This window comes from Saccoglossus kowalevskii, chromosome 4 (genome assembly GCF_978046115.1).
Source record: "Saccoglossus kowalevskii chromosome 4, keSacKowa6.1, whole genome shotgun sequence".
NCBI classification, from domain to species: Eukaryota; Metazoa; Hemichordata; class Enteropneusta; family Harrimaniidae; genus Saccoglossus; species Saccoglossus kowalevskii.
This window is the reverse complement of record NC_140644.1, coordinates 23,269,631-23,330,578: the sequence shown is the minus strand read 5'-3', so window position 1 is coordinate 23,330,578 and position 60,948 is coordinate 23,269,631. Positions and strand designations below refer to the sequence as shown.

The window sequence follows — 60,948 nt, the reverse complement described above, 5'->3', positions numbered from 1 at the left end:
AAAACGGCGTCAAGAAGTTTTCTTCGAGACGAAGTCTTGTTAGATTAATTCGACTGCATAAGGTAGAGTATTCAGATGATGCACACGAAGTATTGTAACATAGGAAGTTGACAGACTTTCTTTGGATCCGCTCGATATGGTGACCAGATTGACTGTTGGTCACCTTGTCCACGTTGTGTTGCCTACACCGTGATATATGATGGGATTTACGTCTAATTGGCTACAAACTCAATGAAATAACTGTTAAACTGTTAATTTATCAAAACAATGGGTATACGTCTCTTAGATGAGAGGAGTGTTTGTAGGTTATTCCCTGGACTTCAATGGTTTAGTAGTGATGCGTGGACCATTTTAAAGCAAGCCATGATTTAGTATAGCCCCCTTTCAAACTAAAAAACCTTGATGCTCTCTAATAAACCTTGCAACATGGTGAATTTTGGGTCTTAGATTTTGGGGGAAATGATACTTAAACATGCCGCCAAGGCAATAAAACTGAAAACGGAAGCTATCAATATTAAAAAATTAAATAGCCCACTTCCAACCGATTCGAATTATCAAATGAATGTATGTACATGTGACACAATTTGTGATGCATGTATGAAATGTGAACATGGTCAAGCCATGTCAAGAGTACAGATGCACAGAAATAAATTTGTCCCCATTTGTTACAAGCAAAATGAATTCATAAGTCAATATTTACGAAATTAAGGAATCTTCTAGTTTCGCAGTTAATATCAGAATATACAATATTAATCTCACGCTTCCTTAACAATCTTCATTAGCAAATTTCATCAGGAACACACTCTAACAATTTTGGTGAGAAATAGTTGTCAATGTTTGCTAGGGAAATTTATTAATACTACATAAGGAAATTAGACTGATTTATGTATATCACACTGGTGAATATCTGACTCCATGAAGATATAAATGAAATAAATACTAGCGTACGTATTAATACTTGTATAATAACAATTTATACTTTTAAGTAGTACATGTTCTATATTAATCCTCAGGACCCTTTTAGAATAATAACATCTCATGGTATCATATAGAATATTGCCCACGCAGTATTTAACAATATATCTAAGGCAAACGTTTGTCGAGAAAAATACTTTTGACACCAGATTACTGGAAATGGCACTCGAATTTATTTCGACAGATTACAGAATATCCGAATAACTTGGCAAGCGAATGTATACCGGCAGATTGCTAGATATCCGTGAATTTGTAACGATAGATCCGAATAAGGGAATACATTATTTTTAATAATGAATACTCAACTCATCACTTTAGCTACGTGTTATTCTACTAGTAAACATATTATGAGAAGTAGCGATAAAAGTATGAAACGGAATCGATTAAATCTGATTAAATATTATTATTATAACAACACCTGTTCAAAGTTCTTACGCTGGAAATTAATTAAGTTTATTTAGTTGCATAGGTAAAATAGTTCTGCATATCTGATTAAATATTATTATTATAAAAACACCTGTTCAAAGTTCTTATGCTGTAAATTAAATAAGTTTATTTAGTTGCACAGGTAAAATAGTTCTGCATATCTTATTAAATATTATTATCATAAAAACACCTGTTCAAAGTTCTTATGCTGTAATTTAAATAAGTTTATTTAGTTGCATTGGTAAAATAGTTCTGCATATCTGATTAAATATTATTATCATAAAAACACCTGTTCACAGTTCTTACGCTGTCTGTCAATAAAAAAAATACACTATTTAAAACAGGGTTATTTAGTTGTACGTGTCAAATAATCATGTATTTCACGTGTTTACATTGTCGTTTATGGGGCGTGTAAGTCTTCCCAGCAGATCAAATTGGCCATACTTGCAACCACTGTAGTGGAATCTTCCTGTAACCGGAAGTGTTACGATCTGTATAGTTTGACAATATCCACCTGTTTCTGAATAGATTTAGACCATGGATGTTAAGACGTCATCAATGATATGTAACACGCGATTAACTGTGTTCCATTGCTGTTCTCGACGAGTCTCTTTCACGGTGGGTTGAATTACAATGCACCTACGCAAGGTCCACGTTCTGCATGTGTGCCTTACTGTAATATGATATTATAAGAGTAGTATGTATTGTAATTGTTATAAATGAACGTGTTGGTAAGCAAATTTACACTTACACGAGTTAACCCTATGATAGGAGGCGACTGAACACCATACCCAAACTTTCATGCTGTAAAAAGGTTATTTTTTCACTGGGTTTTATTTTTGCTTACTTTGCTGACTGGAAAATGCGTTAAATTAAAACCCAGTGAATATGTAAAATTTAGCATAGAACACAATATCTAATGATTGAAACCCCACTGAATATGCCTGAAATGGTAAATCAGTGAAATTTAAACCCAGTGAAAATTAGTCATTTAACCGTACTCTATAGGACAGAGTAATAACATTCATTTACCGATGGTCGTATTCGCCCCACAAGTTTATCCATCCCGTGTCGATACAAATCCTCATATATGAAAATAACAAATTGAACGACACAAAATCCATCTGAAATGACTAAAATACCATCACAATCGCCACAGACCGACACAAGAAGAGCTATGGACCCACAGCTAACTCACGTGAAGCTTCTTCTTTTTAAATGGTGTTTTTTTCCATTCTAGTTCACCATTGCAACGAGTAACACATGGGAATGTTCACATTAAATAGTTGGCTTACATACATATTCCTTCTTTACAGCTCAGACTAGTAATACATTACTCGTCTGAAATTACAGTATACAATACTATTTCGGTCCTGGGTCATATTTCGTTGTATATATCAGGCGTGTCAGTAACCACCGTTGACCGAACCCGTGATAGAAATCGACAAGATCAAGCAAACACACTTACGTCAAAATTGCCGTCGAAATTGAACACCGACATAGAAATCGACACCATCCTTCACAAGATCGTAAGGCTGACCAAAATCAATAGGGAGAATGTGTATTGGGATGAACGTGAATTGGACGAATGTGAAATGGAATGAAAAAGAATTGAAAAGAATCGACTAGTGGGCTAATGTTTTGGGACGAATGTGAATAGGGACGAATTTACTGTAAATCGAAGCCGAGGGACAGGGACTTGAAGGGTTTTGTTGCCAGTGATCCTCTATCCTACGGGGATACCCAGAGGGCAGGCGACTCGAAGAGATTGGTTGTCTGGCAACCGCCATACAGGGCAGAAAACTAGAACGGGTAAGTTACGAGGGAACCGCCATACTACGGTGTTAATCCCGGGAGAGCAAAAGACTCGAAGGGGTACGTTGCCCCTAAATTTCCGATTTCGTTTTTGGTTGTTTTTTACATAATTCGTTTTTGCCCTGCATTTCTATATCGGTCGCATAAAAAGCGACAGTCTATTGAAATAACAAGGTCAGCTTCCATAGAAACAGAGATTCATTACTAACACAACATGACATTCAGATCTAAATATATTGGTTTTCAATTATATATGTTCAGAAACAGTAAAAGCTAAAACAATAACGGCTGTATGTCGAGCGTAAATTAAATAATATCCGGCATAGTATCACCTTTCTCAGAATAACAAAACAAAGCTAACTCAAGTTCATTTCCTTCCAAGGCAGTCAGCTAAGAAAACAAAGCACAGTTAAGTGAATCATTGAGCCATGGAATGTATAAATCATCACACAACGGAATCCTACACACATGGTCACTGGGAAAATCATTATAATTCAGAACAGCTCTTTCGTTAACCTATGCAGAGAAAACACAAGAAAAGCAATATATTGCAAAGTATTATGGGAATTTTCAGTCGCGTGCTATAAAATCATCTCAAAGTTTGGTAACAACTCAGCATTATATCATGTGACATAAACCACGAAACGTGCATGATATACTACATTGTAGTAGTTTTGCTGATTGATCGACATGCGTCAAGGTAGACGAAAGAACTCACGCATATTTAGCTTTGTTTTTTCTCGTCACCCACTGTTTTATGCGCTCTTCCCAAAAAGCCACGTATCTGAGGACATACCACCACTTTACACGTAATATGGAACTATGTTTAAGCTCAGTGCGCATGCGTATATGTGATTGAGACATATGTGTGTAGATATGATCACGTTGGGAGATAAATTGTGTAAACGTGAATGGATTACGTTGATGAGATACCATCACACAGATAATTAACCTCAGCAAGCACACCGTACATACACCCAATAAGTCAGCGTATAAATTATTCTTCATATTTCGTTATAAACCAATCTCTTATATGGTGATTAAATATTGTAAATGTCCTATCGGGACTCAAACTGGCGATCACTATACATCGCACCACGATAAGATGAAGGGAGTTTGACAATAATTGTGTATGATTTATTTTCAAGTACTACTACTTTCACCTCAACTCCTATTTCAAGATCTATTTGAGATCCTGGCAACCGGAAAATTAATAAAATGCAGCAAAATCGTGACGGTTTAGGTACAAGTTGTAGTAAAGTTGCAGGATCTCAATAGAAAAATCTAGTACGAGTACATGTGTACCTCGAGATATAAATTAACCAGCATACCTTGAGAAGAAATGGTTCCCCTAAGCTAGTCATTTATATTAAGAATGTGTGTGATTCCGAGTTCATCATCGGTCAAACCAGTAGCACTCCACCCATATCATTTACCCGTTAAATTTGACAGTTTCGTGATGATATTGACCGTGTATTTACCACATCGCCCACTACACGTCGATGACAATCTCTGTCAGCTCCGGACCAGACTGCCAAATTGGACATTTCCTGTCTATTGTTTCAACATCACAGAGGAATGTTGGGCATGAACGATTTTTACCGGAGTTCTACATACACCGCCTATTCGCGCAACAGGGAAACCCGATACGGTCAATGTAGTAGTCTAATTGTCGACATGAAACCATTTATGTAGTTAAAAAATAGGACCTTTGTTTTTCGAGAAATTATTTGCGGGAATTTATTTATCAGTATTATGAAGTTTAATATTTAGTCGAAATGTATGATCTAAGGAGTTAATTAAATATTTTTCCACATATTATTTCTCAATTTAATTTATTTGCGATTCCATCATTTCTCCGTTGTTACGTACGGCACGAATGATTTGAAACATATTTTCATCAACAGTGTTATGTAACAGATTGTTTGATTTCTACAGTGGATATTTGCTTACGGCCGCGAATACTTTGCTTTATACGTGAGATGGAACGGGTTTCCGTCTTTCGTATTTGATCCGACGTGCCCGTCTACATATCTCCTCGATACCGCTTTCTTTAGTTTCAATTTATCAAACCTAGTGTGTTTTTCCTTTCACCTTTTCCACGAATACACAGGGCAAGGCATTATTTATATAATGGTATGCTTTTATTCTTCCTGGTCTGGAAATAACTTGTTTTCATTTGGTACATTGTTACTTTGATACTCGTGGTATGTGGTTACCGTTTCCTTTCTGTTTTCCGGTGCGTACAACGCCTCAATCCATTATATAATGACGCAATTCGTATTGTGCGAGTTATAATCAATTGTGTTCCAAAAATACACTGCAGGATTCTACAGGGACCATTGAAACAGAAAACCAAACGAGTTAAAACACGTCTGGTGGTGAAGAATTTGGTTTCTTAAAATATGGACGATGTTAATTTTATTAATGACATTTTATTAATGAAAATTTGTGAAAATGGTCGACGGAAACAGGGTAGCATATTTAACATTAACGTATTTCGGAACAGTACAGCTTGAAATAACTCAAGTCACAACGTTCAAATAAAATGCGAGTGGCGATATTCATGGTCAAAGGATGACCATTGCATCCCAGCACTGATGTCAATGGCGGACACCCAAGAATTCCGGAATGGTCAAACATGTGTCAAACTAGAAATAAATCGACAAGAATAATATCACATTTTTTTTTATTTATATTACCGATCTTTGATTTTCCTAACGCTAGTCAATTACACTGAATCATTTCACATCCCGGGTGTTGAAGAGTTCGACGTGGACCATTAAGCACAAGCGGGATCATGTAAGTGGTACAACATCGTATGAGGAACCAACTCACTCGACATACATATAGGGAACACATTTAATTTTTGAACGTAACATGTACGGATTGAGTTCACGTGACGATCAAGGTTCGACGAACTCACATTTAACAAGCATGACAGAATTAACTTCTTAAGAATCTGTATCTTTTTTTATCACGTTGTATACGGAAACAAGATATTATTTTATAGATACGTCTCTTTTCACCTATCTATAGAAACCTGGCAAAACTTAAGATTTGCCGCTGATGATCAACAGCTTAAATCGCAGTCAATTAGCACGGAGCAAAACGACGATAATCATTCAAAACTACATTCAACACCCAATTAAAGCCTCATGTTAAAACATAAACTCCGAACAGTTTATAGTTAAACTAAATGGGCAAAGGTGACATGCGATGAATTGCCTAATTCAAGCTGTCAAATCAATTCTAGCGGGGGCAGGTCTGGGCAAATAAATTGACTATCACAGTAGTTGCCGTGTATTCAGCGTGAAGTAGGTAGGCAAAGGTAACATTGGGGCTAGGTTCCCTGGGGTTGACTCATGAAACGAGCACGCTTTCACCTAGAAGGCATATATCCGCATTGTATCAACTCGCGTACACGTGTATATATTTTAAAGAATATAGTTTTTCTATTTTTAATTTAATTTCTTAAAAATTTGAGTGTATTGATTGGTTTATTTAGTAATTTTATTGGATTAGAACACTGTTTTGCTCCGGTACATCTTATACAACTTCGTTAAAACTGTTTACAAGCTGAAATTTTAGTTTCTCATGTAAATACCATCACATTATCTGATCTTGGCGAAGATTAGGCAAATAAACTCGCAAAATGTTATTCTGGAAAATACAAACCGTACGAATAATGTGACATGAAATCTTTCTATGCACAGGGAAAAATCAAAATCAAAATTGTTGGTAAACGAGCTTATTTTCAAATAATTTTCAGTCTGTCGGAAGGCACTTGTGTTATTTCACGAGCGCTCGACCAGGGGAACAGAAGGTGGCAATCGCAGCAAAATCAAGAGCTGTTTCAGTTCGTGGTTAAACGTGTTGAAATGTGTTATAGTGAAACAATTCCTTCGTGACATGTGGCTAGCGTCACTGAGTCAAGAGTCTGTCAGCCATATCTCTATGACGTATATCAAAGCTACAGTGACGTATTTGGATAAGTCGGCCAATTAAATAAAAGAAAAGTAAGTCAAGTAGGCACGGTGAAGCGTGTACGCATCAACTGGTGGTTGAAACCCACGTGACGATTTGCACGCAATGAGACACTTTCATCGGAAGTTCACTTCCTTTTTAGTATTTACTTAATCTAATTCCACTTTCAGTGACTTGCATTTTTCCTCCCGAATAGATTAGTTAAAGCCCTGTCTTCGTGCAAAAGGGTCGTGACCGTATTCTTTAGTACTTTAAGACAATATTAACGTTCTGATTCTCCACCCCCGTTGTGACCCCACCAAGTTCACTGCACAAAGTTTATTTTATTCAGTTATAATATTTGTATAATGAATCACCTTGACCCGAATCACTTTCAACATTCACATATCGGCTGAAATAACAATGAATTATCGGGCAGCACGGAAACTTTTGGTATCGTGGTGGGGTGGCAGTACTCCCCTAACTGAAGCATGGAAGGTAGATGGACGGGTATACGCCGCTGTTTTGATCTCATTTCCATGTCCGAACCGATTGTCTGACCCCCATTATTAAGATTTACGAATATTTGTGGGTCATTATTGGCGAAAAAATTTGTTTGTCCCAGTGTCTATCTTCAAATTTAAATATTTTGCGTTGAATATAATATAATGGAAAAATAGTTTAGATGGCACCCATTGCGCTGCCCATTCGCCTGATAGCTGCCATATGCGGAGGCGAATGAATCTATTCAGATATGAGACTCTTAGACACAGCGCCCTCTCGTGTCACTTCCGGCTTGGTAGTACATGTCAAAAACTGCTCAAATCCCAAAGAGTTGTATGTAAATCATTCCCGATAATGAATTTCAAATTCCGTACGAGACACCAGTACATTCGGACATGCCAACCGTTCCCAAACGGTACTCACCTCATTCGTTATATACTGAGGGGGGGGGGGGCAAGGGTTATTTTCGTTCAACGTAATTGCAATGTTTTTTTGTTCGTACAACGTAAATAGAAAAAATAAATTCCGTAATTCTGTAATCACAGGCTAGACGTACAACGTAAGCAATCAAATATTTTTTCGTACACTGTAAAAATGTGTAATTTTTCTCGTACGTACAAAAATTCAAATCCAAATAAAAAAATCGTAAAGAATAATCCAGGGAAATTACATTTTAGAAACTGTAAAACGACTAGATGACACAATTCACTACAAAATTGAATGTCAAGACGTAAAAGGCCCTCTAACCGAATGAAGAGCATTACGAGGGTAATGTGCGCATGCGTCTCTTCACACGGCACAGCAATGGTGGAGAATTTGAGTCGGAGAGCTCTTCGGACCATTCAATGTTCCATTTGTTAACACTGTAAACTGTAAAAACGTCTTTTTTTTCTTCGTAAATTGTGAAAAGCCCTTTTTGTTTCCCGTAAAACCGTACCTGCTACCCCCCCTTGCCTCCCCTCTATACTCGTTATATTCAATCGTCTCTTCAAAAACGATTGAACCATGGAACTACATGATTGAATACAGCTTTTTTCGGTGTGAGCGGAGAAACCCATCGGTTCCATTCCCGAGATTGGGCCGAGATTGTTAGTAGCTGTCTTCAGTTTCGTTATGCACATCTATACCATTTATCTAGTAGTGTGCAAGCATAGATTGGGACTGTCTATAAAGAAACAGAGTATTCGTCATTCCCAACTTTTATTTATCGTGCACGTACTAATGTTGCGTAATCACATAATATTTACATGTTGTTTTTAACCGGGGCGCAACTCCCCCAAACTCTGGCACACATAAAACCACATCACTTTCAAGATTTCTAGACACTGATATTTCGGGAGTGATAAAAACTCCAGTACACAAAATTCAGTGATTGGGCGACAAGTTACACAAATTTCCATCGGGGATAATTTAAAATTTTACATGGTCATACTTACCTTACCAAAATCAATTGTTTAGTATTGGATAGACCTAGTGGGCTTACCGTCAGAGTGTGTGTAGGAAAATTGAGCGCCCCCAAGAGCCAATAAAATCTGTCACCTGTGGGTCCAGCGCCCTCTATCACCAGGATCTCAGGTCAAACGAAACGCACCGCAAAGATTATCGAAGACTTCGTTTTGAAAATTTCACTCCAACGGAAAACACCTTTAGTAGTTTTTTTTTTTTTTTGCTTCTTTGCCGAATGGTATTTTCAACTTTAGTTATTTGCTTTGCTTGGGGGGGGGGGGGGCGCTTTTCAACTCTACATTTTTGCTTTGCTGAGGGGTCTTTTCAACTCGTGTTTTTATCTCTGCTGTGCTTATTACGATCTCGCGTGGGCTGAAATCTTTTTTAGTAACTGTGCGTGGACCGACCACAGACTCGTCGACTATTGACCAGCAGGCCCAGTCGGTTTAGTCCAGACCTACGTCTAAATTAGATAAATAACAGCTAATGAAGAAGTTTGGCGTCCATCAAAATCCTGTGGCTAAAACATCCTCAACTGACACCCCTGACTGGAAAGCCAGTGAGTTAGTGACCCATTCCCCTGACTTAAAGGGCGGTAGTCCTCCCGCTGCGCATGTACGACATTTGTCTTGATAAAGATTGATTTTCCCACAGTCCAATGCGCTCTTCTATCGGAATTGACCCTTGGCGCGACTTTTCACTATTTACCGCCTATGACTCCTTTGATACCTTCCAATCACCTAAAAATACCGAATTAAAGCTTGGTAACGTCTCAGTTTGTACTTGTTGATCTCCACAACAGTCAAAGTCAAAGTTGTTTATACGAGACCCATATATCTCATGCATGTGTGGCTTGACGACTACCACCCTTTACTGAATACATGGGACAGGGGACATCATTTCTAAATGCAACTTATATAGTCGGTAAGTGAGATTAACCCATTGGTTAATCATTGTCTGTGTTATCCATAATGGAACATGTTAAAAAAAATAACTACCCAGGGCTGTCACTGGACAATTTCTCTCAGCCCTTGCTAGCTACCGACAATTTGTAATAACAAGGGGATAATGATGGTTGCATTGAATCCGGTTGTTTGAGGCCTTCATTGAAATGCCATGGTTACCCACATAGAAAACCCTGGTATCCATTGTTCTGACAGACATTACAGTTGACGGCTGATTCAGTTGAGGCCCTCAAAATGGCAACTGCCTCAGCAACGGTGGAACAAATAAATTTGGTCCTAACCAATCAACACAAGATCTGAGGTTAGCACCGCTCTTGTTCAGTGAAATAAATAAATGCAACTTTTAATTACTGAATCATGCTTGGCCAACAAGAAAGTAGTGTACTGGCTAACCAAGTTCTGAGTAATATTGGCCATAGAAATGTAAAGTTGTGCAAAAATGGGACCTGGTGCTCGGCAATAATTTGTAATGCCCTATCATAAGTGGTATTAGAATCAAAGTCATCTAACTCTGAGTAGTTGACCAATATTCAGGGTATAGGACAGCACCCTGAAGGAGATGCGAGTGTCTAGCTTCTTGACTTGTTCATCTGATAATGTATGTAACAATCTTTGGCCCATCAACAGTACTGTATCATATTAAGGGTTACTCTTGCCCTGGATCAGCATAAATGAGATAGCAAAGGCAGCTCATCGGTGATATGATGTGGAATCCATTTGACACTACTCATCACTCTGGTCGTAATCTCAAGGCCTTGACAATCAATTGTCAGTGACCAGTTTAGTGACCCATAACTGGAGATGAATCCCCCCATGAAGTGGGATACTTGAGTTGGCCATTTTTTCTGGCACCTTTGGGGTGAATATGAATAGCAAATATTAAAACTAAATCAGTATCATTCAATTAGTACTTTGTGTCTTGTGCTGGGAAACCTGGGAAAGTGAACTAAACCATAGACACTCTATGACTAAAGCAAATTTTTTGAATTATTCACGTTACATAGGTCACTTCAATCCTCTAAATTTTTGATAGAATCCTACCGAAGTTACTACAATGAAATATCAATTGGGCAGGTAGTTTTCAAGATAAAGTGAAAAGTAGCATTTTAACCACAAATGTCAAGAATAAAAAATTGATAATATTGCCTTAAAATGAACAAATCTGATAGAGACCCACCCAAGTATAAAACCAACCGATTTTTAAATACTATCAGGACCACCCACCATTTTTTTAAATGTCAAGGCCACATTCAAGATGGCTTGCCCTGTATCACAAATATTGGTTCGTCACTTTATTTTTATTTTTATACCCCAGCTGTCTGAAGCCAATCAATGAGTGCAGTACGCAATGTTGTTGGGCTGATTGACATCAATCATTACCTGGTTGAGGCTATGTGATCATCAAATTAAGATTTGACCATGTTCCAATGTTATTCAGTCCAATAGAAATGTCTTGTTTCAGTTGGCAGTGAAATTTTTAATTTACCTAACAAGGAAACTGTTTTGTGGTACAAAAATAATTAAAGATATCATAAAATGAACAAATCTGATACAGGTATATGCAAGTTACATGTATCTACATGTCAAATATTAAAGCCATTAGGCTGGTAGTTTTCAAGAAGTCAAAAACATAATTGTTGACAGTATGACAATCCCATATATGAACAGATTGGCTCTACCATCATAGACGACAGCGTTTAATCCATTTACCAAATACATGCACGACACTTCACAATACACGTTTCCACATTGTAATCATCCCATTGCCGACCAACTGATACGTACACTGTCAATTAGTTGCATTTTGAGAACCAATATTTTTGTCAGTATTTTTCTAGTGAAAGTTATATTAAACAGTGGCCATTCTAATTGAAAGTGAAGTCAACGTATCATTGTCATCTTCTCCAGTAGCACGGCATACTTACAGTGTATATGGCAGTACTGCTCTTTTACTGAGTAAATAAAGCTGCAAGTTTGTTCCTCACGTGGGGAATGTGCAAGTTTTGAAAACCATTCAGTAAAGTATCATCGAATCATACAATCACGAAAGAGCAAATTCCGTTCACGATCCAAGCTCTAGCATTCAGTTTCGCACACTGGGTTACCAACAAAATTTACAAATAACAAAATTTCCCTTCAAATTATTTATTTCTTTGAATACCTTTTAAGCATAACACTAAAACTCACATAAACCAAAGTAAATCTTTTTTGTATTTCAAAACACAATAACAGCTAAAATGGAACAATAATTCTTATTAGGAAATCTCCAGAATAATAATACAACAGAGAAACGTGTATGCTTCAAGTTTAAAAGTACAAGTAAATAAAGCAGGCAAATTTTTTCCTCGAATTTTTTCAAAATATACTAGAAGCGGTTTTCAATGAATCAGGTTAAGGTGAAACTCTGGAACAAGAGGATAAAGAAGATGAACTTTCTGGTGAATCAATTGTTGACTAGCACAATGTCGCTTTGAATTCACAAAAATCAGTAATGAACATATGTAGCAGTGAGAACATTCCATTCAATTCATGAAATGTGTCCTCATGAACACATTCTATCATCAAATTGTGAAGAACGTACATTGAATGCCAAGACAGTCTTAACATGCTTTCAGTGAACATCACAAAAATTGACAGCCAGCAAAATTTAAGTTTATTCTATAGCTAACTTTGTATATTCACTAGGTTTAAAATTAGCACATTATCATACAAAAATCTACGTCTGCTACAAACTGGTAGCAATAGTGTGGAAATAAAATGGGTCAATACATTACAAGGATTGGTTTAGTACCGTACATTGTGAAATGTGCAGTACCGTACATTGTGAAATGTGCACATGAAAAACTAATATGTGCATGGCTTTCTTGCCAGTGGATTGAAAACCACATCACCATTTAGTTCAAGTACAAAGATTGCATGCAAATTCATTGAGTTGCTTTAAACACAAAGTTGTGTTCCATGTAAACTATCGTGAATCCTTGTAGACATTACAAGAATTCATTTACATTCAAAGTTGAAATATCTTTTGAAAACTGCTCTATTTTGGACAACACAAATTTTATCTCGGGTGAAACGTTCAACAGAATAGACTAACTATAATAAAGAGGAATAATCTTTGATAAACTCAAAAGATCGCATTTATCACATCCTCCACAAAAAATTCAATGTTGAATTTAATTACTCAACCATCAATGAATCACAATACAGAAACTTATCTTGATTTTTTTTTTTTTTTTTTTGTAGACTAAAAATAATTTTTTTTCTCTGAGAAGGAGGGGAATGATTCACACAAGTTGAGTAGCATTCATCTCACAATGACTGCAAAACAAATTTACAGAAACACTGCTTAGACATGAACACACCAAGTATTACTGGGAAACCATTCCCCCTGTCTAATGCACTGTCCCAAACACCAATACAATTTGACATTCACCAGTTTACTGTCCAACACCATGAGTTTCTATTAGAGAATAAAGTTATAGCTATGTGAATTGGTCCCAGTACACTAAATATTAGTCATAACTGTGAAATACTTTATTTCAGCTGAAATTAATTTTCGATGGAAAGACAATTTGGCAGTTTTGTAAAATATAGGAAAAAATGTATTTTAAACTTTATTTACTTTCACTTTGAAAGTAGAAGAAAATACAGCGAAATAATGCCAACTAACATCACTTTTGAATGATACCCAACATTGTACATTGACAAAAAATAATCTTTGTACAATATACTTAGGCCGCAAGCAAATTGTTAATTTACCACAAGTCAGGGTTCTGGACAGCTTAATCTAGAGGTATTACATCACATTGTGCCAATGGAAAGGCATCAGATTAGTAAATTTCTACAGTCAAATCAAGCAACAGAAGAGCCTGATTAGGCGACTGGTCAATACAACTGTTAATGTTAGGTTAGGGTAAATGATTATTGAGCTATGGAATAGTCAGTGCTGTCAAGTTAGTACAATGACCATGTAAATTTTGTCTAAAGTGGTCAGGCACAAGTTATTGTGCCATCTGATTGAATTCATGGATTGAAGGGTACAGTAACTCTTTAAAGTCTGGTTTGAGCAAACAACCTTTTTCAACACATTGTACATATCACATGGGACCTTTATCATGTGAATGCAGTTTTATGACTATTGCTTTAAGAGTACTTACAGAACACAAGAACAGAATATCTTGATAAAAAAGTTAAATAGCTGCATTTCATGCGAGAACAATCCATCAAAATTTTACCTCAGTTTAACTAAATCCTAAATACCTCTGAAGACAGAATAGTTGTCATTGCACGAGTAATACACATCTTCTGTATTTTGTTATTAAACATAATTTCAGGAATATCATAGGATAGACTACACAAGTTGTGAGCCACTATTGACAGATATATAACAGACAATGCAACAAGCCCTTGGTGCACATACAAGTATTGACCCAGTCAGCTGTACAAGACCTTTGTGCACATGTCTTCAGTTGTACAACATTTCGCCGACTCAGTTCAATACACTGTTTTGCAATATTCAGCATGAAATGTGGCACATGAAAGCAACGAGTACAGAGTTGATCACTTGAGGATATTTAATATTGGAGGTGTCGTTTACACCATAATTACAATACTGGTAGATACAAGTGAAATCAAGTGAAGCATGCTTTTAGCTGAAATGACTTAGGAACCTAACATTTCAGTTAGTTCAAATTAGATTAGGATGGAAAAATAAAGATTCAAATGTAGAATGTATAGTGATGACTATAATGAAAAGCATACTACTATGCAGGTTAATCTTCAGAAAGAAAGTACAGTAATGATGACATATGTACTGAGCCATGTAGGCGAGAGGGAAATTTGAGAAATAATAGACAAGTTTTGAGTTCTGACATTACTCTAGAAACTTGCACACGTTGGCATCAAAACTTTCCAATTTCCTTTATATAAAGCGGGTTGGTTTTGCCATGTAAGCATTCAATAGCAGGGGATCAGGGAAAACGGAAAATAGATTCAGTGAGCTAGAAATCAGCCCCCATTCTCACACAGAACTTACTGATGGCACTGTCACACCAAAGTAGTCTATTGTAGCAGCTCTATGGCTCTCCCCTTATTTTGACCCTCTTATGATAGATCCAAACATCAACCAAAACTGTAGTTGTTAGGGTATTTCAGTTTAAAATGTTAGTATTAATGGAAGTCACTGTTTAATTAGACAAAGTGTCAGACTATGAAAGACCTACACAAGTGTAATTAAATGATGCTTGAAACATGCAAGTTATACATGTATTAACTATTTCACTCGAACAATCTGGAGACTAACAATTCAGACAATCCTAATGCATCTGCTGCACGGCTTCAAGCAGAAAGTACTAATTTGCATTTTCAAAGTATGGCGTTTTTTCTCCCCAATTTAACAACGTATTGGTGATAATTCATATTAAACAAGGGAATTTTAACCCTAACCCTATACACTAACAAATCAGAGCTAAAACGCCTGATAGTTGTACAAAGAATATTAGATTATTTCAGAAGAAGAAAAGAATTCCTAAATAAAAATGAGATCTTCTACTATAGAAACTGAGAACACATACATGCACGTGACATTACAGTGCACCATGGTGTTAAAAATACATAGCAGGAATGATCTCAAATTGAAATCTTATTTGGAGATGCCAAACTAATGACACAAACTTGTTTTCCACATGCATTTATACTGTCAAAATATTTCTGTATTGGAATATTACTACAGAGATTTTCCCCTTCAAATATTGCATCATTAATAGCTGGTCAGTTAATCCCCCTAACGCCTGTTTGTGTGCAACTTGCTCAGTGACCTCACTGACCTTGTATATTTAAATTTAATCATCTGAGCAATGTCCTTTCATGTCAAAATGAACCAAATTAGGTATGTAATATGACTTCAAGGAGGTAACAACAGTTGCTCAGTATCAAATTGTTCTTAGAAGAATACTGAACAAGATGTAACAATTAAGAACAATAATCAAGTTGACTTTTACACTACTATAAGAGCGACAAAAGTGAAAATATACCTTACAAAGCAGGTTCTAAACTTATTTTTTACCTCTTTGTATAACTTTATAGAGATTGTCTCTATAAAACAGCATGGTCTGAATATCTTTCTTCAGTAAAATATCAGAGATAGATATACGACCAACATGAAAACTAGAGAGATCGTCAAACTGCCCCTTCTGTTTGACGATAGTGGCCATATCAAGGGCCGCAAATAAGGCGTTATCCATGTTGTCTGACACTGGGAAAAGCTTTGCATCCCAAATACTATACTCCTCCATACGTGCTGGAAAGAGACACTTTGCCTCATCCGATGAGAAATTAGTGAACAACTCACTAAGGGGTTTACCTAAGAATACTAGATCACCTATACTTGCCTGGCCAACCTTGGTTTTAAGGTTATCATGGATATTAAGTACTATTGTGACATATCTGGCGTCTTTTTCAAGACGTACACAAGCAGTGTGAAGAAAGGTATTATCAGGAATGGATATTCGTTTCTTTCCACTCACACAACACATGCTTACGATACAATTTCTACCAATGTGAATATCTGCCTGAGCACTAAAATTACAATACTCTACAACAAATGGGTGGGAATCCTCAAGACTGTCTTTAATAGCTGAATGCATGGTGCATCCCTTTCCATCGGATATTCGAGGCATCTTTGCTGCTGGCTCATCTGCATTCTTACTCTTCCCCATACGCAAGTTGAACACATCGTTGGTACTGCCGAGTTCATCCGTGAAGGAGGGGTTGCAACAAAAGTGGTGTAAATACTCAGTGGTGGTGCCCAGGTGATAGAAATTTGATTCATTCATGGCTATCACATTCAACTGAGTTCCTTTCAAAAGATTGAATATCTCTTGACGCTTGGCGATGAGCTCATCAGTTACTTTTACCACATTGTCAACATTATTGGTGTAGTCCATGCTAGCGTTTGGTCCCAGTGCCTGTAAGAAATCTCCATAGGCGTCAATCTCGCATTGAAGAGGTTGAACTTGGCGATAGTACTCTGCCAGTTTCTTAATGGTGGGAGCGTCGATGTAAAAGGCACTGTCAGTGTATACGACCTCTGGCTGGCAGTCGCCTCCATTCGCTCCTGTAAGATTACTGGTGTTACAATCTGAGGCCATTTTGTCGGGGATGACAGCACCTTTCTTTCGCATCACTGCAATAGATGGTTTATGTAGAAATTCCAAGCACTCTGTCATATAAGCTTTCACATGCTTATAATTCTCCTGTTTTGGCAATACAAACACTCCATGCCCAGTACCAATTTCAATCGCTGACGGATGTGCTAAGGCCGTCAAACCAGGCTCTTTAAACGACCACTGCAGTTCGTCACCCCGCACATCATACAGCTCTATAGTGTCTGCGGAGCATACAAATATACCTGGTTTCATACGTGATGGCAGATCTATATACATGGCGAGTTTAAGGTCTATCATTTGATAGATGGGATTCCCTACTGGCATAGCTGTAAATATTTTCCCAAGAAGGCTGGCATGAGGAAGACGTTGACTCATTCCGCCAGCATTTATCAAGAGTATTTTGTAATTACACAGCAGATCTTTGTGTAGTTTCTCCAGTTCGGCCAAGGCTGCCAAAGTTGAACCTCCATTTCCTGAAAATTAAACAGCAAGTGAATGGGTGAGATCCTTAATACAAGTACTATTGAACAAAGTAATTCAATATCTATGAGTCAACTTGGAGTTTTCCCCATGCATCTTTGGTACAAGGCATGATGGAAAAATAAATATGCGCCCTTACTAAAAAATGCTATTTATATAATTGTCAACGTCATAGACTCGAATCATTGAAAATATTGTGATAGAAATGTTATGACTAGTTAAAGTGCAATTGAAGAGTATCAACCTAGGTCAGTGTACATGTTATAAGGTTCTTCTTTCACAATGAAATTAAGAACAGAACAGAACTCAAGCTACATTTATCAATCATTCTGAGATTGTAATTTGCACATACTGCAAAAATTGTTTAAGTTTAATTATTTATGGATTTTACAGCTACTACAAAATTTCACGATTTTCATTGACATAAAACAACACGTCACAAACACATCCCCACTGAACAGGGTTTTAGCCAGCCACCAGTCCACCCACCAAACAGACTGGCAACTTTGTTTTTGGACTAGCAACTTTTTCCCATTATTCTGTTATTTCCTATTTGTTCTTTGATAATTTTGCCAAAATATATTCAAAACCATCTACATGTACATTTTCATAAAGTTGAATTGTTTTGGAGTGGCAGTTGTAAATTCCTGGCTAACAGCCTGCTACTGAAGGTAACAATTGTGAGAGGGTGCAACTTAAATACTTCAAAGGACCTTACCAATCTTGGGGCCTACTGGATCAGAAAAGACGTGATAGGTTATACCATCAGGGATTTCTCTCTTGCTCAGTTTGTCATATATCTGTAGTTTATAAGCACTGGCTTGGGCTTCATCGGCTGCTGTGATCACGACCAAATCCCAGAATGGCAAATCACCAACTAGATTACCTAATAAATAATCAAATTCATATAACCATTTAGTATATGACTGCCATAATCCAGATCATCACATTAAAAAATAAGTCACTAGTAGATTGTTCTCTAGTAAGAATTCAACATTCATATCTATCACTAAGCAATGTACAGTATTATGGACAAAAAAAAGGAAAGTAAAAATATTCGGTAACCAAATTCCTATCAGGAATATAATTAATTTTCAAATTGATTGAGTTTTGATTAAGAGTTTGTTCAAATGAAACAATACTACATGTACATTGGGCAAAATGATGTGACAAAAAGTCTTGTCAAGCAATAGTAAACAAAAGTCAGCCATTTTGAATCCAGCTTAAAAAACTAACATGCATGTAGGTAATGTTCAACTTGTGCACTAATTTCAAACAACATTTGTCTGTACATGATTAAGATCCAGTTTCAGAGTAAAATTTTTGATTGATTATTAAGCTTTAAAACGGGTGCTATTTGGCCATCTTGAATTGGATAGTGAAAAAAATGAATGAAGCATGTGTGAAGTTTGAACATGATTGGTCAGACATGACTCTGGAACAACATTTATTGACATGAAATGGCCACCAGTTAACTATTTCAAATCCAATCTGCAAAACACGGCGATATCAGGGCTCATGTCCACAGACTACCAGTTTTTTTTCATGGGGTTATATTATTTGTTAGCTGCAGTAGGGTACTGACAAATCTTTACAATGTTGTTTTGATACATTACTATTATTGATGCATTCAATGTAACAGCTGTGTCAGTGAATGTGATGTGTGCCATGAAAATAATGATAACAAACCATGCATGCTTGCATAGTTATCAAATTCAACATATATAGTTTTGTTTATAGTAATATAGTTCAAAAATATTAATATGGATCCAGAAATTGATGCTTGACTATGATGATTTTTTCAACATTGATATATTTACATTCATTCATCTTATCTGAGTGTCAAATGAGTACTTGTTCATATTGAGAGATATGGCTCCAAAACAGCATTTATTCAAAAAAATGGCCACTGGTCAGCCATTTTGAATACATCTGTAAATCATGATATAGAATGAATATATAATCAAAGAAAGCTTAGAAAGAACTCCCATGTGCTGAGAGTATTGGAGACACATTAAATATAATTCGAAATTACTTAGCTGAAAACTAATTATGCAAATCAGAAAATTAATATGACCAGATTTGAGTGTAAAACTAATGAGGTCTGCGCAATGTAACAGAACCAAAAAATTATGAATTATTATGCTTATTAGGGAATTAATATGAACAGATTTTTACCCCAAACTAATTAGGTTTGTACATTGTCCTAGAGCATCTTTGTACTAAGTTTCATTGAAATGGAATAATTAACACCGCGAAAACTCCAAAATTTCGACCCCTCTAAAAATTTGACCGCCTATTTATTTGCCGGGTTTCGGTGTTTTATTTACCTCCAAATTTTCGACTCCACTAAAAATTGCCGACTCATTCTTATTCGAAAATTGCGACCAGTTTTAGTTTTCCCCCAAACGAAAAAAAAAACGATGTGAGCGTTCAAACGGGACCTTCCTCAAAGGCATGAATCCGGGTTTCTGATTGACTGAGAGATTTTTATTTTATTGGTAACGAAAATATATTCTAAATAAACGAAGTTTCAAATAAAAACGAACACAAAAATCTCGGCATGCTGCGTTTCTGAATTGTTGATTATTACTGTACTCAGTAGTGATTATAATAATGTACACAAAATAAATTTGTTGAATGGTTATGAAATACAAATAAAAGTCAACTTAGCTTCATCGTAAGCGAATGATTCCGGTCTCGTATAAACGTTTGATGCTGTAGGATATCCGCCATGTTCTCTTAGGTCAAATAGGTCAAATCGCTAATTAACCAATCAAAAAGCTGGATGATGCGAAAACGGCATGATTTTTTTTAAATAAAAAAATTAGTTGTTTTTAAAAAATAAACTGGTCATCTGAAGAATAATTTAACATTGTTCACAGTGATAACAGCTCATTCTCGAAAGGAAGCTTACCCGCTCACGCTAGTCACGATAAAAATCATACACGTGTACTCTTGAATAGACAGACGTCAATGACTACGGTAAAACTTAGACTCTATTTTAGCCGGCAGGATTGATTGAAATGTCCGAAAAATGACGCCAAAATACACCTTAAAAGTCCCATTTTATTTTCTTAAATCTCATTATATTTTTTAATCCAAGGGCGAATTTACGGCAGAATTTGGTCCCTCAAATCACCGGTACGGTGCTCAAATAAGGGACACGTGAGCTTTGATTCTAACCGGATACATTGCACTGGGTCGGGGAGATAGTTTGCTAAACTTCCATGTATCTTTTGTCCAATGGGTACCTGTACTTCGAACATTCACAAGTTTTCCTAGGTAGTGCGAGACAGCTTTGTCTTTTGACCTATTAGTTTTGTGCTGACCTCTTCTCCGCGTCTTGATGTTTTGTTTTGCTTGTCATAATACTCACTGATTGATGACTTTGTTTAGATTTTGAGTTACAACTCGGCCACGACCTTTGCTTTTACCGTGAAACATGAGGAAGTTTACGTCAATTGACGGACATTGCATTTTTTAAAAACTAATGAAGCACACTGTCTATCATCCCCATTTTTTTTTGCTGATTTCTATTCTGAAAAATTCGACCGTCCGAAAATGCACCTTAATTTTGACTCTAAAAACACGTCACATTTCTAACACAAATTATTTAAAACCAGTCGAAATTTTGGAGTTTTTACGGTACTTTAGATATCAGTGTGAAAGATTAAAATTGGTTAATTATGCAAATTAGGTAATTAATATGTACAGATTTTAACCCACAATTATTCAGGTCTGTCTATTGTCCTACAGCATCCATGTACATTCATTGATATGTGATGTATAGTACCTGAGATATCAGTGTGAAAGTTGGTTAATTATGCAAATTAGGTGATTAATATGCACAAATATTTACCGGAAACTAATTGGGTCTGCATAATTCTAGATTCATTGAAATATGATGATTAGTACTTTAGATATCAGTAGAAAAGCTGAAAATTAATTATGCAAATTAGGTAATTAATATGCACAATTATTTACCCTAAAACTAATCAGGTCTCTGCATAGTCCTAAAGGATCTATGTACCAAGTTTCATTGAAATGCGATGATTAGTACTTGAGATACCCGTGGAAAAGCTGAAAATTAACTAATTATGCAAATTAGGTGATTAATATGCACAAATATTTATCGAAAACAATCAATCTCTGCATAGTCCTTGAGTATGTAAGTACCAAGTTTCATTGAAATGTAATGCTAACTACTTATATCAAATGCTGAAAATTAATTAATTATGCAAATTAGGTAATTAATATGTACTGATATTACCATAAAAACTATCAGGTCTGTGCAGTGTCGTATGACATCTATGTACCAAGTTTCATTGAAATGTGATGATTAGTACTTGAGATATCAGTGGAAAAACCGAAAATTGACTAATCATTATGCAAATTAGGTAATTAGTATCCACGGATTATTACCAAAAACTAATCAAAACCTAGCATTAGTTCAGAGCATCTATGTACCAAGTTTCATCAAAATCCAATGAGTGGTTGTTTAGATATCAGTGGAACAGTCATGGAACCACTAAAAAATAGCTAATTATCATGCAAATTAGGTAATTAATATGCACGGATTTTTACCAAAAATTAATCAAATCTGCGCATATGTTCAGAGCATCTATGTACCAAGTTTCATCAAAATCCAATGAGTGGTTCTTTAGATATCAGTGGAACAGTCATAGAACAGCTAAAAATTAGCTAATTATCATGCAAATTAGGTAATTAACGAGCATGGATTTTTACCAAAACCTAATCAAATCTGCGCATTGGCCCAGAGCATCTATGCACCAAGTTTCATCAAAAACCAATGTATGGTTCTTGAGATAGCAGTGGAACAGTCGGACACACATACACACATACACACATACACACATACACACATACAGACACACTAACTGCAAAGACTCCCATTTTGTGCTTCGCACATGGGAGTCAAAAATTAAACATAATCAGTCAAATGATGTCAGAGATACGGCTCTAGAACCGCATTCATAAAAAGAAAAATGGCCACCAGTCAGACATTTTGAATCCAATTTGGGAAATAAAATTAGGCAGAGGGTTCTCCGAACCTGCCTATTCACATAGTTCATACCCACCATAGACTCCGGTCAGTCAAAATGACTATTTTGAACTGTAGGCATTAATCAGCAATTCTGCCAATGACTGAGAGATAGAATCCAGGTCAGGGGAAGCCCCATGACCCCAAAATTCTCTTTCCCTTACGTCACGAACCACGTGACCTAGGCCATATGGCAGCGCCATTAACAGCTGTACAATCACTCTGGTTCCTTTCTCTCCGCCTCAAGGACTTAGACCAACGCTACCGAAAGAGTGGGGTTGTTTGGGGGGGGGGGGGTCTATGGTGGGTATGAACTATGTGAATAGGCGGGTTCGGAGAACCCTCTGCCTAAATTCACTACGTTCAATTACCCACCATGGACTCCGGTCAGTCAAAATGACTATTTTGAACTGTTTTCCGAGCAAACAGAAAATGATGAAAGTCTTTTCCCAGTCTGGGATGAAACAAACTACAATAAACTCAACACCTTAGTTAAGACCCAATAAAAGGTGGTGTCTTACCTTGCCTGTGCTGTTCCCGGAGCAAAAAGCCAAAATGCTGCAACAGTGACAGGGTTCGGTGTGCCCGAGAAAGCTAGACCCCAACCCAATTCTGGGGGTAGTAAGCTGTCGAAGTAAAGACCGAAACAGTTCTGCATGAGGGCATAGGCCGCAAAGCGGGCCCTGGGAGTGCTGATGGTAGAGAAATCTGTCTGCATAAAATGCCGAGATTGACTTATTGCCTATGCGCAGGGACTCTTGTGGGCGTTCGGGCTGGGTCATCAAACCAAGACTGACCCGGCTAAAACGGGACCCAACCTAAAGAGACCTTCCTCAATGGATTTGGTGTCTGTTAGGTGCGTTTTCCAGAAGTCTGCCTTCCATGTATGCTCGGGGGGGGGGGGGGGGGGCACCTGACGCTAGCACTAGTGAGTTGGCAATCGCACAGACCTCATGCGCTCGTACTTGGTGTCTCTGCAAGCTCTGTGTTGAGGAAGTTAAAGTATTATAGACCTCTAATACAGTTGCAGTAAACTACCTGGTTATGGAAGTTGGGGAGGCTGGCCTATCCTGCCTGCCTGGGCTGTAACACAAAGACATGTGCCTGGCACCCAGTCCTGAATCCTTAGTACGGTTTGGTAGCAACTCCGTGCTCAAACCAGGCAGAGAAGCAATTCCTTCTGACCCTCCGAGCAGACAAAATTTGACAGCAGGGGATGACGATCGAGTGAGGATTGTGTCCTGGGATTTGGTTCTAGGTGAGAAACCTGATTCATGTCTTTAGCACAACTTGATTGTCCCTAACGGTGGTACATCATCCGAGAAGGACAATGCCCCAGCTCTGGCTGACGCCTACCTGAGGCAAGGGCCAGTAGGAAGACTATTTTCCACAACAACAATTTGAGTGGTGCTGATCGAAGAGGCTCAAAGGGTGGTCTGCTTAGAGCGGACAACACAGCCAACAAGTCCCAGTTGGGTGGTTTCCTTGTATGGGTTCTCGGCGTCTGGAAAGCAGTAAATAGTCTCCTAATAATAGGACAATCCATGTATGTAAATGTGTTGAGATGGGCGTAGTGCGAGTGGTTAGTGCTAGTAGCACTAATCCGAAAAAGTACTAGATCTAGTGGTAAAAATGGCACTAGATCTAGTGCAAAAATGGCACTAGATCTAGTGCTAAAATGTGCACAGTGCGAGTGGCATTGTTATCGCATTGTCAACGACGTCGAATAATAGGAGGGGCATCAACAACCACTTCATATGCAAACTACAAACAGTATAAAACATCGGCAATATATCTGTGAGATGTCCATAATAATACTTTCTTTATATAATACCGGATTCTGCTGTAAATTCGCTCATCAGAAAAATCGTCCTGGGGATTTCACGGCTGGTGGGCGCTTATTTGGGGTGCAAAATTTAAAAAAATAATCATCAAATATTTTTGGGGGGGGACTTATTTTCATTGAAATATCCTACTATGCAGACTTTCAACGCCGTTAGTTGGGCCACCCAAGACGAGAGAAACTATTGCAGAATTAACAATAATTAATAATTCTTGCTGAATTAAAAAGTAGACTGCCTGAAATGTCATTACAGTGTCGCCCAGTGTCATTTTTCAAATACATTTGTTTTTATTTTATTGGTAACGAAAGAATATTTTAAACGAAGTTTCATATAAAAACAAACACAACTGCATTGCGTAGTAGCAAACGATCACAGTTGCGTAATCCGATCATGCTGCGTTTGACAATTGTTGATTATTACTCAGTAGTGATTATAATAACGCACAAAAAATAAATTCGTTGAATTGTTATGAAATTCAAATAAAATTCAATTTAGTTTCATCGTAAGCAAATGATTCCGATCGCATACAAACGCCCGATGCTGTAGGGTATCCGCCATGTTTCTCTTGCATGAGTTGAGGTTAAATCGCTAATTAACCAATCAAAATGCTGAATGATGCCAACGTGTTCAAATCACCATAGCTTATTTAAATATGTTAACGTTATTGAACGCAACGCGGAAGAGATTTACCGATGTTGCGTGTTGTAGTACGATCTTTTGGCTTGGATTTTGATAGGGAAATGGCATGATTTTTTTTTTCAAACCTAAAAATAGTTATTTTCAAAAGATGAACTGAGCATTAGAAGAATAATTTAACATTGTTTACAGTGATAACTGCTCTTTGTCCAAACGAAGCTTATCCATTCACACTCCAAACACGCTCTTGAATAAAGCTGTGAAGGGTTTAATAAAATACGCATTTCACAACCGGAAATTCAACAGACGAACTTGTTACTTCACAGATTTTACATGTTTTAATTATTAGCAACTGTAACAAGTACAAGATTTCGAGAGTCTACAACAAAAAATCCTAAGGACTCCTAACAAATATCATTGCAGAGAAAGTGTCTAGACATATATAATATGGTCACGTTAAAAAATCGGCGAGGTATATCATATTCCGCTAACTGGTTACTTGTGTAAGCAATCGCAAACTATCATCGACATCAAAGATGAGCTACACAATGTCCATATCAGGATTAACTTGGGTTGAAAAAAAGGAAATAAGCCAGGCTTAAATGGTCACTTGAGATGCGTTGTGGACCCTTCCGTTAGTACCTCCATGCTCCGAATATTACTGAATGCTTGAGATTAGCGTAATCCATTGTAAAAAGGGGCTAAGAGCTAACGTGACCAATGTTTGTGAACGAATATTGACAAACGATCACAGGGTAAAGCTAAAACAATAGCGTCGTGGCTTTTTTCCCGTTAGTACCGCCGTGGTACAATGTAACAACAGAATTGCGTGAATCCACTTTTACCATTGGTTGATTATGTCCGCAAAGGTCAATGTCATGACAACCAGACAACGATTCATTTTCTGTATGGTTCCCAGCGGTACTGAGCAACATGCCCATTCACAGGTCGCCGTACACACAAAATCCGCCGAGCTTTACAGGGACCCGGGACTTAGACTAGCAGTATACACATTTTTTATTTAGTTCATATATGCCATCATAATTTCATTTACGAAGATCTATTTTCATTGAGTGTGGCGCCGACCAGAAATAAAACGGCACGTCAGCGATTTAAAAAAAAAAATCAACGCTTTATTCCACCATTTACATACAAGTTACAAGTTTACATACGCCGAAGTTGAAAACACAAACTTCCACACAATACCATTTCATACAGTGTATCTATTCACAATTTGTAAAAATTGCGAAGTTCGACCTGCAGTTTCACTGACCATGGAGCTAGTTTCCCGGCCGATCGCGTTGTTTCAAAGGTCTATTAGTTACGATTCACGTGGACAATGACATTCATGTACATACTCAATTTCCCCACTGTAGCACATTTCCAATAAATGAAAGATACAACAACTTTACGTAAATATTAATTTATTTTCAGACAATTACGAGATGTCTCGACGTCGTTGACAACGCGATATCAATGCCACTCGCACTATGTACATTTTAGTACTAGATCTAGTGCCGTTTTAGCACTAGATCTAGTGCCATTTTAGTACTAGATCTAGTGCCATTTTAGCACTAGATCTAGTACTTTTTCGGATTAGTGCTACTAGCACTAACCACTCGCACTATGTCCATTTCGACACATTTACATACCTCGACAATCGGCTAGTCTTGTTCCCGTACGTTCTCAATGGTGGGGGACAAGGCCGACCTGTAGCCAACGGTCGCTGCGTAGGACAAACCCACTTCGTCAAACAGGTGGACAAAGGAGCCTGCTACCTGGCCAATAGAGGGATGGTATGAATCAATCTCCCTTCCTCTACACCAATCAGTGTATGCTTGCAGCCTAGAAATGTAGGCCGCGTTGGTGTAATCCCATTTGACCCTGTCCAGGATGTTGGCAGCCCGCTCAGATAAAGCTTTCGTATGTGCGGGTCTACTGAGAGCCTCTATGCGTGTAAGTGATAGCTGCTGGGCTCGTTGGTAGTGCGCCGTCTGGTTGGTCCGGAAGCACTACTGGTGTTTCGACTAGCATTCCCGACAGAAGTGGAAACTAGGCCTTGCTTGGCCAATTGGGTGCGACCAATGATAATATGCAGGTGTGCAAGTTTTCTCCGGTGCTCGGTGAACTAGCGGGAAGGAAGGAAAGGCGTGGCGTACACAACTAAGTGGGTCCACGGGGTTAGCAAAGGAACCCTGGCCCAGGCTCCTGGAGACGGCAGGAGTGTTACGTAAGTCGAGAGCTGAGCATTCTAGGGTGAGGTAAATCGGTCTAACCTTGGACCGTCCCATAGCCGAAACAGCCTGGAGGCTACCCACTGGGTATATACTGTAGAATACTTTATTTTCGCTTGGAATTTATTTTCGCCATTTTCGCTGAAGGAATGATTTCATGAAAATAAAATCCAGCGAAGATACTTTTTTCCCTATATTTCACATTAAACTCATGAAAAATCAGTGAAAATAAATTCCAAGCAAAACACCCAAAAAGCCTTTTCAACGAAAATTAATTCCAGCGAAATAAAGTATTCCACAGTATATATACTGCATTCAGTTTGAGTCTGTTGATACGGTAGTCCCGAAACTAATGCGGGGGCCATATCCTTGGGCTTATTTGTCCAATAGATGCGCCGCCCCCAACCTTGGGAGGAGGCATCTGTTACCAGAGTCATATCTGGGGCAAGTGGGTCCAAGGGGAGCCCCCTGTCCGAGGTTGGCCAGTGACGACCACAAGGGCAGGGCATCCTTCACTTGGTCCGAGAAATTCGAATACTTGGCCCAGCTGGGCGATTCGAAGGAGATGCAACTCGCTGGGTGCATCAGTATGTGCAGGTAGGCCCCGCTTAAGTCTAGTGGGGCTAGCCAGTCGAAACAGTGGATGGAGAGAAGAACCGAAGAACCCTGAATGGCGTCTCCATGTGGAATCGATCGAGGACCACGTACTGATTCAGTCTGCCTAGGTCCAAAACTGGACGCCCGCCACTTGTAGATTTGGTACTACGAACACATTTGGGTAGAAGCCTGGACTTAGCTCCAGCTGATCTACCCTGTGTATGGCGCCTTTTCCCAGTGCCCAATAGGGGAGACACTGACGGGGGAGATGGAGATTTCAGCGGTATCCTGTAACAGGATGTCACCACCTGGAAAGGTCCAGGGATCGGTCACCTGATGTCTCCAAACCAGACTACACCGGCGCAATCTGTGTACAACAAGGATATGAGGCCATGGGTTCGGCAGTTGCGAGGGGTGTGCTTTCTTCTTCCATGAGGTGAGTTCCCCAAGGCCGGAAGTCGTCACTAAGTTATGACCTGGCCACTCGCCGAACACATGCCTCCCCCCCAATATATGTGTCGCCTGGTCTAGGAGGCTGGTGCGTTCTGCCTCCGAGGTCTCAGAGTCCTGTGCGCGCACAATGCGCTCAAGCAACTTCGGGTGTGATGGATAGTCTCAGATTGAGGTGGCGAGAATGCCCATGGAATGCGGCTGTCCCCCTTTACCCAGTCTGCCCAACGGAAATTCATGGTACCGGGGTCTGGGGGAAGGAGCTTTGGGATCCGGTTGGGGGTATTTTGGTCTCATCCCACACTTTGGGGACTGATCCAGAAACCACACCGACCGGGTAGCGATTGGTCCAGCAGAAAGTGTTGCATAAGATTTTACCACACCCGGGGGCCTTAAGCGTCACCTCCTCCGCGGCTGTCCAACATCCGCCCATCAACACGCGCGTCCCGTGTCCCACTCGGACGGACAGGGAGAGACGTGCCGACGGGGTTGCTTTGGATCCAGACGCCCGTGATCCCATAAGCGTTGAAGCATCTGAAAGTGGTCGCCTTAGGATCAGGGGGATGGGGGTCTTTACATCGTATCACTAAGGTTGATTGAACTCCATATCACCCCAAAAGCGTGGCTCACCAAGTCGTTATGGATGGAAGACTGAGGGGCCGCCCGAGGCACCGGCTGTATCCGACGTGAGTGAACTGTGTCTCCTTTTCACAATATGTGAGAGAGAGCGTGTTCGACTGTGCGTCTCATGACAGGTCGTCGGCTCCCTCTGGGGACGCCCGTGGGTCGGTAAGAAGGGAGTCAAAAACCCACAGCGGAGACCGGACGCAAAGGTAAATTCGTTACTGTACCATTACCGCGCGACGAACCCTGGCTGGCTGAAAGTAGGGGGTCAACATGTGCCCTGCCCTGAAAGCCCTGCCCCGAGATCGGAGGCTTGGCTGCGAGCACCCTGTTGGCATTCAGTGCCCGAGGCTCCAGAGGAGGCCCGGTGCAATTAGCCTGATCCTCGGCCTGACCGAAATTAGTGAGAGAGCCGCGGCTGGAAACGGGGTTTCCCGGAAGAGATGTGTTTGAATGCAAACATGCTTTCGTGTTTCTCCCTGCTTGCCCAACGGGGACCGCAGTGGAGAAAGCTTGTTCCGACTGCGTCTGATCCCGGCCTGCCAGGAAGACTGAAAAAATATCGGTACCTCTACTGTCGGGCCTCCTACTCGATGTCCCGGTACGTGAAGCACCGGTAGCCGAGTGTAAGGACTTTTCACTCATGCCAAACACGCAACTCACTTCAACCGTTTTTTTACTGGACGCGCGACCTTGCTGTGAAAAAACGAGCGACGCGGTCAGTCTCAGCGATTTTGATGGCTCTGAAAATGACCATGATTCATGACATTTTGCTACCAGTTGAGTCATGTGACACAGGTCAAGCTTTCAGTTCAATATGGTGGCAACAATATCAATATCTGTGATACTTGTTAACTTGAAGCTACTGTGTACAATGGGAGTTAAATGGTGTGCTTACTGCAAATATAAGAGTGATTCTCGCATTCAGCAAAAATAATAAAATGAATGGTGTTTTTTTATGATTCCCTAAGCCAAAAACATAGTCTGAAAAGGGCAATTGATGGATCAGTGCCTGCTCTCAGGCAGACAATTTTGTTCGACACTGAATCACTTATTTGTTCCCCGCACTTTGCAGAAAGATTCAAATTGTGAAAGATAAGGTCGTCACCAAACCAAGTAAACTTGTTTTGAACATCGCCATGTATTTATTGCACACAGGTAATTTGACATAATTTGACACTTTTAGATGCTTCTTCTACTTACAGTCAGATTGATGACACATTAAACAAGTTTGTACTGTATATGTATAAAATCGGGAAGGAAGTTATAATATAATAATTCACAAGATATCAACAAAAATTAAACAATAAATATGCAAATGAGGCCATTAATTAAGTTGAAACTCAATAGTGCATAGCACACATCTTATAATGACAGATCAAGTAAGTCTATACCAAGTTTAGTCTCGTTCAGACAATTAGTCCACAAGATAAACAAAAATTTAAAATTCATTAAATATGCAAATGAGCTCGTTAATTAAATTGAAACTCAACATTGCATAGCATATCCCTTTTCCGGTCAGGGGAGTTTCATGCTATCAGGTTAAGTCGGTGAAAAACGGTCATGATTAAATGCACTCCAGTAGCCAGCATCTGTGCATGCTATCCTGCCAGACATTTTTGCAAAAATAGGCCATAGTTAACAGACTGTATCGACCTCAGTTTTTACATTTTTTGCAATCTGTTCGCATACACACTTCATTACCACCATGGACAACAATTTCTCGTATAAAAAAAATCACCGTTTTATTTCAATACACATTTTTTACTGTCGTTAAGTAACGATGTAATTGTTTTGCCCTTTGTACAGTCTCAATAAACACATGTTAAACATTGAAATAAATATTGCTTAATTGAAAACACATTACAAGCAAGTACATGAATGCAAGTTCGAAGTAAGAAGAAAAAAAAAGTATGGGGATATTTGGGACATGTACGGGGGAAAAAGTGTTTGACGTACTCGACCCGTCAGCGTACATTTCAAATTACAACGTATATTCAACGACTGTTACATGTGTAACATATTACAACGTACTTTCCGTGACTTGACTGATGTTATATTCAAGCTCTAACATATATTAACTGAATTGACCGTACAAGTAAGTCCACACTTACAACTTATATTTAACGACTCAAACTGAGACTCAAACGAACGAGAACGTAACTGCAACGACTTGATCGGGGCTACCATCACACGGCAACGTATATTGTAACGATACAGGCACGTGTCTCTCGTCATCTACTGCTTCTGCCGCTGTAGCCAGTGGGGGATAGACTGTATTTAAAATCAATATTTGCGTGCTGTCATCCTGGTATGCAGTAATATTGATAGTGTCGTCCGGTTTAGTTGCTGCTTTCATTTCACCAATTTTCAATTTCAGCTTCTTGCTTTTCCCCTCAGTAATTAATTGCGACGGCATGGTTTTCCGATTTCGTCTGCTAAAACTACCGACCATGTACACTTTCTTGTCTTGTAATTCAAGGGCTGTGTTAACTGACGTAAAAAGCGAATCACAGAAAAGAATATGGTTTTTTTCTGTGAAGGGCTGTAGCAACCGGTGTGTTGTCTTCTTGATTGTCCCAGTTTCTTTCTTTCCCCCCTCAATTGTAGTTTTATATTTCACCCACAAATATGGTTCAAAGTTTGCAATGTAAGACGTTGTCGAGTCGCACACCTGCCATATTTTGAAGCCATCATGGTCGGGTTTGTGGGGCAATCTCTGCTTAAACTTGGACCGTCCCTTGAATCTAATCATACCCTCATCAATCGAAATTTCCTGTCCTATCTCGTAGTATCGCCGACAATTTTCGAGTACAGGTTTCAGCCACGGGTTGATTTTATACAACGGGTCGGCCTCTGATCGTTGACGGCGACGTTCAATGTCAGGATCCCGCCGTGGGTCATTTACTGGATCAGCTAAATGAAAATAACGCATTAGCATTTGAAATCTGGCCCGAGTCATTACTGACGCAATTCCCCTATCCCTCTTCTTACCGACGCCATAAAATACCATGTGAAAAATGGACACCTATTTTCCCAGCATACATTTCACACTAACTAGCCAAGACTTTTTGTGTAATTTCAACCAATTTCAATTGTCAAGTACTGCCTTTTAAGTAATCAAATTGACATTAAACTTGGTTTTCCATTTAGAATAGAATATTGTCTTCTCATTTCATGAAATTCAGACACATAAATTAAATTGTACGATTAGAGGAGGGTTACAAAAATATGCTAATATCAATATCAAGTAACTATGCTACTTGAGAATTTGAATTGGGGGGGGGGGGTCCAAAAAAAATGTTACCCCCCAAAATATGGTTTTGTATGGCTTGGGGTGTTTCCAGTCTAAAATCAATTATATGGTATTTTATGCGTTCAGATTGTGCAGAACGTAGGGCATTTATCTTATGGCATTATATGGCTACAGTAATAATTAAAGATATGGTACTTTATGGTTTCAGAAGGAATAAGTACTCAGCCAGATAATATGGGTTTTTATGGCTTGGGAAAGGAAATCATTGGACCATATAATACCATGTTATGGTAAAATATGGCTTCAGGTTTTTATTTGAGAAAATATAATTACCTAAATGCGACGATCAAATTCTGTTAAACTCTGAATAATTTTGAAACTCAAAATGATGTCAACAGATTTAGCATTTACATGTACTGCCTGTGTAGTAACCTTTTTATGGGCTAAAACAGCTGTCATTTTGAAAATGTTAATGATCTTCATTTGTTTATAGACTAGCGGCGCTAGAAGAATTTGTTTATCAAAAGAAATGAACATTTCTACAGTTTGACCACTGATATATTTTGGCTAAAGAAAAACTAAGTATAAATATGATAAACAACAACATCTGGACAGATAGAAGCAAAAATATGTCATTAGTCTAAACAGATTTGCACCTGTGTATCAAATTTTAATGAAATCTTGATGGTATAGTAACACATGCTTTAGTGAACTCTGACACCATATATTACCATAAAATTTTAAATCTGAAGCCATAATATACCATTTCACAATCAAGTATCATATAAAATGCCATAAATTACCATATTCAATCCAAGTGTACCGTTAAAGTCCTATTATAAACCGCGGTTTATATTACAATGTATCAATTTAAAAATTGGGATCAAAAGCTCAAGTTCGGGGTGCGGTTTCTATTACGTACATATTGCAATCACTAAATGGGCGTGGTCATTTTTTGTCCACAACACATGCACAAAACAAACAATACACCGTACAATCTCTTGAATAGGCGTTGGGGAAGAGTGAAAGGCCTTATTTTGGTTCTAAAATAGGCGTTACGAAATGTTGAAAAATTACAGTCAATCAAAAAAAATGTCCACATGATACAAAAAATACTCAGTATTTTCAATGTAATATGCATTTATTTTTTTAATTTTCTTGGTAACGAAAAGTATATTCTAACAGAAGTTTCAAATAAAAACACGAATGCACTGCTTAGTAGCAAATGATCACATAACGGTAGCTCGATCCGGCCATGCTGCGGGTCACAAGTGAATCACTTACTTGTTTTCGAAGTGTTGATATTGGTGATTATTATTCAGTAGTGATTACAATAATGCACGAAAAATAAATCCGTTGAATTGTTATGAAATGCAAGTAAAATTCAACTTGATTGATTTCAGTCACATGTAAACAGCGGATACGATATCCGCCATGTTTTTGAATGCTCACGTGACGTATTATTGACCGGATAGGTCAAGTCGCTAATTAACCAATCAAAATGCTGGATGGTGCCCACGTGTCTAAATTACATAGCTCATTTAAATATGTTAATGACAGTTCAGCGACCTCATGGTGAACGCAACACGGAAGAAATTTACCGATAATGTAGTGCGATCTTTTGGCTTTGATTTCCATGGAAAAACGGCATGATTTTTTTTTAAAATCAAGAAATTATTTGTTTTCGAAAGATAAACTGAGCATTGAAGAATAATTTAACACTTTTACGGTGATAAAAGCTCATTGTCTAAAACTTACGAAACACAGACGTATTCAGAAAGAGTATTGACAGAGGTCGCTGCCAGAACAAAAGCAGTTTCATTGCCTGTCTGACATCTTATCACTGCTGAACAATAAATATTGTGAATATTTTTAGCCATGTTGTCGAAAAAAATGAATAGGATTAGGAACAATGCCGTTTTGGAACAGCTGGTTGAAACAATGAAGTCAGTCACGGTCTTGTTGAATTGGGGGTGCGGTTAGTAATTGGTACTTTTCAAGTTTTCAATTTTTGTTAAGAACTCTTTAACCCCGAAGCCGGAATTGGGGGTGCGGTTACTATTACGTATGCGGTTTATATTAGGACTTTAACGGTAAATTGTGGAAATATAGTAGTAAGGCAAAAAGTCAGATGGCTGTCAATCGGGCATCATTGACCAGATTTTGAAACAAATTGTCATGGACATGCATCCTAACTTTTATAAAGTACATGTATGTGCCAAATTTGAATGAAAACTGACAGTGCACGTCCAAGATACCGCATAAAAAAAAACAAGATGCCTACCAGTCAACCATCTTTAATCCAATTGCGAAATAAATAGTCGTGGACAGGTATCCTAACATGTATAATCTATGTACCAAGTTTGAATGACAACTGACAAAGCATGTCCAAAATACAACATTTTCAAAAAACTAGATGGCTGCCAGTCTGCCATTTTAAATCGAATCACTAAACCACTGCATGTGCATACGTCCTACATAAGGTACTAGGCACATGCAAAGAATGAACGGAATCGGTCCACAAGATTCTGAAATATGACTCTGGACAGACTGAAGCACGGACGGACGGACACACGAACCGATAGACTCAGGAACTCACGGACGGTCCGGGACATATATACTAATATGATTTATGTACCAAGTTTGAATGAAAACTGACAAAGCATGTCCAAAATAGAACATAATCAAAAAACAAGATGGCTGCCAGTCGGCCATTTTGAATCAAATCACTAAACCATTGCATGTGCATATGTCCCACATAAAGTACTGGGCACATGCAAAGAATGAACGGAATCGGTCCAAGGGATTCTGAGATATGACTCCGGACAGACACACAGACAGAGACCAAATTATAAGTCCCCGTTCTCGTACTTCGTTCGAACGGGGACTAATAATGAACAACAAATTGATCAGAATCACTCTCTATGATATTAAGGCCATGGCCAAACTCCTAGTCATTAACAGTATTTAAATTATTGGAAGCAGCAGGAGTTGGCTGTAATGTAATTGAGGACGGATGCCATTTTACATTAGTATGTCCCAAACATAACTAAGGTTGAAGTTTATTTCACAGTATTACTACTCCCCACCTACAGAGATAAAGTTCAGAATCAAACCACATATATAAAATTAAACCTCAGTAAATTTATATTTTATAGCTTTCAAGAACAACAACTTATGTTTGGAGAGAACACTTAAATTATTCAAATTTATGTATTATGATTTTATATTTGTTTTTCTTTACTTATTTCTGCGACCATTCCAAACAAATTTATTATGTATTTATTTGTATCTGTAAATAAGGCCAAAGGCCACAGTATGAAATAAAGATATTATTATTATTATAACAAATTGATCACAAGTCTGTGGTTACAATTATCTAATGCTATCTTTCATTTTGCTATAGTTTTTAAACAGACACTTTTTTTATTTCCTGGCTATGAACTTGAGAAGATATCTACATTCGCATTCGCATCTAATATAATGAAATCGAAAAAAAAAGAATCTACACACACTCTTACATTTGTACATTCTTACAAGTGCCAAAATTCAGGTTGAGTACAACATTTTGTAAATGCTTGACCATCTGTGATATCATAGCAGGTAGTTTAATCGATAATTAAACTAGTCAGCTAGCTGGAGCAGTAAAGCCTAACATACCAAGAGCAGTTTTCCACAGACTTTCCTGGGATATGGTTAAGTGCCACAGTAAGTCATGCATGTGAAATATTGTGCTCTTCCAAATGTAAAAAGTTACTTTTAAATGCACTAAAATATGTACATGTACGTATGTAAAAAAATGAGTGGTGTTTACCGTAAAAACTCAATTAATTAATTCATGGTAGTAAAAAAGTAATTGCGTACATGTACAAACAGAATTTATTTTGTACGCAAATTAAATAACAATGTAACATTTAGCATGTATGATTTAGCATTGGAAGGTTCAGCAAGAATTTGATGTCACAAATCACCCGAAAAATAACTTGTGCCTGAGACGAATAATAAAAAAAGCTAGGCACTCTTATTTCTCCAGAAAGATGAGACAAGTTTATCGTTACCATGGATTGTGAATTAAAAAAAGATACATTTAACACTTAGTGTTTTTAAAATGAACTGGGTGCAAGAATTAAGATTATTACTGAGAATGAATATTTTTTTTAGTGTCTGGGAAATGTGCACCAACATGTTTCCTGTTTAGAGAGATGTGTGGCAAGTGTTTCAACTATTTTGTCATCCTGAATATCGCTTTGATCACAATGAACATCACCAGGAGTATTTGTGTATGCAAATGAGAAGCCTAATTTTAAATTACATAAAAATTATATTGATTATATTGGCATAGTTTGAAACTTTTTTTCACTTTAACAATTTATTTTGTGCTTAGAAACATAAAAAATAATAATATTGATGTACCAAATAATGATTTTGGGTGATAAAGTAGCAGGCATTTCACAGGTACTTCTTTCAAGTTGCATATTGTGTGCAAACCAAATCTCAGATTCAATTCACTTTAGGATTAAAATCAAAATGAAAAAAAAAAAATAATCTTGTTCAATATATTAAAATAGATGAAAATAAAAAAGTTTGCCTACAATCTTGAGACATAATCCCAAACATTGAGAATTGGCGACTTAACATTACACGACTGAAAGACTCAATCTAGAAAGTAGGTTGCTAAATTGTTTTCTTTCATAAAATAGTTTTAGTCGCATTGGCTAATGCTACGTTGTTTTTCTTTACCAATGCCAAACTGGTTTAGCCACTTTGCAAATGAGGAGAAGTGAGAAATTGGACAATTGCTTATGTAATGTACACATTTCTATGGGTGTTGACTTAAATGATGACAATATTTTGGGAATAATTCATGATTTGAAATTGCTCCTAGCCATTGGTGGCAAAAGTCACAATTTATTGTAGCCTGATCTGAATGAAATTCGCCATTGGAGACCAGCTAAGGGATAGTTAAAGCCCAGAGTATTTAGAAAAGTAGACAACTAATGAGTCATAGAGTAACAGGCTTGAAGCTGCCTTCTATGAAATGCTCCTGCAACAATATTTTGGAATCTGTGCACATACAATCTGCAATTTTTCAAGATACATTTTTTTTTCCAGTATGTAATTTTTACACTAACAGAATAAATACAGTAAATGTGTCGGTAACTTGTACACAATACCTTAACTTGCTGCATGAATGTGTAGTGTCCACTGTACAGACAGTACCACTCATGACAAAAAAACTGGGTTAAGGAAATTCATGATTCAACAAATTACGAATCATAAATTAACAAATCAACAAATTACAGTTAAACTAATTCATGATAAAATGTGGTTCACCTATTTTTGCGAAGCAATTGCTCTCGTTTGTGAAGAACAGGGATACACAGCCGCCATTTTTAAGACAACTTTTATAATAAATATTTTTTTCATAATGATTAAAATAAACCTGTACTACACAGACCCCTCACCTACCACCATCACTAGTCTTAATCACTTAATCACAAGTATTGTCTACACTTGTGTTGTACATGTATGTAATTAAAAATGACTTTTTTATGGTAAGACTTGTTTACACCAATGCCTCACTATTGCTATTAAATAATTATTATTACTGTTTTTAATCCACACATCTACGTCTGGCATTTATTGACTCGTGATTTGTGATTCGTGAATTACCCCGACTATACTATGCTATACAATGTGCAAAAGCAGTCAACACACGTCAAATATTTAAGTCAACGGTAAATTGGTGAAAGTTTATAAATATTTTAAGATTTATAAATTCGCAAATACTACCAAATACAAACCCAAAGTCCGATTTCTCATCACCAACACCGCGCACTGACGTTCGCTCTACTCCACCACTAACAGGTATTCGCCCAAAAATGTCTTGCGATAAACCATACATAGCGCGTTTGTGATGATCATGGACCTAAATCTAGTACAAGCCCGACCGAAAGGCCACCGCCCGGTTGATTTAACGCGGCTCCTACACATTTCATTTACCTAAATGCTCATACCGTATCGGTGGAGTGTGAAATATGATATTGAGACAGATTTTCTATCACAGTTTTCCTTTCTTAGTTTTCAAATCTCTGCAATTCACTAAATTTGCACTAACGTCGTCACCGACCACGTGATACGGAGGGTACGACCAATACTACACGTCACACAACTAAGTAACAATTTATCGATTTTTCGGAATAAATACAAACGACTCAAAGCAAATTTTGAGACGCGCGTGATCTTGACATTATGCTGCATATGCAAATAATCACTCAAGTGACTGTTACCTCGTAATGTTTCGTATTCCTGTAGTTTTTCTCGAGTAGCTTCCGCAATGTGCTCCTGTATGGAGGTCGCCATGTTGGCACTTCCGCCTTGTATGCAAATTAGATAAGATTTGCATAAAGTGCTGCTTCTGAAAATGGTTGAAGAGACAGAAAATACAGGTTTATGAAAATATTTGATTGATGATTAAAATTAAACTGAGTACCGGTGCACTACAGTACAGCACTAACCTTTTAACACCTTGGCTGAATGCATGAAAGTTTGTCACCAGAGGGCGTAGTTTTAGTGGACGGAATGAATACGTCCTTGTCCTTATCCCCGAAACCATAGACCCTCTACTGGAGGATCTATGCCGAAACCGATAATTACTCTCACAGGCCAATACTATTAGGGAACCCTAAGTTTGTATGGTTGTACCTGCTTTTTTGAAAAGTAACATACATATATTTTATGGACCGACGATTTACAACCCGGTAGGACGGTAAAATTATAGCCGAATCTAAAATGTATGAATACTGTCAAGGGTACATAACGTAAAGAATCATGTTTACTCGCAAAACTATAACGAAAACTTCAAGTTCAAGGACAGAGGAGTCGGTTGCCCCTTGAAAAATTTTTGGGGTGTCGCCCCTCCAAAATCAAGCTTAAACCGTTTTGTGTCATCAAAATTTGCCCCTCAAAGTGCAGGAAATAGCGTTGGTGAGCAGATCTCGCCCCTCCTTGCAAAATTTCTGGCCGCCGCCTCTGGGAATGCCTTTGTTGTACCAAGAGTACCTTATCTGTATACTTGTCATCTTCTTTATGGCGCCAATGTGTTTGTTTGAGTACCACGGTGTGGCGGATCCAGAGGGGGGGGGCGGACCCCCCCCCCAATACATTTTGCTGGATCCGCCACTGTCAATAAACATTTGTAATTACTTCACCTATGGGAGGGGGGGTTGTTGAGATTACTAGTACTTTATTTAGATCATTTTTTGTTTTAATTGTGTTCATTCTAGTAATTGTTTTTAACATTTGTTTTTTTAACTCAGTCTTTATTTTATTCTTATTTTCTATTATTGTATTGTCTTGTATTGTATTTAGAATCGTCCTAGTCTTGTAATACTTTTTTATTCAGCATACTAAACCCGCTGATGGTTCGGTAGTGTAATAAACTTATTAATATTTATTTCGAATACACCATAATCTTTGAAAGAAAGATGCGACAAGAGATTAGAGATTTTATTTTTGTTATTACATGTGGCTTTTTGTTTGTATAACTCTCATGCTATTTAGGTTTAGTGGCTGTATTGCCGATCTCCCAGTCTATATAATTACATTGTACAACAAGAGAACTGGTGATGGTTGTAGAACCATAACTGCCTCAGCTCAAAGATTGTTATGTAATACAAGGGAATGTGAAGGGAAATGTATTGTAATGTTACCTCTGTGTAATTTACAATATATCTGCATTAACCTTCACTGTGAAGGAAAATATGGGAGTTGACTTAAATGACTGGTAGAAGCAAGGCTGGTCAAATTTTGCGAAATAGTAGTTAGAATTTCCAGATACGCAATCGACACATTGTGGGGATATCAAAATGTGGATGATAAACAGCAAGTGATATTTCCAGAGATGTAGTTGGAATTGAAGCAAAGAAGTGGCCTATTAATCCATGAAACATACTCACACATATTCGTACATATCATCCTGTCTTATTGTGTGTGGGCAAAGCTGTCATATCACACAATCGGAGAAATATGTTATTACTGTAAATAATTATGATCAATAAAAACTGAAATTTAGAAAAACTATGAAATATTAATAAGGAAAATATGCGATTTGCTGTACAGTTCCCAGAAAATTATTACAAGTCCCAGAAGTACATACGAGTCGTCAAAACGTACAGTTTGGTGACAGTTGGAAATGATACCAAGATTTAAAGCGCGGTGGTCGTCGCGCAGCGCGAGTTCGAATTTCATGTAAATAAACAATGTACATGTATTTTACACGCGTTGTATATGTCGCTGTAAGTCCCATATCGAACAGGACGCGGCACGACGACTGCAGCCCTTTAACAATTCCATGAGAATATCGCAACGTTCTTTTAACACATGAAACAGATGTGCATTGGTCGAATTTTGTATAGTTTCAATAGGCATACAAGCACCTGTATATATTTTGACAATAAACCCCTCATTCACATTGTGCAAATACAAACAAGACATTAAACCTTCTTGATAGTAACAAGTAAGTGTTGTATAAACCCGAATGAAAAGTCTGGAGTCACGGCGAATACTTCTAACGAGTCACCTCTCTAAAAACGTCATTACTGTGCCAATGACATTGAACTTTGCTCTTCCATAAAGCAGCAGTTTCTATCTTCAAATAATCAAAATAACCTTGATACCCTGGCGAAGCATGTCCATTGTTTCACATAGACTGTCCCAAGGGATTTTTGTCTTCTCAATTTCTCAAGATAAACGTCCCAAGGTTGTTTTGTTTACTAGAAGGACATGTCTTTTGGCAGAATTTCTTGTATTAATTTCCATTGCACAAACAAGTAGCAAATATTGTTACTGAAGCACAGAATTTGCATGATTTTTTCTCCCCGGCCATTCACACAAACTGCAAACGAAGTCTTTCACCTTTCCAGTTGTTGACACTTTGCAACAACCTTGATGGATGTATTTTGACCCCAGATTCTGACCTTGCATTCCGGCTAAATTTACTGCCCTTTCATACCAGTTCAATTTCCTTTAATTATTACATCCAAATTTCATGATATTTAATATTTAAAACCAACCTTTATTTCACAGTCGCTTTAGTTTTCACTTTTCTAAAATTATTTTACAGATCCAAAGACTTTTCACTCCCATCATGCAATCTCCCATAGTACTTCCGCAGACAAAGTGGCGATCGCCAACATATCTACAAATAACCTCGCTCTCAGGAGCTGAGGAATCATGACCATGGGTGTACAATGCCAAAGATAAGAGACTTGCGCCCTCAACGTCATATATAAATTCAAGTTAATTCTTAAAAACACATTTTTTTTATTCACTGCAATTCAATTTCAGTGTCTTCGCCGATAAGTAAACTGTGCTAAATTAAAACCACGTCAACATGTACAATAACAGTATGACGCTTTGTTTCACTGAGAATTTTTTAACCCAGAAAATATAATCAAATAGAAAAAAGAGCGAAAATAATGCTTTTACACTATTGAGAAATACTACGAGTATACTATCAGAAAAGAAACTCATATAGAGGGCGCACTTGAGTCAAATATCATGTTTCCGTGAGATTTCAAACATAGCTAAAATCTCACTCACATCAATTCATGCTCGCATTTAAAAAAAAATGTATGTAATCAACCGTCAATTACATTCACGCATTACCACTACAGCCTAGATGTTCAAGGCCACGTCAAATGCATCTGGGATTTCATGTAGCATTTGAGCGATGGTGACAAGAAGTATAACGTCAAGTCTGTTCGATATGTGTTGGCTGTTTGAGGGTCACGGAAGTTAAGTGCATGAGATGGAATCCGTGAGAATCGTGCACTAGTACCGTTCAATTATTTACACTATTTTGTTAAGAAGTTAATGAACTCATTATTCCCACTGTATGCGCAGCGCAAGTGTTATGATCAAAGATACGCCATCACTTTTATTCACCCTATTCACTTCGATGTGTTTGCTGTTTTCTTTGTCTCCGTAAATACAGAATAGTGCCCTTGACATGTCATTGTGGTGGTGCGCCCTCACGCGATAGTCTCACTTCTATAAAGACGCACACACGACATGACGGGACACCTTATAGACGGCACAAAAATAACCAAAATAACGACAAAATAGCAATTACAAAATAAAAAATCTGAATAATAGAATGAGAATTCTATATTACAAAACTTCTGTGCATTTTTTTCTGAGCATTCCATTTGATTTGATTCTACCTCGTTTGGACATGGACGTCCATGGTTTGGATGAGTTTATTACGTACAGAGATCGTGTAACCCGTCCACGCCGACCCACGTCATATGGCGTGGCCAGACATTGAGTTATCTCATCCTATAAGACAGAAAGCTAAAAACAGAAATAAAAACTTTGAACAAAATAGCTAGTTTGAAACTGGCGTTGAATAAATCGATTTTTCAGAAGGACGAGAACTGTCATATTGATAAATACTGTGTCGTGCAAAGCCTGCGGAAATGAATGAAATTATTAACACAATTTAAAGTAAGACCAATAATATTGATCTGCGACACACTATCATAGGTCGGGGGTTTGATTTGTTAATGCACATATTATAGTAATTCATTGATATTTTCATTCAAACGAATGTACGGTTATTATATACCTTTTACTATCATTTCGTGCCGTGTTATTCTGACGCACGTACGGTGGCTTCTTACGTCACGTGTGACTCAAGCCGGTTAAATTTACGTCATATGTATTGCTGGCAATCTCTCCAAACAATAATTATCGTTCTATTCAGCAAAGCCGAATTATGTGACATTTTTCTTTCTAGAAGAAAAGTTATTAAAATGTATTTTACCGACCCTGTCTTACGCATGCGCGTACTCACTACAGAGAATAAATTGACCAATCCCATTGCTGAGTTTCATCCGTTATCGTGACGTCACACTATGTCGTCGTCACACCCCATGTCATTCTCAGCACTCTGCTGAGGCTATTAAAACCCAGATATATTCACGAAATTTAAAAATGCGCCATTACAGGAAGAGACAACTTTAGATTAATTTCTTGAACTAAATTGACTAAATCTCATCGACAAATATTCGCCTTTGAGCAGCGAAGATCAAATTGCCATTAAGCTAAAAATTGGACATCTAAATAATCCTACTAAAATATATCGACGGAGCTCAGTGCACAGCTATATATTATTTACATATTACATAAGCACGACAAATTGTACAATTGCTTTTGTATTACATTTAATAAGAATCTTAATATGCATTCGTCATCACTAATCCCTCCCAACAAATAGATTACTGAGTGATTAAACAACCCACACTTCCTGTCCCGGAAATCCAACCAAGTGAGGTCTTGAACACAAACTGTGATCATGGAATCTGCCAGTACGACGGAAACCTATCCCTCAGTGATGGTGAAAATCTGCCTGTTTCCATCAAAATGATAAATGTGACAAAGATGTCTTTTCCGCGTCATTAAACAAAATAACCTGCCTTTATGATAACAGGCTATTTTACTAAAAATAGAAAAGACTAGTCTGAGACGGTATTTTGTACATTGTACTCAGAAACCGAATATATATTTTATTATTTGTATGAAAAAGTCTCATACTGTGATATGTACATTCCAGTTGTCTTCGAATCAACAATACGTATGCAAGCTAAAGTGTGTTATTTGAAAATGATGTAATCTTTAGATCGGGGTAGAACAATTTGAATAAATCAGGGTCGACGAACAAGTTCACATTGAACCAGGGAACTAATATCCCCTGCCTTTGACCTCGACCACTCCGTCCATCCTACTCATAATATTCTTGGTTCTCATTCTTATCCCCATTCAACTAGCGGTACAATGACTTGTAGATAGCACAGATGGTCGTAAATCACACATACGCGGTATTAGAATCTAGCTGAAACGTAAAAATATATATTTGATAAAACAATATAGCATTAATTAGCATAAGTTAACATTAATTTTTGTGAAAAAAGTAAAACTAAGTGTTAAACTCTACTCCATATTTAACATGGTTTGTTGCGTATAAAATATATACAGTAAATGTATTTCCACGTTTTTTTATGTAATTTTTTGCCCCAGCTTTAAAAATCACTTTATTTGGTTGTTTTATAATTAAACATAAAGTTTTTTGTATATAAAATCACAGATGGTTAATATTCTAACACTACTGTTTAAGAATATACCATTTTTATCCATTTGGGAGCAAAATACCTGTGTGTGTGTGTTTCCACCTAAAAACCGCTTACAGTATGTATATTCTGCAGAAGTAGAAAAGTTTATAACGTATACAGTAAATGTATTCATTTTTATTGGGTTAAAATTTGAATATTTTCGTTGATAATTATAATATGTTAATTTAAATGAAATCCTCGTAAATATGTATATTTATAATATAACTCATTGTTGTCCTGGCAAATTAGTGAGCTTAAAACCCAGTGATTATGCTCAAAACATCAGTTAAAGACAAATGGTTTACAGTCCGGTGTTCTGTAACACTAGATTTTGAAAAGTACTTTACATTTTAAAAAGTGCTTTCGTTATTACACCATTTTTAAAGGTACCACCACTAGTCCCATATTTTGAAAACTGGTTTCATTAGAAACACATTTTGAAAAGTATTTATTATCACGCCATACATTTTGAAAAGAAGTTCTGAGCAAAATTCATCAAAATTGTTTCGTATTCAAGGAGTGTTTTTTATGTTTATAAATGTCATTTTTTGACAAGTGCTGTACACCAATGTTTATAATTTTAGTCTAAATACATTCTGTAATTTGTGTTTGACACCAAGAATTCTCACAGCGTGGGACAACTTCAATACAATGTCAAACATTTTAACAAACTAATTCCCAAAAAAATAAACAAATCACCCGCATAACTAAGCAAATGTTTTTTACCAATTATTACTTTCGATTACTTTCTTTTTAAATTTGCAGTTATTTTTAGTTGTATTACTTATATTTTACTTTGCACTATTTTTACCTTACTGTATCGACAGCAGATTACAGTTGCGTAATTATTATTATTATTATTACCTGAAAATATAATAAGTGGTATATATATCAATGTTTGTAAAATAAATTAATAATGAACATACTTAGGATTAAGGATTAATATCACGATATTATAATTTATAATTGCGAAACATGAGTAATGTTTATTATTATACATCTGTCACCGTAACGCCATAAGTTACAGCGTGACGTAATTTTGCGGATTTTACGGGGTATTTTCATCCTGCCATTTTAGGAAATGCGAATTCCAAATATGGAATGATTACGCGCGTAAGCGTCCTCTAATAATAAAAACAAACATGCCTGCCAGCAGAGTTTGACCGGACTCAGCACAGTTCGCTGATTCTGTTCTGAACATTTTGGATTTCGGCATTCCCATGGTGTATCCTTGGAAAAAAAGATGTATAATAATAAGGTTATTATGAGAATACCTCAAAGTATGCACTCAGACAGTACGCCGCGCAGCGGAGGTCGATGCATATATGCATAACGTGCATATTTCCACCGTGTGACGTAATGCAGGGCAGAACGAAAATTTCGAACTCCGAATAGTTTGACACGCGTTACTTTGCGTAAAGCGCAATGACTTATGGGAAGAAGATAGCGAAAATGCATATCACATAGTTTGATGTCACATACTACCGAACTTTTTTTTTATTGTACGCGCTGTCTGGAGGAATTGCCGAAGTTCTAGGTTAATATACGGTCGATAACTACGAATTGTGGTAACAATTGTTCAATTTATCAAGCTCATGAGCGTATTGTTATTCAGTCCCTTAAACAAAATTAAAAAAAATCCTAGCTAATTGGAGCAAAAATTACGAACGAGCAGAATCGCCACACTACGTACGCAGGGCGTTCACATGAAATAGAACACAGCGGCGTCAACAAAAATTAGCATAGAGACACGCGCAATGATATTTATGTATTTGGTGTTATTTCAGCAATAGTTGAAAACTCCGTTTCAGTGTTTTAGGGCTGTGGACGTTAGCAGGAATTTGTAATAGTAGCAGCAATCATCGCCAGCGGCTAGGATTAATACACAACTCCGCTGACGTCAACCTAAGAGAAAATATTGTGGCAATATATAATTATATTATCATCATCTTTTATTCAATGCGATATGCGAAACAGAAATATATATATATATATATATATATATATATATATATATATATATATATATATATATATATATATATATATATATATATATATATATATATACTCTAATAATGACTTTGAATTATGTAACAATTTTGTTGATTCGGCAATGAAGTTTTGCGGTCCATGGGTTAGAATCACTACTAACACGAGGAAGTGGTTTTCTCCCTTCGGCCCCATGGTTCTACTCCACGTGTGCCAATTTTAAAGAGCGATAGTCGTGGCGCCACGCATGCGCGAGAATTATGGGTGATCATGATAAAAACAAAGATCGCGAACTTCACTGTTGCGCAGATCAACGAGTATAAACCAGACGTTATCAAGCTTTAAATAGGCATTTTTGCAAGACGCGCCCAGGTCAAACGTTATACTTGGGATTTCCATTGGAAGAGCGCATTGGATTGTGGGAAAATCAATGTTTATCAACACAAATGTCGCACACGCGCAGCGCGATGACCACCGCCATTTAAGTTGTACTTATATATTGACGAGAATGGATATAATTAATAATTAGAGACGACTACATTTTTATGACTGGAGATGAGAGAGCAAAATCCTCATGATGTTGTACACCCATTCAATACACAGAGACCAGACCCAGAAAAAAGAGGAAAATATAATACCTTATAGAATTTTGACAAAGATATTATGTTTTATAAGTAAATACGTAAAAATAATAATAAAAAAAATAACTCATGTACATTTTTCATTTCAGTGCTCTAGTCTGTATACTAAACAGTAAAACCATGGAAGGTACTAATTTTATAATTAGTACCTTCCATGGTAAAACCCTGGTGAAAATCAACACATATTCGAATCTCCGATTAATTGTTATTCTGTCACTAATGTAAGATTTTATTATTCGCAATGAAAATACTTTGTATGGTTGCTTGCTTTTCACAGGAAATGTATACAATCAACACAAAACATAACAACAGTTCAAGATTCTGTCTCCCCTTTCTCTAATTTTTTACTTTCATTTATTTATCCAATCGATTCTCGTTTCCGTTCATTGAATTCTCATCCCTGCTCTCTCTATTGCTACAATCGTAAATATACCCAATATCCCTTGACGTTATTTTGAATCATATTAAGTAGAAATATCACTACACGCAACAAAGAACGTAGAATATGCATAAACAGGAACGATCTGTAAGACCACGTGACTTCCTTAGCAATGGAAAGTGCGTTGTTTACATTTCTGTCAGCGATATTAAAAAAAAAAAACGAAAAAATAAGCCGCAGGTGTACGTGCGTGAGGAACAAAATGAAAAGTGGGAGATATGTGTTGTATTGTGTGTTAATGGTACAACACAACTCCTCCGATTTGGAATGTCAACCGCGTCAATGTGCCGCCAAAAGTAATCGACGTCGTAATTCTTTGCTCGCAGACCTGTTAACATATTTCCTGATTTAGGTCTCAGTATTTAAGAACGGCAATGAGCATTAATCAAAAATTCAATAAACTATTTGCGGGATCTAGCTGGTGTGCGTGGTTTTCAGTACGATTACATCTCAGAGCAACGTTGGAATCTGGTTCACTCTTTTACACGGTCGCGGAAACATGGAACAACGACACGTTTGTTTTCAAAACCCTGTCCACCCCAAACTGTAAAATGTGCTTTAAATTACGGCATGTTAGAAATGTATTTGGTGTATTTTAGTGGTTGAAACCCTGCTAGCTACGAATTTACAAAATGCGATGAGGCGTTCCGACAAAAACATAACAGAACACAAAACACAGCAAAAATTATTGCCGAAATTGAACTGCAACTCCATAACTATTTTCTATTAGGTGCATCGGTTTCGTGAGAGAGATACAAAAAGCATAATTCAGATGACATTACACTAAATGAATTATCCTTGTGTCGGACCCAGCGGTCAAACACTGATGTAAATGTGTCGTCACATCCTTCCGCGACGTCATCCTCGACGGTTTGCACCTGATAGCCGGATAACAATGCGCGTCATCATTTCGTAACAAATCTATGATTGAGGTTTGATCTGTAAAATCGACAAACGAGCCAACGGAATTTAATGAACGTAATGAAAACCTCCACACAACGCACAACTATGTCATGAAGGGTTCGACAACCGAGTCAATTGAGTTTAATTAACACAATTAACCCCCCCCCCCCCCCATATTACACACACACACACACGTTAGTCATGAGCGGTAATGATTAACTTAACCACGTTATTGAAATAATTGCAACAATAACAAACTCATTTTGAAAGTGTTGCGTAGTTGTATGTTCTTATTCTGGGAAGTGTATTTACCGTCAGCTGGTCGGTTTTTGTAGTCAGATGGATTCGCCAGACGCAGGCGTTGCCATGCAACACACTATTTGTGTAGATGTATCTACCAACGTACTCGCTGCAAAAAAGAGATCCTGAATCGTATACAATGTTATATTTGCCGATATCCAATTCACTTCTTGTGAATATTAATTATATAAATTATGCATTGTATAGTGGCACATGTTTAAGGTTAAAATTATGATCACCAAAAACACCCATATATATGCACAAAATAACTTAAAAATACAATGATGGCCATACCGAAGACAGTTCACGAAAGTCGTATAGCAACATATTTTCAGTGAGGTCCTCAAAAGTCACGTATATATTGAATATTATTTAACTTTATGACACTTGTTGTCAAACCTTGCTACCTAATATGACACGTAAATACACGTAAAAACAAATAATTTGTTTCGTTCACCCAGGCTACAATTATAAAAAGGAAACCAATCCATCTGCACTATTTAGAAATGTAGGAAAGAGCCCCCCCCCCTTCCCAGCGCCATGCATCACATATTTAACTCTTACTCGCAGTCGATATATCAAAGCAAGCCAATCCCAAGACACCGACAACGTGTACCGTGAAATGAACAAATACGTATATAAATTTGCATCAATCAAAGTACAGAGGAATGATTGACGCGATAATAAGATTTTGCTTAGACATCATTATCTCTTGCTGTTTTTCTATTTTTTTTTTGAGTTAAGAAAATATTCAATAATAGTATTAACTGTCAACAATCAATACCTTCAGTAACTCTCCGTGACAAATACCGCGACACAGTCAAGAAAATACCTTAATTATTGTCTTATATTAACAATGGATTTAAAAAATATCTCCTTTTATTTGTCTCAATAAACAACCAAGCTACATTCCAACGAAATAATGAAGCAGCTACAAACGTTATTGGCTTAATGAGAGATCAGTGTTTAGACAGCACAATATGGAGGGTGCAACCATTTATTCTGTAAATGTGACTGTCATATTCACATGAATGGAAATCGCCATATCGAGTATCTCTACATTAAGTTCGTGAACTATATACGCATATTAATCTGTGATTTCTATACCATATCCTCCTTCACTGTTCCCAATTTACAACGAAATCAAAACGAGAACAGACACGGAACTCTACAGTAATGACAGCCCCATGGCGAACCCCCCCAATCTTTGAGAAATATCCATTGTCGTCATCACGTCGAGCATGCCGTTTAGCGTTATTAGTGTTTTCTTTAATGTTTTCTTTTGGAGTCTGATAGTTTTATAACTCAATGGGCATCTTGACGTTGATTGAATGAAAGCAGGGGATTGAATAAAGAATGAACAGCTGAAAGGCATCTTCTCAATTAAGTAATAAAGTATGTTAGGCATATCGTATCTGATTCAATTTCACACACTCGGTATTACGCCATTTTTAATTTAAAACAGTCTCTCAAAGTATAGCTTTACTCTACTGTTTGCTATTCACTCTGATATGGCATTATATATATATATGTAGGTATATGTATACATAACATTTAACATTAATTAGTTAACATATGCAGCAATGTAAGCGCGAATCAATGACGTCATTTGACACGACCACCCCCTAACAATAAATGACACGGGAGTGTAGCAATAACTTGAATTGCTCATTTATTAAATCTATTTTTTTAAAGAGAAAATTGAGGGTATTTGGCAAGAATTTCCTGCTTGAATTTCATTATTGGCATTGATATGATTTTACTAGTTACTCTATAACTAACAGCGGCCTCCCGACAATTCCAGGAAAGATTGACGCTGTACGGAAATATATTGACGTAGCGTCACACGTTTTTATAATGTAAACACGACAGCAGCTTAATAGTATACATCATAGGAAAGTGTATTTGTTGCGGTGAATTTAACTAAATATCTCCATATAAAGACAACGATTGTTAGAATCGTGCTGCGTTTACAGACACCATATATAAAAACATTATACAATAGATGGTGTAATTTATACTCAAATGCGTCTACATGTGATTACGCGTGCCAGGTTTTATTATCCACAAAATGAACTTGATTTTAGTTTAACTTTTTTGGTCAACTAGCGTAATTTATTAATCATCTTATGAATAAAATAAATAAATATATAAATAAATAAATAAGTTTTCAATTTGAATTTCTTGACATAACTAATCTGTGATAATTTTTAATTCGCACAATTTCATATAACATCGCATAATATCATTTAATAACTTTGATATAAACACCCCATTCTAAAGTGTTATTAAGCAATCCCATCATAGTAAATGTCTCATACTATTTAAACAAGCCAATCGTGTACACTTCTGCTGACCTGATTATAATAAAATATGATGCCACCGTCAAACTCATATGATGAATGAACTTAAAGCTTAATTCTATACGCTGAATCTAGAGTACAGAAAAAAATTCCTGTCTTCTGGTTTCAAATAACTATATTCGTGAAAAGCCTTCGTAAGTATTAAGCTCTCCGTATTATAATAAGTTTCAAAAGTTAACTTTCCCTAAAACGCAATATCAAGCAGTACAATCAAATCACACGTAATAAAAATGTCTATTGGTCATCCAAATTATTCATCACACCTCTATTTGATCCAATAATGTTTCATTTCATGACAGAAATGCATTTTCATCCATGCCAGTAGCTTGTGCATTTGTGATTTTTCCCCCACAATATTTGTAATAGAGTTTGCTATAACATTCTTACCACATGGTTATGAATGGTGGATCATCCTAGGTTCATAAAACCATAGAAGTAAACAAGACGTCCACGATAACCTCAATTCAAATCTGCTGCTGATTTAATTGTTTCCCAACTTTGTTCAAAACATTCAGCTCTACCCGAGCACTCTCATCATGTGCCGTGTTCGATAACAGTCATAATTTCTATTTTGAGTCTTATACGATGTATTAATAGAAATGTTCACACATATACAAAAGGTTGAAATGCGGTTTTATCGACCCAAAATGCTCATTGCAAACCTAGGCGAACACGCCAATACACCAATGAACGAGTAGTATTATAAACCGTTCAAATATATACATTTGACATGAGAACATTAACTATGGTTATGTTATTTATATGTGGATCCTGAATATTCATATAATTGCAATATTTAAATGTCGTTTAAATAACAGAAAATCTGTCCACCTGTAAACACGTTCGTTACATGAACACACCGTTATAGCATATGTCCATTCTTAATGTCAATTCTCAATTAACCAATGAACAAGGAATATTTCATTCACAAAGATCGTGCGTGATCTATGCAAGCAGACGATTTGTGACAAATAGTTTGTAATATGTAATAATCTCGTTTTGAGCCTGTCGAAAGTGTTGCACGCACACACTAGTGATATTTACATAAACAAATTATCAATACAAATAAAAATAAAATAAACTACATTTGTGTTTGTGCCCGCGTACATTTGCGTGTTTGTCTGGCAGCAGGATAACTCAAAAATATTTTCAAAATATTATTATGAAATCTTCAGAAATGAGAGGGTACCTAGTTGCCATTGGCACAGCAATTTTGGAAATGATTTTTAATCGTCGTCGAACAAAGTCCAAAAAAGAAACTATGTTCACTCCTTTCATCCATGCGTGCACCAGTTCGTGCTTCTATCATCATACGTGTACGTTGATTGTCCTTTGAGTTTCGGCCATTCGTATCTCCAAAATTCAACATTTGAATGTATCGTCAACTGTTTTACATGCATGCCTTCACCGATTTCATTTAAGTTTGGTTTTTAAATTGGCCATAGTAGATTTTATTTTCTGAATTGATTCAAAATAATCGTCTGACGTTTTTCTTTTTTACAAGTGTTCTGCTCGTTTCCTAGAGATATCTTTACAAACTTGAATTCAATTTAGTAGAAACACATGAAATAATGGGTTAAATTTTGTCATCAGCTTTTCGCATGCACACCTGTTACAATTTCATTCAAACTCACATCAGACGTGGCAGGTTACTCGTGACGTCATTTGCTTTCGTGATTTGATTCAAAATGGCTGACTAGTCGTAAGTGTTCGTTTCTCAGAAATATTTTTTTACGAAATTGGTTTATATTTGCTACAAAGACAATATATAATGGGTTAGTATTTTCAGTTAATCTTGGATTTCGATAAAATTTGCAAAATGTGAACATATCATTAACTTTTTCTCAGACATGCCTGGTACATTAGTACAGGTTACTATTTCACATGCATTTCTTTAGTGATTTGATTCAAACGGGCCATGTTGGTTTTATTGTTTTATTGTGCCTTCTACCATTTCTCAGAAATATGAAAAATACACATTATGTTTTGTTTTGTAATTTGATTAAAAAATGTCTGGGTTATGAGTGGATTTAACAGTTCTTTACGATGTGAGAATGACCTCATCTACAGTAGGTGTCACATTGAAAGAACACAACCATATGAAGAAACAATCTACATTTAGCATGCTGAATACTCCCCCAACATTTAATTATAATCTATCTAATTCTTTCACTGTGTATAACTTACACAGTCACTAACAAACGAACGGAGACTATGTCAACTATACAACATTTTCAAGAGGGTTATTCTTGATATAAGTACCGATTTTGATTAGATTTTGGGAGAGGTCTAGGCCCGGTTGTCATAGAAACGGCAATTCTGGTAATGAAATGGTTCTTCATTTCAAACGAATTGTCATGACATTTTCAGGATGGGTTTCCCATGATCGGTTACAGGTTGGTCTGGGTCTCGTTGTCTTGGCAACAAACATTGTTAGTGACTATTCATTGACAGATAAGTCAAGCTAACGACGGATATGATTCTTGATTTGTTCGCAGGGGTTATCCTTACAGACATAAACCAAGCAATTATATTTTAGAAAAGAGCTGAGAGAAGAGAAGAGGAGAGATGAGGAGAGAGACAGCAAACTAGGGTATATTATCATATATTTTTCTTTTTACTTTTCTTTTTCAATCTTGGACAATCCCATTTCAACCAACAAAACTTAGGTACTGTTTTGGCATAAATTCGGGAAATGAGAAAAACGTTTGCGTGGAAAGGAAAGACAGAACCTTTATAAAGTGAAGCCTGTAGCTGTAGCTCAAGCAAGAACAACTGTAGTTATGAGAGGGTGAGGAATATTTTTTGACTAAACTCCCAATAAACACATCGTATCCAATCACTTACACACACAATTATATATATATATGAGAAAAATATATATAATATACCTGGCAATAATACCACTAATATAGTCAGTCCACCACCACCACATGTAGATCATGTCAAGTAAAATCAATACTAAATCAGTATGTCTAGTCAGTCCACGCCAATCGTTTCTTAAATCCATCCATTGATTACTGATAAATCAGATAGCACTGAAAAGATAGAAATGTATAACACACATAAACAACATTAGCATACAGACTAACCATGTAAGCCCACATTAGCACACATACAGATGCAGTACTCACAAAATACATGAATAAACCCGTGCATATTTTAACAGATAAATATTCAAACTCGGGCCATGGATCGACATTACAGGAAATGAAGAACATATATAAACATGATCAAGCGACAGCAATGATGTTCAACGAAACTTATAACGACTTCATATTATTTTAAATGTTGCTAATAATATTGTTTATTTATTAAAGCATCGTCATGGCAAAACAACTTTTCAACTTCATTTTTTACACAGCATTTAATGATGATTCACAACAGTTAGCATATGTCCCCTTAATTATAATTTAATAATAATTGTTTTTCAAACCAATTGGTCTATGGAGTGTTTGGGACCATGAATGCTGTATTATATTGCAAATGTTTTTCATTCATAGCGGTTAATTTACATAATTGTTATGTGATGTGTATTTCATTGTGCTCAGTATGACGTGTCAACATTCGATATATTTCTATTTTTGTGTATTTGTATTATATAAAAAAAGTGAATGCATTATATTGTAATATTATACATCTGTCAACGTAACGCCACAAGTTACAGCGTGCAGTAATTTTGCGGCATTTTACATGGTAATTTCCTCCTACCATATAAGGAAATGTGAATTTCAAATATGGAATGATTACGCGCGTAAGCGTCCTCTAATAATAAAAACAAACATGGCCAGACTCCACATAACAACATTTGCTGATTACGTTGTAAACTTTTTGGATTTCATTTATCTTTAGAATGAAAACATGTATAATAAACAAGTAACCTGTAGAATGCTGTGTGGGTAATATTTTTATATTGATTTTTGTTGCATTTGCAGCAAATAGTTATCAAACAATGAGAAATCTATGGATTGGATATACTTCTGAGCTGGCTTCACGTGCATAGTTCAAGCCTGCCTAACAAGTGCTTATACAATGATTTAATTACAGCACCTAGACGGTCTGTGGTTACAGCTTCATGTTCAGAGTAATCGCAAAATTGATATTACAATTAATAGAAAATCATGAAAGACTGGCAGTCCCATGCAATTAATAGCAAGTGAAATTCCTGGAATTGAAACATGTATTTTGAAGTCACTGATGTAGGCAATGAATGATAACTTCAAGTTGGCATGAAGACGAGGTAGTTTATTTAATCAGTGCTGAACTAGAGGCTGAAATTATAATTAAGTACGTTGTCATATAATGTGTTTATTTCAATTTCTTCTGAAGTCAAATAGAATACACTGGTGAAACCGTAAGTGAAAGAATGTTTTGGAGGTATAGTTTACATTGTGTATGGAGTGGTAGGCTCGGGTGTCACATATTTTGTTCATTTCCAACTCTTATGAAGTCACATAGAATTTCACTTAATTTATTTTCGCTGAAACGTTGTCAAGCATAACATGTGAATCCGATTTTCTTTGTGCTGTGTCTCAATAGAGTATGAGGTAAATGGCATTTTCACTGGAATATATTTCAGGGGAAAAACGTTTTCAGTAAAAATGAAGTATACTACATTATTACATATGTACTGCAGTTAATTTTGATTCGTCTATGAAATCGGTATTTCTACACCCCATATGCAAACAAAGTAGTCCTTTCAAGAGTAGCGTTTTCGAAACATAGCAGAAATAAATATTTAGAAGTGCGATACTTTACCTTTGGGGTACATGAATATACTTGTCGAGTGAAATGAAATTTGAACAACAGTAATGGTACTTCTAGGCAGTCACTTACTTATTTTGACTAAAACTAATTTGCATATCACCCATGCAATAATGTTTTCGGTATTTTCACGGTCAATATGCTAATGAACATGGTATTGGCGATCCGCTCCACTAGGATTGCCCCTCAAATCATTTGTGTGTGTGATTTCCAGTGTGTTCATGTATTAGTTCTTCTGTGATTTTTTTGGCTTGGCCGATTTCGCTCAAACATGGCAGGTAGGTCACACCTTCACCCTAGTTATTAGGAAAAATCTGCAAAAAAATGTTGGTCCGTCGTTGCCATAGCAACAGTAAAAAAATGATTTTTAGATAGCTTCGAGCTAAATGTATCTCCTACAAATTTAGGATACAGCACCTCAGACATAGCTCATTGTACTCGGCTTGAGTGTGGGCACAATGATACTATTTGAAGTTTTGATATCTTTTTTCATCACTGAGAAAGTTGACCCCAAATTTAGAGTAACTGTTCACCAGGTATGGCTTTTTAACTAACTCTTCTGTGATTTTTTTTTTTGGCTTGGCTGATTTTGTTCATACTTGACAGGTAGGTCGTACCATCACTAATTGGGAAAACAATCCTGACCCACCACTACCATGGCAACAGCCAAAATCTTTTTTTGAATACTTTCGTCCCAAATTTATTACCTCTTACCAGTCTTGTAATAGCAGTGTTCAAATGATCATGCCTTTTATTTTGTTTTATTTTATTTATCATCGGCGCCGACATTGTTACACTGTATCAATACGGATTTCTGGGGAAAATTATACACATATCATAGAGTAGTTTACATGGTGGACAGATCTCTACTAAAGCAATACAATGCACCTTATTTGATGAAATCAGGGTAACCGTTCTCGAGATAAGGTACTTTGTAGCTTCAATTAGCATCTCTTAATTTTGGACAAAGGATGACACAACAAAGAACTAGTAGTAAAGACAACGGCACCATTTTGGATGAATAAGCACTAATTATTTAATTGGAGCTGAACTTAAACTGCTAAATCTTTCCCCCTTTTTATTGAATTTTCACCAAATTTTCAACAAATGAACTTTATATAAATGTTAAGATATAACATGATAGCATAATATACAGCTTATTTTTGGCAACTTAGAAAAGAAGTATGCAAAAAGAAGAAAACATAACTGGGAGCTGCCCGGAAAATTTGAAATCTCTGTGCCTGATCGATCCATTTTTATGCCAAAATAACCAATGAATCATCTCAATTCTACAGCTGTGAATGCTCTAACATTTACAATTCGTTTTACTTTGCATTTATGCTGCATTTTAGACATGTTAAAAACAAAATAAACGTATTTTACCGTATATAAAAGTGAAGGAGTGAAACATTCTCTTCGTAAATAAAAATGAAGTCCATGGAAACAAAGTACCGGGTTGGAGGTACCACTTTTAAAATGGGCTTGTCACACTCTTTAAATTGATATCACACTCACAAAACCTAGATTTTTGTCTATTAAAATATATATATTTTTCAAATTATGAGTGATAGATATGCCAGAAAGTTGTAAGTCGATACGAAAATTGCCGTTAAACTTTCGTTTTTATTGCCGTTTCGCCAATTTTCGGCCGATTCTCACCTATCACCTCTCATTCTATAGCTGTCATCCCCTACTTGAGTTTTGTGGGAAAACGCAGCAAACTTCTCTGGATTTAGAACACCGGGTTAAATTTGGAGGTCACGCTCGCGTTCACGGCGCTTGCCAGGATTTTCAAATGTTACAATATTTATTCTCCCGTGTTTTCAAAACGGCTATTCGCAATGGGTTGCATTTTTCAGAAAATGACCATAAGATATAGAGCTAGAATTCATAGTAATTTTTTTTTGCTTTTACTTATGCTCACGTATTTTGTAGTTTTTGATGTCATTAACCAAGTGACTGAAATCCCTAATATTCGCTGTACACCACATGGAATAATGCGATTGAGAGAACTTAATGTATGTTGACTGAGCTTTATCATAGACCATCAACATCAAAGTACCAAGAGGTTTCTGCTGGCGACGTTGCGGCGTTACCCAGTTCCAAATAAAGATTACCAACGCCAAATGAGCGACATTTTTACCGGAAATCAAGATTCATTCAATCCACGGCTAACAAGCAACATCACAAGCGAAGTTGTAGCGTTCAGCTCATCAACGACCGCTGTCGACGAAAGTCATTTCGTCAGTGGAGTACCGCAGTTGTGACGTCATGTTTGCCAATGCACAAAGAAACTTTTAACTTAATTTAAACTACGTATGACTGATTCGAAACATTCCATCGAGATCGGACGGTGCCCTATCGTGACAACCCTTCACCATTGTATTCAAACGAACCACGTGGTGTGCTGTTACATTCTCCTTCAAACCCGGGATTCAACTATTAGAGGCGTTTTAATAAAAAACAAACATCGCAAATCATTCAAATTTAGTATTTTTAAACAAGTATACTAAAAAAGAAATGCTCAGCGATGCTAAAGAAGGATAGATATTACTTTTTCAGTATACACATCTCTGTTTATACAATCCTTCACATATTCTACTCCCAACTATTCCTGCGTAAAATGGAATAGCCTCTTTCCATGTTGACATTCAGAGTAAAATCACGTGATAGGCTGTTACAATTGGCTGTTACATACTCTTTCGCCGGTCTGGAAGATGTGTTTAATTAGCTCTCATTCAAGCGACAATGCATATTTCCCAGTGGGAATGAACGTAGTTCGAATCTGCCATTAAAAAATAGGGGTCTTTTCAGCAAAAAACGAATAACCCTTGAGTGCACACAATACACTGAATTTTAGAACAAATCTTGCATTAGTTACAGCAGCAGAATACCACAGAAATATCAGACGAAACATGAAAACACTATATATTGTATTTTGGCCTGAACCCTCTCTATTGCAATTCCTGGAATTACCCCCATATGTGCAACCACTTCTCACCTTGGTATCACCCAACTCTGAAAACAAATTCTTAATACCACGCTGAAGCGTTTGGTAATAAGGTTATGGCCATCAATCAGCCACTTCGAATCTATGTGCGTTCTATATATGTGCCAAAAACAATGAACAAACTTCGTCCATGCATTACCATGATCCGGTTTCTAAATTGCAGTAATGCTGGATTTTTATGCGCTTTCATCAACGGAATGGCCGATTGTCCATCATCGTTATTCAGCAATTGTCAACCATGCAAAACGAATCATGTGCGTGTGTGACATTATTTATAATCTATATGTGAATTTTGAAAGTGATCGATCAAGGAATTTTCGCAGATATAGCTCCAAAACAGCATTCTAATAATAGCTGACAATTGGACAGAGCAATTCATGACCTAGATCCGGTTCTACAATTGCAGAAATATCATGTTATGCTATGACGTTCGTCAATATAGCATCATATTGTACTTAGCAGTTAAATTGGGAATTTAAAAACAAAATGTCTTTCGCCAGGAAACAGACACAGTTATTCGAGTATTGATACCCACTAATGTACATATAGACTTTCAATCGTAAAAGTAATTACATAATTTTTTTAGAAGAAGGTTTGGAGTTAGACACCCTTGAAATGATATGAAATGTTGAGACGTATAGTTTTTAACCAAAGTTTTCAAAAAAGTTCAAAGGCGATGCATTGTTATAACCACCGTGGCACTTCATATGACGAATCCATTGTTAGCGGTCAAACACGTTAACAATGACGGGGAGAGACTTGATGAACATGACCAGTGTATTTTCTCGCAGAGTCCTATCTGATTATTCTAATTTTTCATGAATATTCCGAAAGGTTTCTCCCGCAAGACCTTGCATGTATTCTTGTTTGTTTTTTTCATCGAATGGCTTACATTACCCTATCAAATCTTTCAGCCACCCCAATCATTTCAAATAATCGACCCCTTAGACAAAATAAGGGATGCTATAAAATTTAACAATTTGTCAACTAATAAATGCATTTCAGGTTAGTTTTCGTGATGAGATACACCGTAACACGGTATGATATTTATGTGTATTATGAACAAAAAATGAATATAATATTCCTGTAATCCATTGCATTATATTGTATTATTTGGTCCACGGACAATGAATACTATGTGCTGTAGAAAGAGTACCACGTGGTCCACCACACAAATGTCGTCAGTATCAGTAATATTCTTTACATTAATAAGGTAACTTTCGATATAATGTGTATTTTGTATGGCAACATTTCAAATATAATCGTGCCAGGAATACCAGAAATATGAGACCAGACAGAATTTTTGAGAAGAAAAATGGCCATCCATCAGCCACTTCGAATCTATGTGCGTCTATGTCTTTTGAAATATAGCAGATAATATTTGGTAATCGTAGTCCTAAATAACTATTAAAAATAGCTAGACGTTTCGAGCAATGGCTCTTTATCTTCTATATATCATATTTATCAGTCCGAGCAGCGTTTATTTATTTATAAACTACTATGTCTTTTGAAGTTTTGTATATGTGCCAAAAACAATGAACAAACTTCGTCCATGCATTACCATGATCCGGTTTCAAAATTGCAGAAATGCTGGATTTTTATGCGCTTTCATCAACGGAATGGCCGATTGTCCATCATTATTAATCACATAGGTAAACGAATGCACATGCAGACATATCCTCAATATGTACTAAGTACGGCTGTAAGTGGCCCAGGCATGTAAAGGGTGTGGCTTCGGAACATTATTTGTCAAAACAAAATGGATTCTAGTTGGCCATTTTGAATTCGAACTGTATATCAATGTTTCATGATGTTCAATGAATGCCCAAAATTCCAAATGATCGACCCCTTAGACAAAATAAGGAATGCTCTATTTTTAACGATTTTCACTTAATAATAAATGATTTGATTATT

The 60,948-nt window shown here is 36.9% G+C and overlaps 1 protein-coding gene across 1 annotated transcript; it reads right to left on the bottom strand.

Moving 5' to 3' along the window:
• Window positions 1–12,226: 12,226 nt before the first annotated feature.
• LOC100368882 (fucose-1-phosphate guanylyltransferase-like) lies at window positions 12,227–38,818 on the bottom strand. The gene is made up of 3 exons (XM_085497974.1): window positions 38,740–38,818; window positions 18,462–18,629; window positions 12,227–17,736 (listed from the first exon to the last, which is right to left on the bottom strand). The coding sequence occupies exons 1-3, from the start codon at window positions 38,810–38,812 to the stop codon at window positions 16,151–16,153; spliced, it is 1,827 nt and encodes a 608-aa protein (XP_085354100.1). The 5' UTR covers window positions 38,813–38,818; the 3' UTR covers window positions 12,227–16,150.
• Window positions 38,819–60,948: the final 22,130 nt, after the last annotated feature.

Coding starts and splice junctions, on each gene's coding strand:
- LOC100368882 (XM_085497974.1), bottom strand. CDS start 38,812: ATGGCGACCTCCATACAGGAGCACATTGCGGAAGCTACTCGAGAAAAA. Junction 18,630..38,739: donor GGAATACGAAACATTACGAG/GTAACAGTCACT, acceptor ATTATTTATTAG/GTAATCTAGTTGGTGATTTG. Junction 17,737..18,461: donor TCCAGTAGGCCCCAAGATTG/GTAAGGTCCTTT, acceptor TTTAATTTTCAG/GAAATGGAGGTTCAACTTTG.